Source organism: Danio aesculapii, chromosome 25, assembly GCF_903798145.1.
Source record: "Danio aesculapii chromosome 25, fDanAes4.1, whole genome shotgun sequence".
NCBI classification, from domain to species: domain Eukaryota; kingdom Metazoa; phylum Chordata; class Actinopteri; order Cypriniformes; family Danionidae; genus Danio; species Danio aesculapii.
This window is the reverse complement of record NC_079459.1, coordinates 21111254-21183342: the sequence shown is the minus strand read 5'-3', so window position 1 is coordinate 21183342 and position 72089 is coordinate 21111254. Positions and strand designations below refer to the sequence as shown.

The 72089-nt window shown below is 34.4% G+C and overlaps 2 protein-coding genes across 3 annotated transcripts in view; both read left to right on the top strand.

Annotated features, from left to right (window-relative positions):
- mical2b (microtubule associated monooxygenase, calponin and LIM domain containing 2b) overlaps nt 1-32991 on the top strand; it is a 92357-nt gene extending 59366 nt beyond the window's left edge. For both annotated transcript variants that reach the window (XM_056452279.1, XM_056452283.1), the window contains 11 exons: nt 1921-1993; nt 4209-4285; nt 5022-5090; nt 7594-7703; nt 8867-9662; nt 14978-15051; nt 15969-16058; nt 16637-16730; nt 26460-26562; nt 26640-26713; nt 32290-32991. In XM_056452279.1, coding sequence (XP_056308254.1) covers nt 1921-1993; nt 4209-4285; nt 5022-5090; nt 7594-7703; nt 8867-9662; nt 14978-15051; nt 15969-16058; nt 16637-16730; nt 26460-26562; nt 26640-26713; nt 32290-32474 — 1745 coding nt within the window. In that variant the 3' untranslated portion in view covers nt 32475-32991. The remainder of the gene's footprint in view (nt 1-1920; nt 1994-4208; nt 4286-5021; nt 5091-7593; nt 7704-8866; nt 9663-14977; nt 15052-15968; nt 16059-16636; nt 16731-26459; nt 26563-26639; nt 26714-32289) is intronic.
- Nucleotides 32992-35728: 2737 nt separating this feature from the next.
- parvaa (parvin, alpha a) lies at nt 35729-62155 on the top strand. The gene is made up of 13 exons (XM_056452190.1): nt 35729-35958; nt 43701-43790; nt 43909-43979; nt 44065-44167; nt 46990-47130; nt 50505-50620; nt 52745-52803; nt 55351-55370; nt 55685-55746; nt 55823-55891; nt 58227-58328; nt 58678-58750; nt 60777-62155. Exons 1-13 carry the CDS (start codon nt 35823-35825, stop codon nt 60851-60853), a joined length of 1119 nt encoding a protein of 372 aa, XP_056308165.1. The 5' UTR covers nt 35729-35822; the 3' UTR covers nt 60854-62155.
- The last annotated feature ends 9934 nt before the right edge of the window (nt 62156-72089 follow it).

Here is a 72089-nt window from a genome sequence, read left to right as displayed (position 1 = left end):
ATGCACTGGCTAGCATAACTAAAAAAATTTGTCCTTTGTATGTAAAATTTCAAAGCATTTTCCCAAAATGTGTGTCAAATTAAGATTTGTCACCAAAAAACAATTTTGTTAGCTGAAACACGGAAAAAGTAGTGGACAAATTAACACTCAAAATCACCCCAGAGTGGATGAAAACATCCCCAACAGCTCAGAAAAGAAAATCATTTATTTATTTAAGTATTAAAAAACAGACCTTGTGGGTTAATCCTAATTAATTCACTCAGATCTTCATATTTTTTTCTCTCTTCAACATTATAAAGTAAAAGAAAATCTAAAGCGTAACCTTACATGCAAATACCTGCATGTTTTTAAATATGAATGGTGAATGATGAAATCTTATTTTCGAGACCTCTTTAAAGACCCTTTTCAGTCTTTAACCCGGTGTGTTTAGTATTAAATCTCTCCATGAATAAGAAACAGAGCTCATCAAATCAGCCGTTCATATGGAGAGCAGCTCTCAAGGTTATAATGTCTCTTTAACATCCAAATGACTGCATATTTCTGCATCTGTTCAGACATACTGTCAGCTTATTACCTTACACTGTCATTCAATGAGGAATTCAGCCTCTACAGGCCATTTCACTGAAGCCATCAACTCATGACTGCCTGATACATTTTACATGACAGCAGCTCGAAATTACACATTTGCTCTTCTAGGGAGATTTATTAAATGAAAAATAAATATGCTATAATTATATTATTATGTTATGGTAGCAGTAATGTAATAAAAATTAATGTGAATATTATTATTAGTAATTAAATTAAACCATTTGTATTGTTGTTAATAATAATAATAATAATAATAATAATAATAATAATATATTGGTTAAAGTTATTAATTGTCATCAGCAGTACTTATATAGGGCATAATAAATATAAGTGTAAAAAAAATTAGTAATTGTTAAATTAGTCAATATTGTTGTTATAATAATTATAATAATAATAACAACAGTATTACAGATATTGTTGTTTTTATTAGTTATTATCAGTAGGGAAATATAATAATAATAATAATTATTATTATTATTATAATAACAATATGTTGTTGTTGTTGTTGTTGTTGTTGTTTATAATAATAATAATATAAAATGTTTTTGTTGTTAATTGTCATAAGTACGTTAGGGAATAATAATATAATAAATAATATTAGTAATGATTAAATTAGTGGTGAAAGTAGTAGTAGTAGTAGTAATAATAATAATGTTGTTGTTGTTGTGTTGTTGTTGTTATTATTATTATTTTTATTATTATTTTTATTATTATTATTTATAATTGTTAGAATTATAAATTATCAGTTTTTGGGGATTAATATAATACAAATTAATGTAAATATAATTAATTAAATTAGATATAATTTATATTGTTGTTAATAATCATAATATTAATATAATTGTTTAAATTTAATATTGTAAATTTAAAATTAGTAATTAAAAATAATATTAAAATTAACACATCAGTCCAAATTAATATTGTTAATAATAGAAGTAGTAGTAGTAGTAGTATTAATAATAATGATAATAATAATAATATACAATATTAGTAATAATAATAATAATGTTAATAATAAAATATTATTGTTTTATAATACAATTTTATTTGGGTAATAATAATATTGTAATGTATGCAAATATTGATATCAGTAACTAATAAATTAGTTAAAACAATAAGATGAAATATTAATATATTTCAAAAAATAATAATAATAATAACCTTTTATAATAATAATAATTATTATTATTCATTATTATCGTTATTATCATCGTCATTATTATAATTAGTATTGTCATCAGGATGAATTATTATTGCCAGTGTGCAGGTGATTGGTGAGCACAGGCAGTGAGTTCTGTGTTCATCATTAGTGTGTGTACTGTATATATTCAGGAGGAGAGTCCGACTCCACCACTCAGCAGGATCTGCAGACGCTTCCGGACTCCACAGAGATCATCAGTGTCAGGTTGGTCTGCATGCGATGACACTGGCTACAAATATAAACGTTTACAATAAGGAGTGCCATCAATGTGTGAGATTGAGAAGTACTGTTTTTACTGTCACTATTTCCACTTAATCTAGAACAGACATTACCAAAGATATAGTAAATAGTACGAAATGTGTTATAATAGTTGTTTAAAATGTTAGTTCTTCAATTCAATAAACTTTGTCTATCCCACAGAGGTTAGAAAATTGTCTTTAGACAGGCTCACACATAACAACAAAACATAAATACACTTACACAATTATTTAAAAAAATCTTATTTAAAAACTATGACAGTGGGAATAAATGTTGTCTTGTACTTAGCCTTTGTTGCTTAAGGGACTTTATACCGTCTACCAGACGGAAGTAACTTAAAGGTGCAGTATGTAAGTTTGACACCCAGTGGTTGAACACTTCAGTTGTACTACATTCCTGGATCAAAACAAAGGCAAGCGCAGGTTGCCAGATTGAAAAGCAAATATTAATTTAAGCAGTGTTGCCAGATTGGGTGGTTTTGAAAATTTGGGCATCTTTGCAACCGCGCAACCACAAACCCCCACCCCCCAGGCTACGATGATAAAAGTAAGGACAGATTCAACATGTGATATACAGTTAAAGTCAGAATTATTAAACCCTCTGAATTATTAGCCCTCCTGTTTATTTTTTACCTCAATTTCTGTTTAACGGAGAGATTTCTTTAACACATTTCTGAACATAATAGTTTTAATAACTCATCTCTAATAACTGATTAATTTATCTTTGCCATGATGACAGTAAATAATATTTTACTGGATATTTTTCAAGACACTTCTATACAGCTTAAAGTGACATTTAAAGGCTTAACTAGGTTATTTAGGTTAACTAGGCAGGTTTGGGTAATTAGACAAGTTATTGTATAACGATGGTTTGTTCTATAGACTATCGAGATAAAATAAAATATATAGCTAAAAGGGGCTAATAATTTTGACCTTCAAATAGTGCTGAAATAAAACAAATAAGACTTTCACCAGAAGAAAAAATATTATCAGACATACTGTGAAAATTTCCTGGCTATGTTAAACATCATTTGGGAAATATTTAAAAAAGAGAATTCAAAGGGGGGCTAATAATTCTGACTTCAAATGTATATACCACATTCAAAATGTCCTTCTAAATATCAAAACTTCTGAGTTTTCTCAACAGACTCAACCACTGCTGAGCCTTTTTAAAAACATTCTCTGAGTGCTTATCAAAAGAGATGTGAGTCAATTTCCACACCTAAATATTTGAAAGAACTCTCCTGTTCAGCTTCCTCCCCATTAATTAGCAAAGGGTCACAGGATGTTCGTATTTTATTTGTCCCACAACACATTTCTTTCGTCTTACTAATGTTAAGCTGCAAGCAATTCTCTGTTGTCCAACTTGATAAAATTTACAAAATTTAGATAATTATCCAATATCTAAGTATCCTTTACGCATCTCACCAATGCCATATCATCTGCATACTTGATAAATGTCAGATTTTCATTGTCACAAATCATTATCATTTATACAGAGTAAATAGAAAAGTAATAGTTGTGATATCAGTCTTAATATTTATATTTAGTATTATTACTTCCATAAAATAAATATTTAAAATATATTATAATGAAGTATAATAGTTAATATATTGTTTATTATTATTTATTATTATTATTATTATTAACAATAATAATATTAGTTCCGCATAAAGAACGCTTCAGCACGATAGTGGAAAATTGGCTATTGTTATTAAATTTTAAAAAAGCTAACCTATATTGATGTTGTATAAATGAAGAGAATAATATATACTTTATTGTAAATAAATCAGACAATAAATATTGATTATATATGGAATATATTAATGTTATAATAATAATAATGTTTGAATACTAAATTTAATGTATTATAATAGTTGTTTAAAATATGAGTTGTGATATCAATCTTATTATTTATATTTATTATTATTAACATTATAAAATAAATTTGATTTAAAAATATAATAATTAAGTATTATAATAGGTAATATATGTTGTTCATTGTTATTTAACAATAATAATAATAATAATAATAAGAAGAAGAAGAAGAAGAAAAGTTTTAATATTGTTCGGTTCAAAACTGGTAATCAAAATAAAAGCATGTAACCTTGGCAGCTTAAATCATCTGTCTTTTTTTTGTATATCTGTATATTTTGGTGTAGTGAAGTCAAAGATTCATCTAAAAAGGCAGATCCTGCAGATTCTGCTGCTGCGTGTCCTGATTCTCCACTGCAGAAAGGTCAGTTAAAAACTCACAGGATTTCTCAATGGTTTATTTTAATGGCTTCAAAAAGTATGCGGACACTATAAAAAGCTTCAAGTTCCACACTGAAGTGCCTATCCCTTTAATTCATCCCTTAAGTATGTCTTAAAGGAAATTTTCATGTCAAGTTGCAAGATCTTCAAATCAACAATATTAATTTGGTTGTTGCTAGCATATATCTTTAACTTTTATGTTGTATAACATTGCATAGAAAAAGCGCTATACAAATAAAATTGATTTGAATTGAATAGATTACCATGTTGCTTTGATTTTAGCATGTTACATGTAACATTGTTAATTAAGACGTTTTAGCATTTTTAGCTAGGATTAAACGTGCCGATTCATAAATGTGGATTATCATGTAGTTAGCTAGTTATGAAGCTTTGTTAGCGATGGCTAGATGAGTGAATGTAGGTTAAATAGGCTACTTTGTATGGAATAATGTTTGAAAGTTTTGACACCCTCTCTGAAAGTATTGGATTTTTGGTCATTTTAATCGAGCATTTTTTTCAAATATCATATCTTTTGGAAAAGATAAATCATGAGTGAAAAGGCTTTCAAATTCAGACACCTCACTATAGGCTCAATAACGCATTAATGACATTGACAGGCAGCCAATCAGAATCCGCCCTGCTTTAAATAGCGCTAATATTATAATTTTTTGGCTTAAACGAGCCCTAAAATGCTCATTCTGCTTTCCTCTTTCCGTCAGTGAAACGCTCCACCGCCAAAGGAGAAATTACCAACAAAAACAACCTCTGGAAGAAGAAAATTCGATCCAGTAAGTCCAAAAACAACATCACAGAGGCATTTAAAGCCACGAAAGAAGACGTGTGCTATAAGTCACGTTTCATATCTACACGTTTCTTTAATATGAATGAGCTACGTTATTTCTTCACGGTTGATAAAGAGTCTCGACTCGTGTGGTTCAAGTGTCGTATATTGTAGAGCATCAATTCATATATTGAGGATTAAAATAAAGTGTTCTGTGAATAAAAGTTAACGATGGCGCCTGAGCACGTCTGCTTTGTTAATAGAGCTCGGTTTCTTTGTGTTTAATGGTGAAGTAAATTACTGTCACTTCTCTCTCAAGGCTGTGCTGTAGTCGATGTGACTAGAAGCCAGGTGGACTCGTGTGTGTGTGTGTGTGTGTGTGTGTGTGTGTGTGTGTGTGTGTGTGTGTGTGTGTGTGTGTGTGTGTGTGTGTGTGTGTGTGTGTGTGTGTTTGTGTACACGTCTTTAAATTGATGCTAGTTGTAACGTTACTCACTCACTAGAGGGCACCGCTGGTCCTTTTCACAGCTATTGATTGAACCAATACAAAGATGTATCAGCAGGGGTAAATATTTCAGTCTTTTTAGCAACTTCCAGTGTGAAGCCAACAGTGAATTACACATGCTTGTTTATTTAGTTATTTCATTTACCATGTCAAACCTTCTTGCAAGTATGAATGGACCAGTATGGGTGAATTATAAGTCGTAAAATTTACCAGAACGAATACTGACTATTTAGTTTCTGTTTGATACTAGATTGTTGTTGTCTTTTTTTATTCCACTTTTTAATATTGTTTATTTGTTTCTTAATTACTATTGTGCCATTTAAAAACACTTACATTTGTAAATACATTGTTATTATTATTATATTTAACACCAAAAAAATCTTTTTATTTACTGAATTATACTTGTTAAATACATGTTATGTTATAGTGCATGTTAAGTTTTTTAAATTTATTTATTGTTGTTATTTGTTGTTGTTGTTGTTGTTGTTGTTATTATTGTTATTATTATGTGATTGAAACTATATAAAACTTTAAGTTAAACATTATATTATGAATTTACAGTGTACAGACATTTTTAAACAAGATATCTATTGCTTATTCATGCTTTTATTTTCTCCTTTTTTTTATTTATTTATTTTTTTCTTTTATTTATTTTTTTAATCACATTAACCATCAGGAACAAATATACAACACAATATATAAAAGGTGAAACATAAAAAACCTAATATAATAATGGTAAAAAAAATAAACAAATATAAATAAAAATAAATTAAATTAAATAAAAAAGGAAAATGGGAAAAATGAAGGAAAAATGAAAAACACAAAGCTTTTCAACAATTTCACAGTAGAAATAAAGAAGTCAAATTTGATACAAAAAACTGTTATTGTAGGAGATGATTTGGCACGTTTTTGTTTGTGAATGTAAAATGTTGCCAATAAAATAAAGAGATTAGCAATATGTTCAAGACTTTGTTTTCATGATAAAAAAATTAATCTTTTAATGTAAAATAATAACTAAGTTTCGTCATTTTAAAAATATATTTGGCTAGATCTTTCCAGAAATTGTTTACAACGTTGCATTCAAAAAATAAATGACAAAGGCTCTCTTAAACCACAGATATCCTCTGTTTCAATGTACTTTGATAATAAAGATTTTAACTGTATGTAGTATTTTAAAAGGAATTTCCTTTAATTTTAATATTAGTAGTGTATTTCAAGGGAGTTACCCAGGCTCTTTACTAAATTAATATGAACTATAATAGAGTTCCACAACAATTTGCCTCTAGGAGTAATTTTATTTTGCTTCTGAAAAATATTACGAGTGTGTTTGTTAGTACATTTTTTTTATCAGTCATCTCAACACCTAAATGTAATTTTGGGTTTACAACAGACAGATGTATAGCAGATATGATTTTTGACAAGTTGAATAATTTTTACAGAAATGGATTTAAGAACTAAATTAAATTCTCCAAACAGTATTGGGAAATTGTAAATGGACATGAATTGTTCATATGATAGAATATTCCCGGAACTGCCAAAAAATGTTAAAAGATGATTAATGTCTCTATTAAACCAATTTACTTAGAATAAAGATTTATTTGAAGAGGTTATATTACCATTATTCAAAATGAAAGAGGTGTGAGGAGAAAAATTGTGAGTAACAAATTTTCCAAGCAATAAGGGCTTGTTGATGAAATTTAGAGTTTAAATAGAATTAGAGTTTAAAGGGGATTTTAGAAATATGATTATCACATGTTAAAAAAACATTCAAGCCACCTATTTAGTTAAATAGATTGAGGAATATGGTTCCAAAAATTGTGGGTGGATAGACATCTCAATCCAATTGACCTTAAATTATGTCTTATTGATATCCTCAAAATAAAGCATCTCTAGACCTCCTTCAGCTTTCTTATTAGTGAGAACTTCTTTTTTCATTCTTTGGGATTTATTCATCAGATCTGTGATCACTAATCAAAGCCCTCTGTGACATCATTTCCTCCCTCAGCTCTGCCCCTCGTTCTGATGAAGAAGTTTCATCGTGGAAAACCAGATGATAAAACTGAAGTCCTCGCAGAGGAAGATGGAGACTCTGACTTTGAGGAGATCCACGAATCTGTAAACACATTTACATTCACTTTTTGTCTTTAAGTCTGTATTAAAGTATCATTTATTGATTCTTTTTCAATCTTACTAGCTTTTTAATTACAAAATTAGGTTGAGAAAGCTTGTGTTTTTAGTGTCATTAGTGTCACGGCCATAAATGAAGTTGGTGTCGTGATCCCCATTCCTTTCGAGTACTCATGCGCATTAGCTTGGGCAACCTGTATATATGTCGATTTTGTTTGATTCAAACGTTAAGAAACTAAACTTATGAGATGGTTGTTGTTTAATTCACAACAATCAGACAGAATGCCCGAGCATAGATGGAATCAAAGATGGCTGCCGAGTAAAATGACTTGCCTTAAAGGGACTTTGTCTGCGTCAAAAACTGCCTACTACTCAGTAGGTACTGCATTTGAATTTAAACGTACTAAAAAAGTACGTACAGTATAAGTGTGAACAGTATGAATGGAATTCAAGTGTACTACATCCACCATTTTTTTATTGTCACGTGACCTACACGCGTCAGTTGCGTCGCTTTACTCCCCTTCATGAATTCTCTCGCGGTGCATCTTGGGATAGCGCCACGTGCGTGGGATGTGCACTTCAGAATCTCAGAATAGTAGGTCACCCGGGTACTTTTCGCATACTGATTTTCGAATTCTATTAATTCGCACATACTACTCAGGTCGCATACTGATTTTAGCGTACTGTATAGTATGGAAGTATGGGTTTCGGAAGCAGCATTGAGTCAGTTTTGATCAAATTGTATTTTGGTTTTGATAACTAAACTAAAGGATTTAGTAAAAGCAGAATAAACGTGATACGTGAACATCTCCATTTTGCCGCTTTGCTCTCGTGGCTGTCACCTAGCAACAGCTGTACACAAAACAGCAGCTTGACGACGTAAGCGTATTGGGATTCGGAAGGGAAAAAGACAATATGAACACAAACCAGCCGAAGGGGGACTATTGAACTTGGGTTCGGTCCAGGCATTAGGACCAAGTGTGAAAGCACCCTTAAATGGGATAGCCCCTTGAGATGTTTTCGAGAGGCTCCGTAAAAAATACATGAATTAAAACAGAGTACAACACATCAAAACAAACAGACTACTAAACAAAAACCAACAAGCACTGAACCACATTTAAATTGGAAAATCATTATCTTTTCTCACACAGCTCTCTTCAAAAAAGCCATCAAATCCATCGAAAGACTCTGACTGCCACCCAACAGAGGACAACAACTTGACAACCCTAGACGAGATCCCCAAAATTCCTCTCTATCGCACACACATCCTTCCAGAATATCCCAAACCTAGCTCTTCCTCTCCAGAGCCCATTGTCCCATCAGTTGTTCCCTCAGACCCCATCTCCTTTAGCCCTAAGAAGAAGCTGACACTGTCCTTATCGGAGAAGGAGAAACTGCTCAACTGGGATTTGACCAATCCTGGAAAGTCTGGAGGAGAAGTACAACAACAACAACAACAACAACAACAACAACATGTAAAGCCCTCAACGAGTTTTCAAAACGATCATCCAGAACCAACCCATCCTCAACCTGGACCCACTCCTCCACTTTTTGGCTTCCAACAATGGGCCAACAATCTCCGCAAGTCCTTCTCCAAAGGAAGCAACCCTGTGGTGCTAAGGAGGAACCGACCAATGAAAGCCAGGCCTTTGTCGGAGGGCTCCTTCAACGTTGGTGCTCTGTTTCAGGATGATGAGCGCTGTGGTTCGTCGGTTGATGAAGGTCAGGCCAGACCAAGGACTGAAAGTGAGATCGCCGTTTTACTGGAGCAGGTGGCTCTCGGATCTAAGACAAGCAGAGGAACGAAAGATGATATGGCCTCACTGCCGCCCAGGAAACTCAATTTCTTCTCCTCTCTGAGAATTAAGAGGGTTGAAGGAGTGGAGCAGAGTCGAGGAGAAGGACAGAAGGACATCCTGAGCATCCTCTCCAGGTTTAGAAACAAAGGTGAGGGCAACACTAAGACATCATAACATTTAAGACATGCAGAAATAAAAAAAACAGGTAGAAGTTCTTGATGATTTAGATTTATTTGGTGATTTTTTTTTTTTTTTTTTTTTTTTTTTTTTTTTTTTATTATTATTTTTTTTGAATAAAGAATTTTCTAATGCACATGAAGGTTGAAATATTGAAACAAAAATACATAAGAAATGTATGATTAAATTTAAGTAAAACAATTTCAAATGGCTACAATAACTAAACTTGGCCTCATCGAACATGGACCTTCAGCATGCACTGGGGCGGGTTGCTGCCGAGTGTGACGTGGCTGGGATGAGAATCAGCACCTTCAAACCCGAGGCCATGGTGCTCCACCGGAAAAAGGTTGTTTGCCATCTCCAGGTTGGAGGAAAGTCCTTACCCTATGTGGAGGAGTTCAAGTATCTTGGGGTTTTGTTCATGAGTGAGGGAAGGATGGATTGTGAGATTGACAGACGGATTGGTGCAGTGGCAGCAGTAATGCGGTCAATGTACCGGTCCATTGTGGTAAAGGAGATGAGCTGAGCTGAAATGCAAATCTCTCGATTTACCGGTCAATCTACGATCCTACTTTCACTTATGGTCATGAGTTTGGGTAATGACTGAAAGGACAAGACCTTGGATACAAGCAGCCGAAATGAGTTTCCTTCACTGGGTGGCAGGGCGCACCCTTAGACTGTAGATTGGGTGAGGAGCTCTGTTACCTGGGAGGAGCTCTGAGTAGAGCCGCTGCTCCTCCACATCGAGAGAAGTCAGCTGAGGTGGCTCGGGCATCTGTTTCGGATGCCTCCTGGACGGTAGGTGTTCCAGGCATGTCCCACCGGGAAGAGACCTTAGGGAAGACCCAGGACACACTGGAGGAGGGACTATTTCTCTCTACTGGCCTGGGAACGCCTCGGGATCCCCCCTGACGAGCTGGAGGAAGTGTCTTGGGAGAGAGAAGTCTGGGGTTCACTCATAAGACTGCTGCCTCTGCGACCCGGCCGCCGAAAAGCAGTTGAAAATGAATGAATGAATGAAACTTAAAAAGCACTGACCTTAAACTTATTATAAAAATAAGAATTTTTTTTGTAGAATTTGAAATCTTAATTTAGCATATTTTTGCCCAAATTAAAGGGATAGTTCACCCCAACATAACATTTTACACACTATTTGCTCACCCTCAAGTGGTTCCAAATCTTTGAGCTTCATTTTTTCTGTTGAAAACAAAAGATGATATTTTAAAGAATGTTGGAAACCTTTAACCATTAACATCTATAGTAGGGAAAGCAAATTATTTGTTAGTCAATTGAAGCATTCCTCAAAATATCTTTTGTGCTCAACAGAAGAAACTCATACAGGTCTGGAACAAGTGAAGGGTAACCAATTGATGACAGAATTTTCATTTTTTAGTGATTTACAAATTAATTCAACAAATTATTGTTTATGTAACTTTTTTACTGTTGACTAGGTATATTTTACACAATAATTACCAAATGTTTACAATTTGGGTTAAAGCAACCCACCAAGATTTTGTAAGATTTTACACTATAATCCAGTGTTTCCCACACATAGACTGTACTTGGGCGAGCTGCCCAGGTATGTTACCAGCCATCCAAGTATATTTAGTGACATTTTTTTTTTTTTTTACTATTATTAACATCCTTTCTTACACTTTTTTACACTTTTGTATCAGCCAAATATTACCAAACATCTGCGATCAATTAAGTAGTGGAAAATGTTCTCTTGTTTACCCTTTTCGATCTGTGTGCACGGTCTCATGTGCTCTGCAGACACACAGAGGCTTGCCTTTTTGGGACTTTGTCTAGCCTGGGTTTCTAAATCTCAGAGAAACCCAACTTTTGAATATTCAACTTTTGCTTTTGCTTTCTAAAGCTTGTATCTGTTTTTACATTACTTTTTTTACTCAAGCCTACTTTCGCTTGGCTTCATGGCTGACTGCACATGCACAGTTGCGAGAGTGAGAGAAACATTAAATAATTTATTTTTTTAATCTAAACGACTCAGAAAAACTTCACTATGTACTCTGAGAGGATGAAATGACTGGTCTAAACTGGCTGAAAAATATATGTACACCATTAGTAATGGTTAGTCAACGCATTTGCTTTATTTAAATAATCTTCACATTTTAATTTTGTATTTATGATAATTTTTTAGAAATATGGTCTGTTTTTATTATTTTTCTGTCATTTATTTCTCATTTGCTGATTATTTTATTAACTTGATAATGTTAATATATTACATAGTCTGTTTATGCACATATTTAAAATTCGTTGACATTCAAGTTTGCTTTGAAATTGAAAGAGAGAGAGAAGCAGATTTTACCTGTCAGGGGGTGCGCATGGCTCCTGAATAGCATAAAAGTAAGAGAAATTGTTTTTTAACAAATGTTTTTTTTACGTTAACCCATTGAAGGGAAACGGTGTATAACAGTGTCATAATAAATAAAATAATTGTTAAATTTAGTATGTTTTGTTTGTCGCATATAGTTAAATCTGGCTACCTCCGCTAGTATATTTCAAACCTGTGGGAAGCACTGTAATCCAATGTAAATCATGTAATCTGTGCACTTCAGGTGTAACGGTACACAAAATTCAATGGTGTCACTGTGTATGTTTCAAAAAAGAAATATTCTTGATTTTTACAACACATGTTTTGTGTTATACAGTAGATATACAGTACATATTGCATGATCTTTACATTGAGCAATGATGGTTGTTTAGGATGCCTTGGCGCTTGAGAACATTATCACACACTTCAGGCTCTTTATTTTCCAAATAATCACACCAAATTATTCAGTTTATAATGCATACCAAACCAAAACTCTCATACTGGACGATCCAATAAGAATATGCGTATTGTTACACCCCTAATAAACACTGATTAAAGCAGCTTAGGTGCTTTACAAAAAAAAAAGCTCTGATAAGATGTTCTGTATCCTTATTCATCCACCAGGGCTCAACACTAAGCCTGGTTATCCGTTTGTGCTCCAAAAAAAAATTGATCAATCCAATAAATCACAGCGTGCACTTACACGTGGCCAGATCCTGAAGTGACCCTGGACTGTGAACATCAGCACACACGTGCTGTTGGGTTGTAAGTGATTAAAGCGATTACCGGCAGGTGTACAAACCAACCATGCTGCTCGTGTTGACTGTTATTAAATGCAGCACCGTTATCTCTTATATGATCATCTCCCACTGGCTTTCATTATATTCCCTGCATGCAATATTCAGGTGCGCTGCGCTGTAATATTGTGATGTATCAAAACATCTCTAAAGGCCAGCGTTGGAGAAGAGTCATATTTATGCCACGGGGCTGGCTGCACAATGTTTTGATGACAGTGATACAAATAGATAAATAAATCTCATTTTAAAACAATGAATCAGCTCTGATGCACAGTTCTGGTTTGTGTGCACTAGTCATAATAATAATAATAATAATAATAATAATAATAATTCCTTTTATATAGCACATTTCTAGACACTCAAAGCGCTTTACACATTGTTTGGGGGGGGGGGTCTCCTCATCCACCACCAGTGTGCAGCATCCACCTGGATGACGCGACGGCAGCCATATTGCACCAGAGGAGACCATGATTACACAACAACAATAATAATAACCATAATTGTAATATAATAATAATAATAATAATAATAATAATAATAATTATTATTATTATTATTATTATTATTATTATTATTATTATTATTATTATTAATAATAATAATAATAATAATAATAATATTACAATTATGATTATTATTGTTTGTGTAATCATGATGTTTGGTTATTTAAATAATAATGATAATAATAATAATAATTAGTATTATTTTTATGGTTGTTGTTGTTGTTGTTGTTGTTGTTGTTGTTGTTGTTGTTATTATTATTAATAATAATGTTGTTGTTGTTGTTTTGTATGACCTTATAATAATAATTAGTAGTAGTAGTATTATCATTGTTATTAGTATATTTAAATAATTGATTTAATTTGTTCCTTTTTATTTCAGTATTGTCTGATTAATCACAAAATATTTAAATATGTTTTGACAAGGAATATGTTGTTGTTATTTATCATTATGAGCTGATATTGGGTGTTTTTGATCAATTAATTGAAACATTTATGTTATTGTATCTAGATCATTTAAAATAATTAGGGGTGAACAATATATCGTTTCAGCATCGATATCGCAATGTGTGTATGCGTGATAGTTACATCGCAGGATGAGATTTCTTATGAAAGATTAAAAGATAGATATATTATTAAACGTTATTTAAAGATATATTACTTAATTTATTAATATTTAATTATTTAAATACAGTTGAAGCAGGAATTATTAGCCCCTCTTTGAATTTTTTTTTTTTTTTTCGTTTTTAAATATTTCCCAAATGATGTTTAACAGAGCAAGGAAATTTAACAGTATGTCTGATTAAAAAAATGTACTCTGAAGTTTTATTTGTTTTATTTCGGCTGGAATAAAAGCAGTTTTAATTAGTTTTAATAACCATTTTAAAGTAAAAATTATTTAATTATAACCCCTTTAAGCTATATATTTTTTCAATAGTGTACAGAACAAACCACTATTATACAATAACTTGCCTAATTACCCTATCCTGCCTAGTTAACTTAATTAACCTAGTTAAGCCTTTAAATGTCACTTTAAACTGAATAAAAATGTCTTGGAAAATATCTAGTCAAATATTATTTACTGTCATCATGGCAAAGATAAAAGAAATCAGTTATTAGAGATGAGTTATTAAAACTATTATGTTTAGAAATGCGTTAATCTTCTCTCCGTTAAACAGAAATTGGTGAAAACAATAAACAGGGGGGCTAATAATTCAGGGGGGCTAATAATTCTGACTTTAACTGTATATATTTATACAATGATAACCATGTTATTTTATGTTTAATTCTTCAGTTTTTGTGCTCGTCTATTTCACTTTTATTGTTGATCTGTCATATTTATGTGCTTGTAATTTATTATATTTTATGCAGATGCACTGATTAGAAAAAGACTTGATTATTCAAGATGATCTAAATGAATGAAATCTTTCCAAATAGAGCAATGCAAATCATTTGTTGAAATTATATTCATATTTATCGCCACAAAACATATCACAATGTCAGATTTTTCCAATATCGTGCAGGCCTAAAAATAATATTATTATTACTACTACTATTTTATAATTATATGATTGTATTGAATGTATTGTATTGAAGTTTTACGTTTAAAACACTTGATCTATAATTATAAACATTTTTTGTGAACTTGTATTCACAGCGTCTGCTCAGCAACAAACGCAACAGGAGTCAAACTCCTCCAGTGAGGATGAACAGGAACCAGACTCAAAACGGGTAAACATCCCTTATTAGCACATCTCCCGCTCTCTCTTTCTCTCTCTCTCTCTCTCTCTCTCTCTCTCTCTCTCTCTCTCTCTCTCTCTCTCTCTCTCTCTCTCAATCTCTCTCAGATTCAGATTCAAAGAGCTTCATTGGCATGACTGTAAAACAAATCACAATGTTGCCAAAGCAATAACAGAACATACGTATAGATAAAAGAAAAATAAGTAATAATAAACAAACACATTTATATATATCATTATATTATACATACCTGTTGTCACAATAAACAAGGTAATTAAAAAGATTAATAAAACTATATACTAATAAATCACAAGGACAGAGAGCTTTGATAAGGGGGTTCAGCCTTTTCTCTCATATGGTGGCATGAGGACACGTACTATTCTGCTAGGTGGAGACACTTTTCATTTTCTCCCAAAATATAATGGAGTTTCTCCATATGTGTGGCTTGCTGGAATTGTGGTAGAATTAGAGATATTTGTGTGAAGTAAGCATCGCTTATGCCAGGGGTGGGCAAACTCGGTCTTGGAGGGCCGGTGCCCTGCATAGTTTAGCTCCAACTCTAATCAAAAACACCTGAACATGCCAATCAGTGTCTTCAAGATCACTAGAAATCTATAAGCTGGTGTTTTTGATTAGAGTTGGAGCTAAACTGTGCAGGACACAGGCCCTCCAGGACCGAGTTTGCCCACCCCTGGCTTATGCTATGATATTTGCTACAGTGAGTGAGGAAATGCAGCTCATCCTTTACAACTCCAGCAGAACAGTGTGGACATCTCAGTGTGGATCTCTCTAAATCTCTCTCTCAATCTCTCCCTATCATAAATTAAAAAAACAACAACATTCGAAATGTAAACACAGAGCCCCAGTTTAAACTTGCCATGTGTTTTTGTTCATTATTTGCCATACAGACCCACAGTGGCGCAATGCAGAAGAAAAAAGAAAAAATGGCCATCCGACAAACCAAGAGCGACGAGCTGAAGAGACTTCACAGAGCTCAGGTCTGACACACGTACATTAATGAATGAGTCACTTAATATTACATGTTTAATATTCACACTTAAAGGTGCTGTATGTTTATGACTCTTCTAAAGCATACAAATACCATAATACGTTTGCAGATATTTAAGAAACATGCTAAGTGAACATTCTTGTTTATCTGAAAAACAATGCTGAAGTCAATTATTCTGCTTTAAATATTTTCGAATAATTCTGACTTCAACTGTACTTCTACTGCTCTAGATATTTCACTCATAAGACTTTTTAGCAGTGCAAATAATTTTGGCTACTGCGTATTGGAGAAAAATGTTTAGTTAATGAAACCCTCTTCCCTACATTTTCAGTTGATTTCACTGAATGTTTTTATTATTAATTTAAAAAGATAAAGGGGATAAACAATACAAATCAATTTCTTCTTTGTCCATATTTACAAAAAAGCACCCCCCACCCCACATTTTCAATGAGCGGTTCAATTTTTGTACATTTCCTAAAGAAAGAAAAAAAAAGGTAAACAATACACCAACACTTTTGACCATGATTGTCTCCAATGTATTGAGGAGATATATGTGGTGTTGATCAGGTGATCCAGAGACAGTTGGAGGAGGTGGAGGAGAAGCAGAGAGCGCTGGAGGAGAAAGGTGTGGCTCTGGAGAAGGTCCTCCGAGGAGAGAACGGTACGACGCATTTTAACACATTAATACATCTGGAAATATTTTATTCAAAGTGACTCATTATCAGTCCTGCTGTCCTTACATGCCCCGTCTCCACCCACTCGCTCTGTGATGGTGATATGATTATTTAAAGAGGGTGTTATGACACTTATGACTTTCATTTCAGTTGATGACAGCTCCGAGAATGAAGTGCACAATGCTGGCAGCCTGCCAAATGTGAAAACTCCTCAATTTCATACACTAGATGTTATATATACAGTTGAAGTCAGAATTATTAATAATTAGTAATTTTTTTTTTTTTCCTTTTTCAAATTTTTCCCAAATTATATTCAACAGAGCAAGGAATTTTTCACAGTATTTCCTATTATATTTTTTCTTCTGGAGAAAGTCTTATTTGTTTTATTTAGGCTAGAATAAAAGCGTTTTTATTTAAGGTCAATATTATTAGCCCCCTATCGATTGTCTACAGCAGTGTTTCCCAACCCTGTTCCTGAAGGCACACCAACAGTCCACATTTTTAACCTCTTCCTAATCAAACACACCTGAATCATCTCATCATAACATCAGAAGAGACTCCAAAACCTGAAATGAATGGGTCAGATAATGGAGACATCCAAAATATGTACTGTTGGTGTGCCTCCAGGAACAGGCTTGGGAAACACTGGTCTACAGAACAAACCACTGTAATACAATGACTTGTCTAATTACTCTAACTTGCCCTAATTAAGCCTCTTAATTGCACTTTAAGGTGAATACTAGTATCTTGACACTTATCTTGTATAATATTATTCACTGTCATCATGGCAACGATAAAAAAATCTGTTATTAGAAATGAGTTATTAAAACTTATGTTTAGACATGTGTTGAAAAAAATCTTCTCTCCATTAAACAGAAATTGGGAAAAAAAATATTCAGGGGGGCTAATAATTCTGGCTTCAACTGTAAATGTATGTATGTATGTGTGTATATATATTATTATATATCCCATTGCTTTTGTTTGACTACTTCTGTCGCAGAGGAAGTTAACAGGGAGTGGCTTGATAGGGCGTCTCGGTATGGACTTCCTGTTCATCTTTTCTGATTTAAATACTGCACTGAAATAATGTCCTACAGTGTGACAGCAAAAATGAAGAAAAAACTGAATATTTAGAATATACAAATGGTAATTTATCTTCATTGTTGGACACTTCTAGTCATACAGTGCGATTTATTTTATGTGAAATCATGAAAATATTTTTTATTCCCATGACTTGTCAGACTTTTGCATATTTACAACAAAAGACAACCATACCTGTCAACCCACCATTTTATTTCTACCCGGGATTCTATCCCGCTATTATCCCTTTCAAGTATTTTCTCATATTTCTCCCATATCTTTTTATGAAAAGTGAAAGTACCATCAACACAGAGCCGATCTCAAATGTGATCAAATTGCAAGAGCTGTTCAAAAGAATTGTGCTTTCGCTTTATTAATATAAAAACTTCTGCATTCACATTCTTTCCATTAAAGCTGTGTGTCGATCATGGCCCTTCCTATGCAACCTTTTAGCGCTGACCAACAAACACGCTTCGTAGTGATAAACACACTGTTCCCAGATCAGCTTCTGTACACGCCATTGAAAGAGGAGCGAAAGTGTACACTTTAGAATTTGGGTGTGTGTTTAAACAGACAAATGGACTTAAGAATATGTAAACAAGTCTGGCCTGCGTGTTTTACTTTAAACACAACTAATTTTCTCTTAAATGAGAATAAACAGTTACTAAAGTAATCGAATGCTTTCATTAGCCTATAGATCTGCGCATTCTCGAAGTGGCACCTCTGTTATCAAACAAAACAAAATGAGAGATTCATTTGCTGCTCTTCACTAAATAACTACAGTAACTTTAATCAATATTTAAATACAGTGAACGAGATTTTATGACTTGATTTAATTTCTGAATATGCCATTGATTTTAATAGGCGAAACCTTTTATTTTATTGTCAGTGTTTTCTAATGATGCTATGTATTGAAGCTAATTGTTGTCCTGTAATTTTACTTCCCAATGTTGACGGGTATGAGGAAAACAAATATAAAATGGAAAAAAATAGTAAAATTAGGCCTGAGGTATTTATTAATGATGTTATGATTTTTTTTTTTTTATTTACAAAAACTATGCTTGAGACAGTCACACCATAGGACTGTTTTTATACAGGCCCGTACCCAGCCTGGTTAAAGGGGTGATTCTTTTTTTTTTTCAAAAAATGGGCCTTTTTGCAGTCATTCGCCCCATTTTTTATTTAATTATGAGGTTTAAATACTGCATTTTAATGACATTAAGCACTATTGTTTGCTGGATTAGCTTGTCGGATTGTCATTATAACTATACTTTGTTGATGTACCAAAAGCATTTCCTAAAGCTTTAGAATAAAGAAATATGAAAACAACACTTGTTTTTAAAATACAAAAATAAGAATGTGTTAAAGTTTTACATTTATTAGGCAAATAACAAACTGGCCAGCACATTCAACTTTTCTCAATCAGAATTTGGGATGCCGAGTTTGGCACGGTGTGACATTAGAATGGGAAGTCACGCCGTGCCAAATTCGTGTCACAACTTTTGTACCAAATTTAACACAGAATTCCGCTTGATCTTAAAGGTTATTTTTTTTTTATATTTATTTTTTTAGGGGTTTTCACCTTTATTTTGACAGGACAGTAGAGAGAATTGACAGGAAAGTGTGGGGAGCAGAGAGAAGGGAAGGATCGGCATGGGACCTCGAGACGGGAATCAAACCCGGGTCGCCGCGATCACTTGAGTGCATGTGTCGGTGCGCTCTCCACTATGCCATAGGCACCGACTTGATGGGTTATTTTTTTTACATTTATTATGGAATAGCAGTCAAAATAGGACAAAATAGGCTATTTTTACAATTTATTATGGAATAGCAGTCAAAATAGGACAAATTCTGGACCTTTTTTCAGTGAGGGGTGGGGCTTTCATACCATACCAACCACCCCTGGCTACGGGCCTGTTATAACAAGAGAAATATTTAACCATTTAACTGCATTTTAAATGACAACAACACTAATTATATAAATTTTTGTAATGTTTGACGGTGAATGTACAACATCACATCACTAACCCTAATATACTGTAGAGTTAGTTTTTATATTATTATTTTTGTTATTTATTTAGTTTTTTTTTTTTTGTTTTTGGCCTAGTGTATGTATTGTACGTCTAGTGTTATAGTCCATAAAAGATTTTGAGCCCTGTCGTGACATTAATAATAAATCAAACTAACCTCTGGATCCATATGGCATGTGCACAAAGACGACCTGCGAAAATACGCTGCTTGCCTTATTGTTTGACTTTTTTTTAAGAGGGGGAAAATTAGAGATTCAAATAATAGTGATTTGCATTGGAACTAAATGGCCATTTAGAGTCAAAATGATGTTGAAATGACTGCAGAGGTAATGGCTTCTGTAAATAGGCAGAGAAAGGGAAAAGTGCCTCCGAAATGAGCTGAAAATGTGATGTTTCATTATTTTTCTGAATGTTGATCTACGTGGGGATTGTTACAGGCAACAAGTCGTTCCGATGAGGGAAAAAAAGCCAAATCGCAGCAGCCTTTTAACATACTGCATAATGAGTTTATAATCATATTTTGAAAGCCCTAAGCTCTAATTATAAGGACTGTAAATTGAATTTTAACATCTCCTAGAAATCCACTTCCCCAGTTTCCGAGTAGAAATTCCTCTTTTGACGACCTACAACATAAAAACACATTGTTCTGTATGAAGAAACCAAATGAAACTACTAGCAAATGCAGCAACACTATTTTACTCCTAGCTAAAGCCTTATGTAGTAGTAGTAATGTTGTTAAAGGGATAGTTCACCATTAACATTTAGAATATGTAGATGACATCTTTCTATGTTTAATTTTTCTTTTTTTCTTTAGTTTTTTGCTGAAACTGTGGCATTTGGTGATTCATAAAACACTTTGGGAGTAAAAAAACACAAAAAAAAAAATCAACACTAATTTAATAGCCGTAGCTCCTGATTATACACTGAGGTCTTAAGATGTCAAATGATCAGTCTGTGCAAAAAACTGAACATTATTTACAGCATTATTACCTTTAGTCCACTGCCTCTCCGAACAGCTCTTACAACAGCCCTAAATGTGAGCCATTTGTTGTTGTTTTTTACACATTTAAAGCCTGATTTCTACTTCAGCATCAAGTGATTGCTCCTGTATGTCCAACAGCATTGAGAATATTTATACTTCTGCGTTCTGTCTGTGTTGCTACTTCTGAAAATAACATTTTAAATAACTGAACACTTCTGAAAATTAGTAGGCAGTTAGTAGCTCAATCTCGCATCCATTCAGGGAAGAAAGAGGCGGGGACTTATATGGGGCCGATAACGCGAGGCGCACTGCAATGCCTTATTTGTTGACAAGAAAAAAAGAAGTGCGGTGTGCTTTTTATGTCGCTAGGCAATGACTGAATATTGTGCATATTGTGCGTGATTGTTGCTGGTGACACCCACATTCCCCTCCCCTCCCCAACAGCGGCAGTTATAGTAATAAGATGTTGCTATCATAAATCCAGTAAATACAGATAAATAATATAAACTCAATAAATAAAGAAGCACACATACTGAAAATAATAATTTATTCATTTATTCCAGTGATTAAAGATTAAAGATTCCAGTTATTAAAGATGAATTTTCAGCTTCATTACTTCAGTCACATGATCCTTCAGAAATCACTCTAATATTAATTATTATTATTAATATTATCATTGTCATAATTATTATTATTAATGGTAATAGTTATAAAACCAATAATGACTAGGGTAATTTAATTTGAAACTATACAATAAAAAAGTTGTTTCAAATTAATAAATAACATAAATAACATAATCCCCATAACATAATAACATAATAAAAAAAAAGAACTTCAGGGCAAATGTTTGATTAAAATATGAATAAAACATAATACACTTCTCAAAAACTAATAGTTACTGGTCCAACATAAAAATAAAATACTAAATGTAGACATTATACTTTCAGGATTGCAACTTTTGTCACAATGCTGTTATTTGTGTTTCTGTCAATGTATTTTGTGACACCATGATATAAATGATAAGCCTAATATGAAGTTATAGACTTTTTATTTTGTCCATACGATTATATGGTCATACTTAGGCCCACACGGAATCTGCGTGTGCAGAATTTCCGCAGATTTTTAGCCCATCATTAATTGTGTTTATTTACTTGAGTAAATGTGTGTAAATCTATATAATATGAAAATGTTCATCTGATTTATGTACAATGCAGTTTGTAAAGGAATCTTTTAGTTGATTTATTATATGAGAGACTTGCTTTGTTTACCAAATAAAGTGGATCTAATTGGATTTGCATTTTAAACATTAAATACACGTTAAAAAGATATAATTTTTTTATGTCACATATTAAGTTATGATACTCCCAAAATAATTCCGCAGAAATCCGCAGATTTTTACCAAAATTCTCAGCAGAAATAGCAAAAAATGTCTGCAGATTGCGTCTGGCCCTAGTCATATTGCACAGCCCTAATCATATACATACAGTTAAAGTCAGAATTATTAGCCCCCTTTGAACTTTTTTCGTCTTTTTAAAAAATATTTCCCAAATGATGCTTAACAGAGCAAGGAAATTTTCATAGTATATTTGATAATATTTTTTCTTCTGGAGAAAGTCTTATTTGTTTTATTTCGGATAGAATAAAAGCAGTTTTTCATTTTTTAAAAACCATTTAAAGGTCAATATTATCAGCCCCTTTTAGCTATATTTTTTTCGATAGTCTACAGAACAAACAATGGTTATACAATGGCTTGCCTAATTACCCTAACCTGCCTAGTTAACCTAATTAACCTAGTTAAGCCTTTAAATGTCACTTTAAGCTGTATAGAAGTGTCTTGAAAAATATCTTGTCAAATATTATTTACTGTCATCATGGCAAAGATTCAATTCAATTCAATTCACCTTTATTTGTATAGCGCTTATACAATGTAGATTGTGTCAAAGGAGCTTTACATAAAAGGTCACAGTAAATAGGAACAGTGTAGTTCAGTTTGTAGTGTTTAAGTTCAGTTCAGTTGAGCTCAGTTCAGTGTGGTTTAATAATCACTACTGAGAGTCTAATTATTGAAGGGCAAATCCAACGATGCGCAGCTCTACAGATCCCGAACCATGCAAGCCAGTGGCGACAGCGGAGAGGGAAAAAAACTTCACTCATGGCGGAAGTGAAGAAAAAAAAACGATAAAATAGAGATGAGTTATTAAAACTATTATGTTTTGAAATCTTCTCTTCGTTAAACAGAAATTAGGGAAAAAATATACAGGGGGGGCTAATAATTCTGACTTCAACTGTATAGACTGTATATCTGGGCATGTGACCTGCATTTTAACCCATATTTCCTATTCCCTTGGACATTCCAAACCATCACATAACACAATTGGCATTCGAATAAAAAACATTTGAAATGCTTCAGTCATACAGTCAAATGTTCTGCAACAGACGTGCATGTATGCCCTCACCTGTTTGAGGTGGAAATTATATACTGGTAAGAGGCTGCACACATAAAGAAAGATGCTTTCAACCTCTGCCCTGTGAAATGAATTAAAAAACACCTCTACTATTCACAGCTACATTATATTTCTCCGAAAGAGGTGATAGCTTTGGTGTGATGTGCAGACATAACACGTGCAATCTCTCTGTCTTTTGTTGATATTTTCAAATTCATTTCAAATTCACATCTATACAAACTGTACATATAATAAACTAAAAGTTAAGATTTTAATGAATCCATTCAGTCAAATTTTGCACCAGTCATCCATGGCAGCTTTTAACATCTAGCGTAAATTATACAAATAACTGTAATAGCATGGACATTCAAAATCAAATCTAAACAGTCAGGGCTAAAAAAATGTATATGGTCAAAAGATTATCTGTGGATTCAGAAAATAATATTGTAAATCAGGGCTGCATGATACTGAAAAATATGCGTTGGTGTTGTTGAGTGTTGTGATAACGAGATTTCTTACGATGTAATGTTTCTCTAGAAAAATGCTGGTTTTATTAACTATGATTTTAAGTAAAGTTTTCTAAACAAATTTTAAGAGGATCTCATGCTTATGATTGACCACAGCTGGTCTCGCATCATCGATCACTTACCAACCAATCAGACGCATTCAAATGCATATAAATAGTCTGCCTTCCTTACCTTAGTCATCCTCATTTTTTCGACGAAACCTCCTTTCCACCCCGACTCCTTTCTACTCAAAAAGCAGGGGAGTTTTCGGACCTACCTGAGGTCAGACTCCGCTCTCACCTTCCTGTCTAAAAGGAGGGAGCCCCGGGCTTGTGGATCTTCAGAGCCAGTGGTGGAATTAGGCATGGGCAATATGGGTCGATCGCCCAGGGCGGCATCTTGCCTATTTTAAATAATGTTCATACTGATTGTTTCACTTCATAATACCTGAACATTAAGAGCTTCTCATTGATTTACATCTTATGATCCACCAAAAACCACTGTTACAGCTAAAAATCTTCTCTAATGCTCTTTGAAAGTAATAAAAAAGGCATCTTTTTTTGGGTGAACTCTTCCTTTTAGAAATGAAATGCACTGCTTTGTGTTGTGCGACATCTTTTTCATGACCTTGTTTCGTCAAGGATGCAGGCAGCACAGAAAACGTCTGTTTAGTGAGGTGGACAGCAAGGATACAGTGCGTCTTCTATCAGCAGACTTCATTGAGTTCTATTAATAACTGTACGGAGGACGGTCTTTTGTGACGCTGCACTTTGACCTGCCAGAGTCCATTGTTGGCCTTGTTTACGTGCCTTTGTGTGGATAATTGTATTAAGATGAGGGGCTTCGGGGTGTGCTTTTTTTTCTCTTGAATAGGTTCTTTGTTATCTGACATTTGCGGCCTCCAAATGGATGGAGAGTTGGAGTATGTTGTAGACAATGCTCTGATACTGTCAGTGTGGGAGACTCCTGCATTAAACAGACTATTAGCTAAATTATCAGAGGATTTGGCTTTCTTTCATTCAAAGATATTTAACATGGTGGAATATGCGCTTTTTAATTATAATTTTTTAAAATTCAATCATCCAATTTTGAATATGGTTTAAAAGATCGGCTTAAATGAATCAAAAGTATTAAACTTGGATCTTACATTTAAAATATTTGAACGACTGAGTATGCATGGAGTTTCAATAATCACAAACAAAATAGAGCAAAAAGAAAAAAACAACAACGTTATTTTGCGTTTCAGCTGGGTTGCCGGAAAAAAACCTTAAAATAACGGATGTTAAAATTCAGAAATTTACCGTAAAATAACAGCTGTTAACTTACAGAAATTTACAGTAAAATAACGGTCGCTAACTTACAAAAATTTACCGTAAAATAACGGCCGTGAACTTACAGAAATTTACCGTAAAATAACGGCCGTGAATTTACAGAAATTTACCGTAAAATAACGGCCGTTAACGTACAAAAATGTACCATAAAATAAAGGACGTTAAATTATAGAAATTTACTGTAAAAAAACAGACATTATATTACATACATTTACGGTAAAATAATGGCGTTAAATTACAAAAAAAAACGTAAAATAACAGACAATAAATTACAGAAATTTCCTTAAATTTAAATTTCTGGTACATTTCTTTAATTTACCGACTGTAATTTTCCATTTTACATAATTTCCATTTTGTAAAATAGCAGATTTTTTTTTTACAGTATAGGCAATTTTTTTTTCTTATATGAATATATGTTTAAAATAATATGGCAACTAAAAAATATATACATATTCCTGCAATAAAATTTTTTTATTTTGTTTATTTTTTAGTTATTTTAGTTTTTTTTATAACAATAATTAAATTGTTTAATTAAATGAAAATTATTGTATAATTAAAACATAAGCTATATTGTTCTATTTTATTCTTGTTTATTTTAATATTTCAAATATTGGGTTGTCTATTCTGGCATTTTATTCGATGCTTATTTTATTGTAATTTTTTTTATATATTTAAATAGTATTATGCAATAAAAAACACATACATCATGCATAAATTACTAAATATTACAATAAAAAATGAAAATATTTTATTTAAAAAGATGTGGGAATGCTATGGATATGATTATTATTTAATGCTGGGCAATAATTAATCGCATTCAAAATGTTTTTGACAGTTTAAACATTTATACTATATACTATATATCATGTATATATTAATACACACATGCATATATTTGAGAAGGTGTTTATTTATATTTAAATATAAAGTATATGTGGATGTGATACAAATTATATATAAATTTAAATATGAATGCAACAAAATTGTTTTGTATAGTTTCTATGTATGCGTGTGTATCACATATACATAATAAATATATATAATACACACGCATATATTAATTATGTCAAATAAACCTTAATTTTGGATGCGGTTAATAGAGATTAATCTTTGCCAAGCACTAATATTATTATTATTATTATTATTATTATTATTATTATTATTATTATTATTATTATTATTATTATTATTAAATAGCTGTTTATCGCTAGACACAGAAGCTTGTTTATGAACTCATTATTTTTTTCAAATATGACACAACATCACAGCACTGAGTAGTATCAGCCTAGTTCTAGCAGTTGTCAGTATTACTGTAGTAAATTTAGATTATTTTATGATTACAGGTGACGATGACTCCGCAGATGAGACTGCGCTGCTGCAAACCTGGTTCAAACTGGTTCTGGAGAAGAATAAACTCTCCCGATACGAGTCTGAACTCATGATCTTGTAAGTACTGTACTGCCCTTACAGAGTTTTTTTTTTCAAGGCTTTTCTATACATCTTACACATGATTTTGCCTGTAGTGCTCAGGAACTGGAGTTGGAGGACACTCAGAGTCGACTACAGCAAGACCTGAGACGGAGAATGGCCACTGAAGGTCAGTGTGTTATAATACACACACTACAGGCCAAACATTTCAACTGATAACTGATACATTTTTAAAGAATCCCTTATTCATGATTACAATATGCTTAAAACAGTTATATTGAAATATTATTAAAATGTATTTATTGAAATCTGAAATTTTCAGCATTGTTTTACTTAAAACTAACTTTTGTACATCTGTGTATCTTTCCATTATAATATAAAAAATAGATATTGAAATATTTCAATTATATTATATTATATTATATTATATTATATTATATTATATTATATTATATTATATTATATTATATTATATTATATTATATATCATTTAAAATATATCATTTAATATAGAAAATATATTACAGTATAAAATTATGGAAGCTTGTTTTGGATTTTTAAAAAAATTATATTTGCAAGCTTTTATCTCACAATTTAAACCTCCTTTCTTGCACCTGCTAGTTTTGTCTTACAATTTTGACTTCTGAAGTTTGTCTCAAATTTGATAAGCAACTCTTAATAAAATTTATTCAGAATTGCGAGTTCATAAAAGTCAGATTTGTGAGAGGCCTATAAACTCAAAATTACAAAAGAATTCTGAGGAAAAAGTCTGGATTCCAAGACATAAACTCTGTTTGTAAGCATTGGTCGCACACCAAAAACGCCGCTCGGCGACGCTCAGCATTGCGCCACGCAGCGCCATGCATTTCAGAATTCTAAACAGATTTATATCAGGGTACACACAACAACGCTTCAAGACGGCGGCTGTCCGTGGTGCCCAGCCACGATTCAGGACACTTCATATTTCTGCTGCGCCACAGAGCACCATCTGAATGGTTTCATTTTTAGTAACATCCGAATGTGCGTGTCTGAGTGTGCCATGTCGCGGCTCTGGTGCCTCAGTCAAAGTTAATTCAGTGTGCAAGGTTATTAGTCTCGGTGTACAAGCTCGGAACTTTAAACTAGCACACAGTTGGCTGTAAAACTATACAAAGACACAAATGATTTTGTACTCTCTGCTTGGTCTGTGTCCGAGTCGTACATGTACGACTGAATGCTGGTCCTCTCACTCATGTTGCTTCTGTCTGTCTGCCTGTCTGCTGCCAAACACAGAGCGGGGGAGCTCTTGGCTCCGCCCCTTTGTTACGTTGGGCGGGAAGTCAAAACTAATTTTCATGTGAAGTAGCACACCCCTAAAATGGCTGCCTGTGGACACACCCCCAAAATGACACTTTTTAACACGTTATAATAAAACAATCAGAATTGTTTTGAACTGAACCTAAACTGGCACACTCAGAAGAACCATAATATTAATATTTAATCTTAAAAAAGGGGTAAACTATGTGCCCTTTAAACCCGGAAGATGAAATTAGCTGACAAAAGCTTCTAATTATCCAGTTTTCCCCACAATTAAAGCTGACAGGTGCTAGCTTTGTCTTAAATAATGCTCAACACACACAAATCTGATCAAATTTAAAAAACTCCAGGGTGTCTTGAACCTTTAAATGCTCAAATGCAATAAAAACATTTTACATTTACATTTAGTCATTTAGTAGACGCTTTTATCCAAAGCGACTTACAAATGAGGACAAGGAAGCAATTTACACAACTATAAGAGCAGCAGTGAACAAGTGCTATAGACAAGTTTCAGGTGTATAAAGTCTAAGAAGCTAAGCATTAGTAAATTTTTTTTTTGAGAGAGAGAGTACAGTTAGTGGTATAGCCAGAGAGGCAGTTAAGATTAGGAAGGAAAGTGGAGACTAAATAGTTGAGTTTTTAGTCGTTTCTTGAAGACAGAAAGTGACTCTGCTGTTCTGATGTAGTTAGGGAGTTCATTCCACCAATTGGGCAGATTGAATGTGAGAGTTCGGGAAAGTGATTTCTTCCCTCTTCGGGATGGAACAACGAGGCGACGTTCATTCACAAAACGCAAGTTTCTGGAGGGCACATATATCTGCAGAAGTGAGAGCAGATATGAAGGAGCAAAGCCAGAGGTCGCTTTGTAAGCAAACATCAGAGCTTTGAACTTGATGCGAGCAGCAACTGGCAGCCAGTGCAAACGGGTGAGTAGCGGAGTGACGTGCTCTTTTGGGTTCATCAAAGACCACTCGTGCTGCTGCGTTCTGAAGCAGCTGAAGAGGTTTGATAGAACTAGCTGGTAGCCCGGCTAGTAGAGAGTTGCAATAGTCCAGTTTGGAGAGGACAAGAGCTTGAACAATGAGTTGAGCAGTATGTTCAGATAGGAAGGGTCGGACCTTTCTGATGTTATAGAGTGCGAATCTGCAAGATCGAGCAGTTCTAGAAATGTGGTCAGAGAAGTTTAGTTGGTCATCAATCGTTACTCCAAGGCTTTTTACCATTTTGGATGCAGTGATGGTTGCAATTCTAAAAAACAGTTGCAATTCTAATAAAAAAAGACAGAATTGTGTAATATAAACTCAGGATTGCAAGAAATATAAGTGTGATTTGGGTGAAAGTCTATAAAAGTCCCAGTTGTAAGATCTAAATCTTAAAATGGTGATAAATGATGTAGGGTGAGAATTGCGAGGGAAAAAAGTGAGAATCACAAGTATGCTCAAACTCACATTTGTAAAATATTCCAGTTCCTGATTGAAGAAAAGGCAGAATTTGATAAATAACTTAAATATATATCAGTTTTTACTGTATTTTGATCAAATAGTTTACATCTAATCCAGCATAAGAGGAATTGTAGTGTTTCCAAATATGAAATTTGCCAATTAATCTACATTAATCATGAAAACAGTCTACATATACCAAATTTTCATTCACTGCACTGCATGCAGGATGAGATAATTGCTTGTTGGAGTGCTCCCATACAGCAATACGCTTGTGAACAGGAATTGATATCTGCTGAAGAAGGTGATGGTGTCTTCATTTGCAAGTCAATGGTTGGTCTCTCAGCCTCCGGCAAACACACGTTTTTTTTGGCTCGGCTCTCTGTGTACTGCAGAGACACATGCGGCGTTAAACCTGTGATGACAAAGAGGTGTCGTTGTGTAATGCTTGATTATAGTGGCGTGCTTATCATACGATGCATTTGATGATATTCAAACCTTGTTACATGGTAAAACTGTTTCATTGCTTTTGACTACCAGACCCATGTGGCATTAAACCTGCAGTAACACAGAGGTGTCATTGTGTAATGCTTAATTATAATGTTGCGCTTATCAGGCAATGCAATTGATGAAATCCAATCCTTGTTATTTGGTGAAAATGTTACATTGTTTTAGACTTTGAGACACTTGCAGCTTTTTAAAACACAATACAGTGGTGTCATTGTGTAATACTTGATTATAGTTTTGTACTTATAAGATGTTGCATCTTATGATTCCAATCCTTCTTACATGGCGAGCATGTTATGCTTATCAGACGACGAAATTGTTGGTTTAAAGCCCATGTGATTCCTCAAGACGAAGATAACTGAGGTGAGAAACCCCAGCCTGATCTCACGAGAAAACGTAAGTATTTTACGTTTTGTCAGTTTAGTGGATAATTCGTACAAATTCGTACGAGTTCAGTCGTATGAAATTGTACGATTTTAAAAAGGAGGCGTGGCACCTAACCCCACCCCTAAGCCCAACCGTCATTGGGGGATGAACAAATCGTACTAAATTGTACGAATTAGATCGTACTAATTCATACGAATTAGCCACTAAATCAAAAAGTTACGAATTGTCGTGAGATTGTGTTGGAAACTCTGGTTATTTATAGTGAGTAGGGAATCGTCTGATTGGCGAATCATGTGTTAGCTAATGTGGGACCAGCCGTGGTCACTCATAAGCACGTGATCCTCTAAATAAACTTCACATGATAATGTTACGTTGTTTTTGACTTCCAGACACGTGCAGCGTTAAACATCCGACAACACAAATGTGTCATTAGCCACTTTTCCACTATTACGCCAAAAGCGAGCGTGCCAGGGCTAGTCGCATTTCCACAGTCACTTCCTCTGGGCCAGCATGCCACCATTACACTAGATTTCCGATCACACAGGAATACATGAGCCTAATTAAATAAGGGAAAGAAAAACATATAGCTGGTCAGTTTAAGATAGGCTATTCCATAGCTAGGGGTCTTTTTGCTTATGATCGCCCGTATGTTTCCCTTTTAAATGTAAGGGTGTTGCAAAAAATAATAAAGTATTTTTAATGTATAAATATATAATTTTCAATAACACATAATAATCTTTACATCATATTAAAGGCACAGCAGCCAGTAACAGTCGTCAAGAGTTTTTGTCAAGTTTAAAAGGTGTGTTTGTGCATGAAACATGCCCGTTTAAATGCACGTGTGTGTGTGTGTGCGTGTGTGTGTGTGTGTGTGTGCGCGTGTGCGTGTGCGCGTGTGTGTGAGATACTGGTTAATTCTGACAACATTAACCAAAAATTAGCTCTAAATGGTCGCTCTAGACATGAAGGGTGTCCGTCCTTTTCTTGATGGTTTTACTGGTATTTGAAAATTTAGCATACATGCAGCTGCTTTTGTCTCAGAGACGGAGCAAATAATGGATATTGTGAACAACATCGATGAAAAGAGATGTAGGAACACTTTCGCACACCGAGATGTACACTTGATTTTGTACTGCTGCTTGTGAGATACTATTTAAAACAAAAGACTACCAGTGTTGTAGGCTACTCAAATCTGACTCGCAGGAGTGCCCCTTTACATGTACACGCGTCACGCAGCTAAACTCTTTATCGTATCATAAGAATTTATCGTTCATTTTTATTAAATGTTACCCGGCTAACAAGCAGCAGCTAAATGTGTCTGGAGAAGGATTTAAAGCTGTTTGTTTTCATAAACAGCTCGGATGTGAATTGGTCTGATTGGTCAGAGTAGACATCCACATCAGAGCATTGTAAAAGTGAACGATAATTTCAGAATTTTCATTAAAAGGTAAACATTTCGGGAAATTACCAGTAATGTTATAACTTCCCTTTCCGGAAAATTACTGAAATGAATTTACCTGTATTTTCAAAAAGAACATGATCTCTTTCCGGAAAATTGCTGATAATTTTCTGGAAAAGTCTGTATGTGTGAAAGGGGCTATTGTGTATGGCTGATTATAATGTCGCACTTATCAGATAAGGCATTTCACGAGATTTAAACCTTGAGGTAAAAATGTTATGGTTTAATTCCAGTGGGTACACAGTGATGTTAGTCTTTTCTTTATTACAAAGTTTCGAACTCATTCTTGAGGTGTTGCTGATCACAGAGAGTTGGCACAGATCTTTTAATCCCAGTTTCTTTGCAAATCCTGTTCTATGGACATGTTCATACACATTACTACAGAGACATGTTATAACACACCTGTCAATCAATTTGGCGGATTAATAAAACTTCAAAATCGCTCAAAATCATTAGGAATTTTTAAAAAGAAACTTCTTTTCACTTCAGTATGACAGTGGAGGCACTATGCCTTCACACAGTTCTGTCCAAACTGGTTTCAAAAGTTGATTTTGCATCATTGGTGCCCTTTAAAGTCTCTCACTTATCAGACGATGCAATTGATGAGGTTTAAAACTTGTTACATGGCGAAAATGTTATCTTGTTTTTGATTTCCAGATTGCAAGAAAAGTGCGAGTGAACTGACAGAGGAGCAAAACATTCTGGTGGAGATCATGAAGGTGGTGGAGAAACGAGACAAACTGGTGAGTCTCCTGGAAGAGCAGCGACTGAAAGAAAAAGCTGAAGACAGAGATTTGGAGAGTTTGATCCTTTCCAGAGGGTATCAGTTCCACTGGACTTAAACATCCAGCTCTGAATGGCAATATGAGCCCCTTTAGACTGAAAAGAGCCTTGTTTGAGCTTGAAACGATTCTAATTAGTTTGCATTGAATGCTGCCGTTTGTTGTGCTTGAAAACAAATAAACCAAAAACCAAAACACGTGCCTCTTTATTAATGATGAATGTTCGATTTGAAAAGTCACACGAAGCACGCAGGTGAGAGGATTGGGTAGGACTTTTTGTTCGCACTTGTGCAATGATGTTAAGTTTCGTTTGATTGTTTCGTTAAACCGTGTTAATGGATGTTTGTTTTGAATATTTCAGTTGAGGCCAAAGTTTGCTGGCGGTTATGAAGTGTGTTTGTTGAGCGTTTATTTCTCTTGTTCTTGGCATAAAGAAGATTTATCAAGCAACCTGAAATTAAAAGCAATTATTATTGTTTCAAGAATCAAGATGGAAATGTACAAAGTGCTTTGGTTTTATTTTTGTCTGTCTGTGTGTTGCCTTGTGTAATTTATTTAATAAATGTAAAAACAATGAGTGGGCTCTTAATTATGTAAAGATTTACATATTTACAAATATTCAGTCCTTTTTAAATGTTATTTTATTCATTTACATACGAAAATAATCGTATTTATCTAAAGGTATGTGCAGTATTACTATTGTTTCTTTATACTATAATATTATCTAGATTATATATATTGGAAAATTGTTTAGGGAAACACGGTGACGCAGGAGGTAGCACAATCACCTCACAGCAAAAAGGTCGCTGGATCAGTTGGCATTTCTGTGTGGAGTTTGCATGTTCTCCCTGTGTTCGCGTGGGTTTCCTCCGGGTGCTCCAGTTTCCCCCACAAGTCCAAATACGTGGTATAGGTGAATTGGGTAAGCTAAATTGGCTGTAGTGTGTGTGGATGTTTCCCAGTGATGGGTTGCAGCTGTAAGGGCAGCCGGTGCGTAAAACATATGCTGGATAAGTTGCTGGTTCATTCCGCTGTGGTGACCTCAGATTAATAAAGGGACTAAGCTGAAAAGAAAATGAATGAATGAATGAAAATTGTTTATTTTCTGTTTATCTAAACCAGGGGTCACCAAACTTGTTCCTGGAGGACCGGTGTCCTGCAGATTTTAGCTTCAACTCTAGTCAAACACACCTGAACAAGCTAATCAAGGTCTAAAGGTGCGGTCACACTTGACTTTTCCTTCCATAGACTTCCATTCATACGCACGCGAATGCGTCAGACCGGAAACGCGGGGTCATGCGTCGAGTTTCGCAGGTTGCTGCGGTGCAAAGTTCAAGCTTGGTGAACTCTGTCCTGCAAAATCGCATCATTTGACTGCGTGAGACCAATCGAGGATCAAAACATGACCTCTCTGGACAGAAATTTAAAGCATGGAACGATCGCTTGATTTTTTTTATGTCTAATCATCTTGTTTAATCCCGCCCCTTTTCGCAGCGCAGCACGGCAGAATTTCGCACACACAAAGCCCGGTGTGACCGTAGCTTTAAGCTGCGGTCACACTTGACTTTTCCTCCCATAGACTGACATTCATACGCACGCGAATGCGTCAGACCGGAAACGCGGGGTCATGCGTTAAGTTTCGCAGGTTGCTGCGGTGCAAAGTTCAATCTTGGTGAACTCTAACCTGCTAAATCGCATCACTTGACTGCATGAGACCAATCGAGGATCAAAACATGACCTCTATGGGCAAAAATGTAAAACATGGAGCAATCGCTCGCTTTTTAAATGTCTAATCATCTTGTTTAATCCCGCCCATTTTCGCAGCGCCGCACGACAGAATTTCGCACACACAAAGCCCGGTGTGACCATAGCTTTACTAGGTATACTTGAAACACCCAGGCAGGTGTTTTGAGGCAAGTTGGAGCTAAACGAGATTGGTGACCCCTGATCTAAACGAATGAAATGTTAAATTTTAGGGGTTGTAAATATAAAAACCTGCCATTTAATTTCAAATAAAATTGTTTTTCAGTTTATTTCAAATGATTATTTTATATATACAGGGTCCATAGACAATTTTACTACAAAAATTCTGTGACTTTTCCAGGACTTTCAAGTCAGTTTTCATGACCTAATGTTTCATGTAATGTCTACATAGACAGGGTAAATCATAAGAAACATTTAAATTAATTACAGCATATCATAAAACATGCACTGGTTGCAATTTATTTTTATATCTATGTAAAATAGATGATGATTACACAGCACTAATATTGTGAGAGCAAGTTTTTGGCCAAGAAAAGAAGTAAAAACAACTAACCTCCATTCCAATATACAGAGATTTGTCAAAGTAATTTTAGATCATCTTAATAGTTTGTTAAATAGTAGGTAAAACTACTTCTATTATAAAGCCGCGATCACACTGCACTTTTCATTCTTTAGACTTCCATTCATGCGAATGTGGCAGCCCAGAAACGCAAACGTGTGCGACAAGTTTTGCATTTCACTGCATTTTAAAGTTCAGGCTTGGTGAATCCTTACCTGCGAAATCACATCAGGTGATTGCGTGAGACCAATAGAAGATATTATACAATATGGAGCAATCCCTCACTTATAATAATGTCTAATATTGTTTAACCCCGTCCCTTTTCGCAGCGCTGTATGACAGAATTTTGCAAGCTCAAGTCAGTGTGACAGCAGCTTAAGCCACTTTGGACAAAAATGTCTGCTAAATGTAATTTCCATGAGTTTTCCAAAACCTTGTGGGTTTTTCTGTTTTTCCAAAACTTGTCCAGGCCTGGATTCCCTGCCTTTTTCAGGTTTTCCATGACCGTATGAACCCTTTATATATGAAATTTACAGTTTGGAAATATTACATTTCTGTAAATTTTGATATACCACTGCTTTGTTTTAAAGTAATATGTATGTTCTTGTATATAATTTGAAAAAATATTCTATTATTTTTAAAGTACATTTTCCACAAATCTAGGAATATTCCATTCTAAATATTTCATTGATACAATATTTAATAAACTTTATATTAAATAAAATACAAATATAGAAAAATCTGTTATTTCCAATTTTTCAAATGATTATTTTCATAGCATTTCATCACTTTTAATGCTTTTTGATATACAATATTTATTTACTAGTACTTTTTACTGTATGTTTACCATATTAGTAGTCAAAAAACGATTCACTCTATGATTTGCAGTTCACTTTAAATAACTTTGTGAACAGTACAGAGTCTCTTTGGAAAAGAGGGAGGGATCAAAGGATAGATAGAAGGCTGGGCAAATTGCTGGAATTCCGTTTCCGTTTCTGTTCCTGGGATTTTACTCTCTCTTCCTCCGCGGGGAAAATATCCTACTATTTCAACTTTTCTGACCTTGATTTTGCTTGTGTGAACCGATGGCGTCTTCCCCGCAGAAATCACCGTCCTCTCCCAAATCTCCGACTCCAAAGTCTCCGTCCTCCCGAAAGAAAGATGATTCATTTCTGGGCAAACTTGGTGGAACTCTTGTCAGGAGAAAAAAGGCAAAAGAAGGTAGTGATTGAGATTCAAATCCCTATTTTACTAGGAATTATAAGCTAGAAACACGCTAGATAGATAACGCTAGATAACACGCCATATAAACACGTTAAGTCATAACATTTTTAAAGAAGTGCTTAAGTTATCACACAACAACTTCAGAAGTCTGAATAATTCCCTCCTCCATCGGGACTGGCGCAGGAATGCGTTTGTTTACACTGTCAACACATTTGTTTCTAATATACACTTTAAAAAAAAACAAAATAATCGACAAATATGTGTTTCTAAAGAGTAACAACGTAATGTTTACAGTCAAAAGTTTGTGGCGCTTTGTAGCAATGCTTTACTCACAGATGAGTCGACCATTTGAGTCGGAACTTTTTTTATTAGCAGAAGGATCGATTCTTTTGGTCTGTTTGTTCGTTTCTGTGACTCTATATTGAATCTAACCTTCTGTCCAGGACATAGTTGTAGGCCTACGACAGCTGATGATTTGAGTGCAACGGTCTGATTAGTTTAAATGAAATTTACAGTTTGCAAATATTACATTTATGTAAATTTTGATATACCACTACTTTGTTTTAAAGTAATATTTATGTACGTGTTCGTAAAGAATATTCTTCACAAATCTACCACACAACTTCTTCAAAAGTCAGAAAAAGGCTGCTTCATCGGGACTGCACAGGAATGCGTTTGTTTACACTGTTGGCATATTTGTTTCTAATATGATGTACACTTAAATTCAAAATAATCGACAAAGGTGTGTTTCTAAAGAGTAACAACGTAATGTTTACATTCCAAAGTTTGTGGCACCTTGTAGCGATGCTTTACTCACAGATGAGTCGATCATTTGAGTCAGAACATTTTTATTTGGGGAAGGAGATATATATGAGATTTATTGTTTGCAAATATTACGTTTATGTAAATTTTGATGTACCACTACTTCATTTTAAAGTAATATTTATGTACGTGTTTGTATCCCTACTGAAAAATCCAGCTTAAACCAGCCTAGGCTGGTTGGCTGGTTTTAGCTGGTCGACCAGCCTGGTTTTAGAGGGGTTTTGGCCATTTCCAGCCTGGTCTTAGCTGGTCAGGCTGGAAAATGACCAGCTAAAACCAGCTTGACCAGCCAAAACCAACTATGTCCAGCTTAAACCAGGCTGGTCAAGCTGGTTTTAGCTGGATTTTGCTGGTCATTTTCCAGCTTGACCAGCTAAGGGAAATGGCCAAAACCCCTCTAAAACCAGCCTGGTCAACCAGCTAAAACCAGCCAACCAGCCTAGGCTGGTTTAAGCTGGATTTTTCAGCAGGGTATAGTTTACAATAATATTCTATAAATCTACTAGATAACTTTTTCAGAAGTCTGAATAATTTCCTATCGGGAATCCCTATCCTCTATCGGGACTGGCACAGGAATGCGTTTGTTTACACATTTGTTTCTAATATACACTTTAAAAAACTCAAAATAATCGACAAAGGTAACAACAAAGTGTAATAACTAAAGAGTAACAACGTAATTTTTACACTTCAAAGTTTGTGGCATCTGTAGCAATGCTTTACTCACGGATGAGTTTATAATTTGAGTTGGAACTTTTTTTTATTAGCAGAAGGTACAATTTATTTACGAACGATACCTGCGTTCGTTCCTTCCTTCCTTCGCTCCTTCATTCGTTCCTTAGGTCCTTCCTTTCTTCCTTCCTTTGTTCGTTCATTCGTTCCTTCCTTCCTGGTTTGATTAGGTTTCTCCAAAGTTGAGTAGTTTTTATTAACTATAACTTATAAACTTAACTTATAACTATAACTTCTGAAGACCGTCCTAGAATATTATAATCGATTGTATACACATCTGTTAGAGCTACCACCTAGCATTATTTCAATATAAAAAAGGTAAACAGTGTGAATGCTTGTGGAAAACCACATCACCCAGAGCACTGCAGAGCTTCTCCACCAATCAGAGAACTGCGACCAGATGGCTTTAATAGGAGAACTATTGAGTTCTGATTATTTAAAGTTGTAAGATGTTAATAAGTTTTTTTATAGGAACAGTATTTTTCAACTTTGTATGCATTAATAGCACACATACACACATGTTTTATTGTTCAGAGAGCATTGACTAATTTGATCATGTCATTCGCTGTGCTTCATGCTAGTGGGCGGGGCTAAATAACTTTTCGTCTCGTTTGTAGCAACTCTGATTGGTGTAATTTTTCTGTAGAGCATCATTGGAAATGTAGTTTTTTCAACTGTTTCAGAAATACAACTTGAATGAATGAAAACAGATGGGCTCAACAAAAGATTAATACAATCAAATAACAACCTAGCTCATAACAGGTCTTCATTGGATTATAGCACTTTCCCTGATGAAAAAGCCAGTTAGTACATTGTTGTTGTTTAATACCTTTTGGCTTCAAAGTTTGTAATGTTAAAATTCTTCTCGTCATAGCTGGTTGGTTTGTTTCATGGCTTGCTTTTTTGTTTTTTTTTTTGCGCTCCATTTTGCCAAGTAGCTCAGTAAAGTATGCACCCTGGAGGCATGATTATACGAATCCTTCAAAGTTTTTCAACCACACCTGAAATTGACTGAGTCATCGAATCATTCTGACACAAATCCTCTGAATTACAGTGTTGAGAAGCAATAATCGGCCTTTTTATAGACTAGAAATCACACGTTGGCACATTATAAAGTGTTCCTGAGCTTCAGAAAACAGCCAGCTTTGGCGGAGTTCAGCTAGCCATGTAAGGTATTCTGCCTGGACGAAGCTTGAGATTGTTATTGTACAGGAATGAGAGGATTCATCTCAGCCTTGAAACGAACAGCTGCAAAACCAGACCGAAATACCCAACATTAATCCAAACAGGTTAAAGTAATCCACATCCTTAACAAATAAAAATATATTAGCCGGCATCTTCTTTTCTAGTAAGTAAATTAGACTTTGTGGTGCTTTCCATTACATTAAAGTGTTTTTTTTTTCTCCTGTTTTTTTTTCTATTCCCAGAGTGCACTTCTGTAATGATTGCGCCACATCCATCAGCTCTAGCAAGACCGAATTAGAGGAAAAAGCAGCTGAGCCATCTGACTCTGTCTGGTTCGCTGCGTCTTATTCACCAACAATTGTGATATGGAAGGATATTTGATGTTTGATTTGATTTGATTTGATTGCGGCTTGTACCCGGGATGCGTTGCATGTTAGTGTATATTCCTTTTGTTTTTAAATTAGGAGTGTGTTTTAATAGGGATCCGGGTAATATGGAACACTGTAAAGAAATGCTCCACACAATTCTTTTGTTGTCACAGCACAAATTGATGAAGTTACCTTAGTGGTTTTTGCAAATGTAAGTGGATTGAACATAAACAATTAAGTTGTCCTCTCCCCAAAAAATAAGAATTGTGTTGTTTAAACGCATTTTAAATAAGTAGTTTGAACAAGCAGCAAAATGAATTTTTTTAATGGAGCTTAGTTCTTATCACAGAATAAAACCATTGTGTTTATATCTTACAGTTTGGAGTCTTTGAACGTTTCCTTCTCAGCTCTGAGAATGTAGACTTTGAGTTGTGAGAAAGAAGTTAGAGTTGCAAAAAATCAACAATTACAGTTTTTTTTATCTATTCAGTGATGGAAATTAAAAAAAAAGTGTTTTGAGATGAAACTGGCAGTTTGTAAATGTAAGATATCGACTTGCCTGAGAGCTGCGAGTTGTAAAATTGCTAATGAAAAAAGTCAGAAATGTAAGATTGAAAAGAAATCCAATTCATTTAAATTAATCTTTTATTTTCGTTTTTTATACTTAATTTTAGTTTCAATTTTAAAAATTGAGAAATGCAACATGAAATTGACAAAATGAGCAATTGTAAGATATGAGCTCATGTGTGCGAAATAAAACTCAATTTTGACCTGCAAGGCTACAGTTGAAATAAAAAAATTTAGAGAAACAACCATGTAAGATTAAATTTGCACTCTACTTTTTAAACTAAAATGGAAATTTAAACCAAAAAACTGCAAATGCAATTTCAAGATGTTTCGCAATTAAGAAGAATTTCAGAATTGCAAGATATAAACTCAAATAAATGTTAGTATATTACGTTTAGATGAATTAGTGGTTAATTTGTAAGAATTTGTATGATCTGCTTGCATCTCAATGAAAATTTCTCAAAAAAAAAAAAAATAATAAAATTAGCATTTGCCGTGGAAATTAAATTGTACATATTCATAAAATTAGCAACTTAAATAGTTCTGTTTTCTTATGAGATTGGCTTGGAAAGTAACAATTGTAAGTGTTAACACACAATTGACAGAAAAAAGTGTCAGTTAGCTTATTTATATATTGAAAAAATAATAAATTATGAGGTATAACAAGTATTTTGGTGAAAAAAGTAGGTATTTCAGAGTGTTGATTAAAAAAATTATATTTTTTATAAATCTTTATAAAAAGATATATCTTTTTAATTGCAAGAAATAAGCGTTTAAAGAATAGCTACCAGAATTTAAAGATGTTTCAGACTTTGAAAAGGCAGAACAGTGCCTTAAAAATGACTTTTCAATAGCTGGGTTTTCATCCTAATGTGCAGCCTTTTCAAAATTCCAAAAAAAATGCCACATGCAAAATAGGTGCATCAAGTTGTTAGAGCAGCTTACTGTAGTATTGGTTACCTAGCAACCGACAGTAAACAAGACAAGCATACCGAACATAGGGCTACAGTCATGTGGGTGAAGTTTTCACTACAACAGAGTTTATTTGGCATCCAAAACCTCCTCAATTGAACTTTTCCCTCACTCGTTTCTCACGCGATTCTTCAAAATGCCCATTATTAACACAGTGTGATGGAAATGCAGCTACAGTAAGTCTGAGAAGTATGTTGACTGATATTGCAAAAGAAATTGTAGTAGAGTCATGATTACCAAGGATTCAAGGTAATCCTCTGTCAATATTCTGAAAGGTTAGTATTATTATTTAAAATCATCTTTATCATTAAAATCATGATTGATTATCGCAATTTAGATAATTCTTGGTAATTCCACAGTGCGACAATGCAGCTTACTGAGCAGCTTACTGTAGTATTGGTAACCTAGCAACCAACCTAGCAAATTACATTGCGACAATGTACATTAAATAATTCAAATGCAAGTAAACTGATGCAAAATTCAGGGATCCATGTTTACGTTGCTTGTCACTAAATTGCATAAAGCTGCAAATTTGAGTTGTTTGTTCATTTTTAGATGCAGAATTGCTGGAATAAGCGTGTGACACATTTTTGGTCATTATAACAAAAAAATAATGACATTGATATCCATGATCATGTTGGTTACTATAATAATGATGTGAAATTTGAATGCTCTTACATCTCTAATATGCACCCAGTCAACCAAGTGAACTTTATCACTCTCCGTATTTAAAGATACATGACATTGTTGTCATGACGTTGGATTGAAAGCTCCCCCACATCAGTGAGAAGAGGCAGCAGGAGAGCAGCTGTGCGTGAGGTGGAGAGGGTGTTGATTAATAGGATCTCGTCCTCTATAGGAGGCCGCTGGAATCCAGCACAGGATGTTCGCATCCCCATAATCAGCGCTGCACACAGCAATGCATGCTGGGTTGCTGTAGAGAGTGAAGAGCTAGATTTGTTTCCCGGAGGATGTTGAAAATGTTTACGCTGTCTCTAAAGTCTTTAATAAATGACTTTTTAATTTATTTTTACATTTCTTCTGAAATTGTGAGCCATGAAGCCAGAGCGCTGCTATTCGATTGCGGAACTGTTCTAATGCCGACTTTACACAGCAAAGGAGCTTTTGAAGTGGCATCTAGGTATCTTTATGACTTTTACCTTTTACATTAATGCTGCAGAGGTGGCATAAATGCATTTATACAACAATTTTAACCGTATACAGTTACTATAACCTTTACAAACAACTGACAGCTGTGACCGTCATTTCATAAACAATAATAAATCCTAAAATTCAGAAATAGCAACTTGAGCTCTCAAGGTGATTTTTGAATGCGTTTGAATATTTAGCGAATTGTGGGAGACATTTGAATCAGTCAGTCGTTAACTGGAGACTCTTTCTGTTTGAATCATTTGAATCAGTCCATCGATAACTGGAGACTCCCTCTCAGTGGATCACTTGAATCAGTCAATGGATAACTGGAGACTCCCTCTGTTTGGATCATTTGAATCAGTCATTTGATAACTGGATTATCCTTTTGTTTGGATCATTTGAATCAGTCAATCGATAACTGGAGACTCCCTCTGAGTGGATCATTTGAATCATTGAATTTTAATTTGGAGACTTCTTATGAGTGGATCATTTGAATCAGTCAATTGATAACTGGACACTTCATCTGTTTGGATCATTAAAATCAGTCAAATGATAACTGGAGATTACCTCTGAGTGGATCATTCGATTCATTGAATTTTTTATTTGGAGACTTCTTATGAGTGGATCATTTGAAACATTCATTTGATAACTGGAGTATCCTTTTGTTTGGATCATTTGAATCAGTTGATCGATAACTGGAGACTCCCTCTGAGTGGATCATTTGAATCATTGAATTTTTATTTGGAGACTTTTTATGAGTGGATCATTTGAATCAGTAAATTGATAACTGGACACTTCATCTGTTTGGATCATTTAAATCAGTCATTTGATAACTGGAGACTACCTCTGAGTGGATCATTTGAATCAGTCATTTGATTACTGGAGTATCCTTTTATTTGGATCATTTGAATCAGTCTATCGATAACTGGAGACTCCCTCTGAGTGGATCATTTGAATCATTGAATCTTTATTTGGAGTCTCCTTATGAGTGGGTCATTTTAATCAATCAACCAATCAATCAATAACTGGAGACTCCCTCTGAGTGGATCATTTGAATCAGTCAATCAATAACTGGGGTCTCCCTCTGAGTGGATCATTTGAATCAGTCAATCAATAACTGGAGTCTCCCTCTGAATGCATCATTTGAATCAGTCAATCAATAACTGGAGACTCCCTCTGTAAGGATAATTTGAGTCAGTCGTTTGATCACTGGGGGATCAGTCTGAGTGGATCGTTTGAATCTGGGAATTATTATCTGTAAACTGGTCTGAGTGAATCATTTCAATCAGTCAATTGAGAAATGGAGACTCTTTTTGAGAGGATTGTTTGAATCATTGAATCTTTATTTGGAGACTTCTTATAAGTGGATCAATTAAATCAGTCGTTTGATCATTGGAAGGTTACTCTGAGGGGATCATTTGTACCAATCAATCAATCAATAACTGGAGACTCCGTCTGAGTGGATCATTTGAATCAGTTAATCAATAACTGGATACTACCCCTGTTTGGATCATTTGAATAAGTCGTTTGGTCATTGGAGGGTCACTCTGAGTGGATCATTTGAATTGGGGAATCGTTATCTGTAGTCTGGTTTGAGTGGATCTTTTTTTATTTTGATGAATCTTTAATTGAAGTAGTGAAGTAAAAGTTTCCTAAAATAAAAATATCACTTTTATTTGAAGCAAAAACACATAAGTTAATGTCTACCATTACTATACCAGCTTTATTGTTGTAATTTTAAGCAGACACAGAGCAGTCTTATCTTAGCTATGTTGGCTATGTAAAGATTTTTTTTTAATTCAGAAGTTTAAAAGAACATAATTTAATTAGAAATCTTTTGTGACATAACAGCAATATCAGAAGGAAAAAAAAATATATTTTTTGAGGTCACTGTATTCAGAAATAATTTGTTATCTCTCACCCAACTTGTCCTGTTTCCTTTAGTATCGGAGCTGCAGGAGGAGGGGATGAACGCCATTAATCTCCCCCTGAGTCCCACACCTTTTGAGCTTCATCCTGAGGATATCATGCTAGGTAACAAACCTGTAGCCTATATTCTTCAACTGATGCCCCCTCGGGTTAATAATAAGCCCTTACACTTTCCACTTCTCTTTTTTTATTTCAATGTCCTCTCTGTCTCTCTCTCTCACAGAGGAAAATGAAGTGCGCACCATGGTGGATCCCAACTCAAAAAGTGACCGAAAACTTCAGGAGCTCATGAAGGTTTGTTCAGAAAGCCAAAAATGTTCTCATTTGTTCATTATCGTCTTGTTCTAAAATACTTAGAATATAATTCTGTATAAATTAGGTGCTCATCGACTGGATCAATGATGTTCTGGTTGGCGAAAGGATCATTGTGAAAGACCTGGCTGAAGATCTCTATGATGGTCAGGTTCTCCAGAAGCTCTTCGGTAAAATAGTCTATCTATCTTTACTATATCGCCACTTCTGATTGGTTATTGGGAGTTTTTTTTTTTTGCTAGTTGGCTGTATGAGTTACTAGTCGTCTGTTTTGATTTGCTTTTGATTTTATAGTGTTTGTTTTCTTTTTTTATTGGATTTATAGAGGCTATTTTACAAAAGGGCTGCTTTCCGTTTGTTGTATAATGTCTATTTTATTACATTTGTTCATGGTGTGTATTTTTGGTGGTTATTTTACAACATGGCTGCTTCAGATATAAACCTGCTTCAGGTTATATAGTGTTAATTTTAATTCTTGACTGCTTCAAATTGGTTGTGTAGTGTTTATTTCACCGTATTGGTGCTAATGATTGGTTATATAGTGTTTATTTTATTTTTGGTCTGCTTCTAATTGCTTGTGTAGTGTTTATTTGACCATACTGGTGCTTCGGATTGGTTATATGGTGTTTATTTTAATTTTTGACTGTTTCAAATTGGTTGTGTAGTGTTTATTTCATCATATTGGTGCTTCAGATTGGTTATATAGTGTTAATTTTAATTCTTGACTGCTTCTAATTGGTTGTTTAGTGTTTATTTCACCATATTGGTGCTAATGATTGGTTATATAGTGTTTATTTTATTTTTTGGCTACTTCTAATTGGTTGTGTAGTGTTTATTTCACCGTATTCGTGCTAATGATTGGTTATATGGTGTTTATTTTACTTCTTGACTGCTTCAAATTGGTTGTGTAGTGTTTATTTGACCATATTGGTGCTTCAGATTGGTTATATAGTGTTCATTTTAATTCTTGACTGCTTCTAATTTGTTTGTGTAGTGTTTGTTTCATCATATTGGTGCTTCAGATTGGTTATTTAGTGTTTATTTTACTTCTTGACTGCTTCAAATTGGTTGTGTAGTGTTTATTTCATCATATAGGTGCTTCAGATTGGTTATTTAGTGTTTATTTTACTTCTTGACTGCTTCAAATTGTTTATGTATTGTTTATTTCTCCCTATTGGTTCTAATGATTGGTTATATAGTGTTTATTTTACTATATGGCTCAGACTATATTTCAGATTGTTTATAAATCGATCTGGGTGATTCATCTAGGAGATTTTCATGCACATTTTGTTAGTAAAGATCTTGAACAGGTGCTTTCAGATGGATCCGCATTGTAGTTCAAAGACAAGCTATGCAAAAAACGCATTTATAATCAAACTTCGTTTAATTGGCTGATTGTGAAATCAAGATAATCATTCGGCAATGACAGCTGTTTGATAGCTTCAAAATGAACTACGACTCTGAAAGCAGGTGAAAATAAGACATGTAACAAACTTTTTACTCTGCTTATAATTTATACATGAGTATTATATAATTAATAATCATAATTTGGTTAAGTGTTTAAATTAAATTCTTCTGTTAGTTGAATTGTGTGCTTATTTGTCACATTGAATCCATGAAAGCAGTTAACTCCATGTCCTAACTAGAAATTAGTCTGTCTGCAGTAGACACAACACAAAAGAAAAATTTAAATACCAGATTCCTTCAGTACCACACAATTGTGCACTCCCAACTAATTGCTAAAGTTTATGATTTAATTAATACTTGTTAAACCTCTTTAACATTATTAAAAGTACATTCTGAGTGTTTTGAGCCACAGTTTTAACTTTTATTTTCAAACTATGCTTGCTAGTTATTTTATTTTTAAGATCTAGGAGTAAACTATCTATAACTTCTGCTTTTTCAATATGACAATAAATGTCACGTAAAAATGGTATTCAAACTCGCATAAATAAAGCACATAATCAACACCTGAGGTGATCATTTTTATACTAGTTTATGCTGTTGTTCAGCCACGACATTTCAGAAAAAGAAACAACTACTCATTAGGTACTACATTTGAATTTGAATTTACTACATGACCATTAGAATAGTACGTTTTAAATAGTACGAATGTGAGTAGTATGAATTGAACTCAGACCTACCCGCATAAGTTTCGTTGCTTCACTTCCATTCATAAATTCTGTGGCATCATGGGATAACGTAGCAGATTCTCTGCGGAAGTAGTAGGTCATCCAGGTACTTCTCGCATACTGTTTTTCGAATTCTTTGAATTTAGACATATAACTTGGCTCGCATATTGTTTTTATTATGGTTTTGCGTACATTATGGAAGTATGCGATTTTTCGACTCCGCAACGGTGTTAGACTTTATTTTTACGTTTTTTTTTTCTTTAGAGTTATTACGCAGGAGTACCCTCTGATCTTCTGGCTGAGATTTACTAGTGATTGCAAAACTGTGCTTCCCTGATAAGATGTGCTTGACTATCGCAGCTTTGCTTAATCGCATTTATAATTTCATTTTGATTTTGAACCGCCCTATTAAATAGCGTTTATTTCAATTTATGGCTACTTCTGATTGGTTATACAGTTTTTATTTGTGTACATAGCTGCTTCTGATTGCTCATACTGTGTTTATTTACATGTACATGACCCTTTTATTCATTTAATACATTTAAAAGGATAGTTCACCCAAAAATTTGGTCATCATTTACTCTCCCTTCACTTGGTCCAAACTTGTTTGACTTACTTTCTTCGTTTGAACACATTTTGAAGAAATCTGGAAATCTGTAACCATTGACTTTCTATAGTATTTGCTTTTCCTACTCTGGAAGTTAATGCTTACAGGTTTTTTTAATATTTTACTCTATAACATTTTCTGACTGGTTCTACAGAGATGTGTGTTTGATTGAAAAGCAGAGAAAGTTTTACCCTGACTCCTCTATCTTCTCCTTATGTCGATTCTGATTTAGACTTGTGCTTCCATCCTGTAGAAAAGCTCGAAGGTGAGAAGCTGAATGTAGCAGAGGTGACCCAATCTGAGATCGCCCAGAAGCAGAAACTGCAGACGGTTTTAGAAAGGATCAATGACGCCCTGAAGGTCTCTACCAGGAGCATCAAGTGGAACGTCGACTGTAGGTCTTCAGCACAAGTCTTTTAAATGATCCTAAATGAGACAAATCCAAGGTTATGTGCTGTAAAATTTGGATTTGTTTTGATCAGACATAAAGGAACACACCACCTTTTTTTTTTTGGAAATAGGCTCATTTTACAAGTCCCCCAGAGTTAAACAGTTGAGTTAAACAGATTTTTTAATGATCACGGGGTGTGGCGGGAACACTTTTAGCTTAGCTTAGCATAAATCATTGAATCTGATTCGATCATTAGCATCACACTTAAAAATGATCAAGGAGTTTCGATAATTTTTCTATTGACAGCTTCTGTAGTTGATATCGTTTTTCTTTGTTAGTTCATGTTAACTGAAGGTGCATTAACGTTAACATGAATGAATAAAAATTTTGTCCATTTTTTAGGCCGCTATAGCTAGCCATATCGCTATTCTCAGCCATAATTTTTCACTTTTCAGGTCTTCGTTCCCAATGTAACTACAGAGGCGCCAAACTTTGAATAGGAAAATCATCAAAACTCTTTGGTCATTTTTAAGTGTGATGCTCAAAGGTTGGATGATTTATGCTAAGCTAAGCTAAAAGTGCCTCCGCCAGACCACTCAGAACACCCTAGCAACCACTCAGAACAACATAGTAATCGCCTACCAACACTTTAAAAATCACCTAGCAACCACTCAGAACACCCTAGCAACCACCCAGCAACACCTTAACAACCCCCTAGTCACACTCTAACAACCCCTAGCAACGCCTCAGCAACCACTCATAACAATCTTGCAACTGCCTAGCAACCATTCAGAACACTCTAGCAACCACCTAGCAACCATTAAGAACACCCTAGAAACCACCTAGCAACACTCTAGCAATCCCTTAGAGACCACCCAGCAATGCCTTAGCAACCGCCTAGCAACCACTCAGAACACCCTAGCAACCACCTAGCAACACCTAAGCAACCACCTAGCAACACCTTAACAACCCTCCAGCAACACTAACAACCCCTAGCAACGCCTTAGCAACCACTCAGAACAACCTAGCAACTGCCTAGCTACCATTTAAAACACCCAAGCAACCACCTAGCAACACCTTAACAACCCCTCAGCAACACTCTAACAATCCCTAGCAACGCCTTAGAAACCACCTGACAATGCTATAACAACCACTCAGAACAATCTAGCAACTGCCTAGCAATCATCCAGAACACCCTAGCAACGCCTTAGCAACCTCCTAGCAGCACCTTAGCAATCACCTAGCAATGCCTTAGCAACTGCCTAGCAACCACTCAGAACACCCTAGCAACACCTTAGAAATGACATAGAACACCTTTACAACCACATAGCAACACCTTAACAACCCCCTAGCCACACTCTAACAACCCCTAGCAACGCCTTAGCAACCACTCAGAACAATCTAGCAACTGCCTAAGCAACCACTCAGAACACCCTAGCAACCGCCTAGCAACACCTTAGCAACTGCTAAGCAACACTCTAGCATCCTCAAGCAACACCCTAGCAACCACCTAGCAACGCCTTAGCAACCACTCAGAACAACATAGCAATCACCTACCAACACTTTAGCAACCACTCAGAACCCCCTAGCAACCACCTAGCAACACCTTAGCAATGACATAGAACACCTTAGCATACATACTAGTATGGCATCCATACTAGAAACATGTTAACCTATATGTACTAGAGATGCGCTGATCAGCTAAAATGACACCCGAATTCACGGCTTCGTACTACTCATCCACCGCACATAGTTTTATCTGATATATGTATCCGCACCCAATCTGCACCCAATCGTCACTTTAATAATTTAATTCTTTGTTTTAGGCATGATGATAGATCAGCGTGGATATTAACAGCAGATTCACTGAACTAATCTGCGCATCTCTGATAGTAAAATAATAGGTTAATCTTAAACGTTTTAAATGAACATTTATTTATAAAAAGAAAAGTTTTTCAACATTTTCTTCATTTTCAAATAGATACAGAACGTAAAAATAAGACATTTGAGCTTTAACAGATACAGGAACAAGAAAACAGAAAGGGTGCCACTTCAGCCTAAACGGCAGCTATGTTGCGTTTACTTGGCCTTTTTCTTCGCACTGTGCAAAAACAGAACAGCATCTACCGTGCCTGAATTAGGGCGATTCCACCTCACCTCCAAAACGCAGCCAGCCGCACTGAATGAGCGTTCGCTCGCACCGCGTGTTGTAGGAATGACAACATTCTCCTCGCAGGGCGCTACAGTCATGGAAATAAGCGATCTTGTTTCTCCCAGAACGATGGCAGATTTTCCTCTGATGACTCCTCTAGCTGAAACTTTGAACAGTAGGCTACTCTTGCACTTCATCCATTAGCCTATTATTGGGCGTCTCATATCTTCCCATTCTGCAAAGCCCACTCTCTGCTTTTTCGCCATGTCTCGCTATATCCACCTGCAACCGACCCGCAATTAATAATAATGTTCAAAACTACTTCAATTATTTAAACTTTGAAACTACGTCAAGCTTTCAAATGAGACTTTCTCAAGCCACCATAAGGTTTGTCCACCAACTTTACTTTTCTAGTTTTCCTATGATTTTGATTGAGTTTCCTTGGCCAGGTGGTTTTGCTTTGTGTGTTCTTCTTGTTTTTCCATTTGTGAGATGGTCTATTGATGTTGATTGCTGAGTGTGATCAGTAAGTCCAGATTTCTACTTTTTAGGGTCTTTTGAAACCTAAACAGAATGTATGGCTGCTTCTGATTGGTTATACGTTGTTTTAATTGACTAGATGGCTGCTTCTGATTGGTCATGTTGTGTTTGAGTAACTGCCATATCCAGAATGAGATTATAGAGATAATTCTACTTCGGTCTTAGTACAAGCTTTAAATAGGAAAACGCAATAGTTAAGCTTAAATCTTTAACTCTGAGGGATTTGTAAAATGAGCCTACTACCCCCCCATGCCTCCAAATAGTGGAGTGTTACTTTAAAGTGTCTACTTAGACATGCTGTGCTGCACAAAACAGCTTTGCAACAAAGTAACATCTGTTTAAAGCGCTATTGATGTGTGTTCCTTGTAGCTTTGAGCTTCAAAGGCTTGGAAAACACTTAAGGTGATGTAACACTGTCTTTTAGAGGATTTCAGCCCCTCTTCTTATGTGGAAGAGACGCTAAAGAGATTGCAGGTTGTTTTATGAGGCAGAAAGATTTATGCGCTATTGATTTTCGTATTAAATGGAAACGGAAATCAATCCTCGTCCTTAAGTAACAATTCGCCGAGCTGAAGCGACGTCTCCGCTTGTTTAGTGCCAATACTGGTTTTAATTCATTCAAATGAAACCAGGGAATGTTCACTCTTTAAAGTAATGCGTTTTGTTCTCTTGACATGTTCTCTAGCGGTTCACGCTAAGAGCATCGTGGCCATCCTTCACCTGCTGGTGGCGCTCTCACAGCACTTCAGAGCTCCCATTCGACTGCCTGACCATGTGTCCATTCAGGTGGTTGTGGTTCAGGTATGTAGTTTTAGACTGGGATTTTTACTGTTCATAACGGTTCATAAGTCTTTTGTCATTTATGATGCTAGAAGAAGAGATATGACTTTAAAAATGTTGTTTCTTTCTATGCTGAATTAAATACAAATGTTTTATAGTCCTTAGTTACTATTGTCAGGGAAAAATCAGAAAAGTTCTTTCAGATTTGAAACTGTCATAGAATGTTTAATAGAAATGAAAATATTAATTGAAAATGTTCTTAGAATTCAATTGTAAACATTATAGAATGTTCTTTTAGAATGTAAACATCCTTTTATCATTATTTTAGAAAGTTAAAATATTCAAGAATGTTCTTACAGAACTTAACTTCTGCAATGTTTAGAGAATGTTAAAGAATGTAAACTTAGAGTCATATTTTCTATATTTATATTTCTTATTTATAGACTTTTCCTATATAATGTGAACCATATAAAATCTAATAATATATATAAAGTCTTATAAAATCTCAAATTTATACATTCTTTAAGAATGACTTTAAAACATGCAAATATTGTATATTTTACTGAATTTTCTTCAAGAATGTACTGTAGGATATAATTATATTAGATTTTAATAGTAAAAATTGTAGAAAAATCAGACATTTTCTTTTAGAATTGATCGTCTAATAGAATGTTCTTTTAGAATGTTATTGTTACAATGTTCTCACAGAATATTCTAGAATGTTCTATTTAAGAATATTGTATAAGAATTCGAGATGTATTTTAAAGAATGTAAACATTATTTCTCATCTCATTTTCTTGTAAAACCTAAACATTCTTAAAAAATCTCTAATAAAATGTATCCAAACATTGCATCAGTTTTACACAACTTTAAAGAATTGAAATTTTATTTAAAAAATGTTCTGCAAGACATAATTATAATAGATTTTTAATAATAAAAATGGTAGAAAAATCAGACATTATTTTAGAATTGATACTCTAATAAAATGTTCCTATAGAATGTGTTCTAGAATTAAACATTCTTCAAAACCATTTTTATAGAATGTAAAGATTATGTAGTTTTTATAGAATGTTCTTTTGGAATGTGAACATCCTTTTATCATTATTTTAGAATGTTATTGTTACAGTGTTCTCACGGAACAGTCTAGAATGTTCTATTTAAGAATTTAAAAACGTCTCGAATTCTAGAATATTCTTAAAACATTATTTCTCAGCTAATTTTCTTGTAAAACCTAAACATTCTTAAAAAATCTCTAATTAAATGACATGTTTTTTTTTTTTAGAATTGATACTCTAATAGAATGTTGCTAGAATGTGTTATAGAACTGAAATATTCTTCAACATATTTTTATAGAATTTAAACATCCTTTTATAGTTATTTTAGAATGTTATTGTCACAATGTTCTTACAGAATATTCTAGAATGTTCTATTTAATTCTTATAGGATGTTCTTAAAGAATGTAAACACTATCTCATTAAATTTTCTTGTAAAACCTAAACATTCTTATAAAATCTCTAATTTATACATTCTTTAAAAATGTCCATATAACATGCAAACATTGTATAATTTATGCAGAACTTTTTTTATAATTTACTGAAAGAATGTTCTGTAGTACATCATTTTAGAAAAATGACACATGTTTTTTTAGAATAGATATCCAGCATGTTTTATGCAGCGGATGCCCTTCCAGCTGCAACCCATCACTGGGAAACACCTACACACTCTCATTCATACACATACACTACGGACAATTTAGCTTACCCAATTCTCCTATAGCGCATGTCTTTGGACTTGTGGGGGAAACCAAAGCACCTGGAGGAAACCTACGCAAACACAGGGAGAACATGCAAACTCCACACAGAAATGCCATCTGACCTAGCTGAGGCTCGAACCAGCGACCTTCTTGCTGTGAGGCGACAGCCTTGGTCACTTAAAAGTGTTATACATAAATCACAAATAACTTGGAAAAATAATAGAAATTCATTGAAAAAAAAACAGAGAATTCTATGTTATCACTGTCTTCATCTTATGTTTCATGCTGTGCTGTTTTCTCATAACTGATATTTTTATTGACGAACAGATTTCTACTAATTTCTAGAGATTTCTGACTCCTGCTCGCTTTTTTTTTTGTTTGTTTTACCTTAGAAACGTGAGGGAATTCTTCAGTCCCGTCAAGTTATGGAGGAGATCACAGGCAACACAGAGTACGTCCATTGCAATCTCTGTAAAAAAAAAAAATGCTGCGTTCCACACCATCGAGTTGTCCTGGGACTACATGAAGGAATTAATTGAACTTATTAGTTTTTACAAATTTAAGTGAATGATTGAACATAAAACAATTAAGTCATCCCCAATAAAAAAAATCTCAACAATTGCTTAAATAAGTAGTTTGAACAAACAGCAAACGTCATTTTTCTGAGTGTCAGTATCAGCCTTTAATAATATTTCACCCCTTTTATGAAGACTCCTTTCATATGTTTCCATCATTCTGCAGTGGATTACTGATTACAAGATGGTGTTTGGATTAGCTTTGACGCTGTTTTGTTTCTCACACACACACACACACACACACACATATGTGCACAGCTGACTACAGAGTCGTCCAGCAGGCACCTGGCAGCTGGGGAGATAAGTGTGTGTTTTTGCATGTGTGTATTTGTGGACTTCCCGAGGCTGTTATCACACACACAGTATAGCTGCTGCCCAGGCTGAAGGCTGGCAGGAGTGATTAGAGAGTGAGGAGGAGGGGGGCCTCATGGGGAGAAAGCACTGTCCAGGGCTGTCCCAGACTTGCCCGATCAATTTGATCACCCTTCCACATGCTCAAATGACAGCCGCCTTTTGCACCTGGATTTCAGCAAGCGTAGCATTAGCAGAAATTCAATACCCCCCATTGTTTTATAGGAGATTAATGAGTAGGAACGCAGAGTATTTCGATAATGCAAAAAATTGTAGCTTGTTTTTGGCCCATACCTGATGTAGATACCAATATTTTGTTGTTTAGTTGTTTGTGAACTGTTATGTGTGTATTTTACAGATTTCACCAAGCGTAGCATTAGCAGAAATGTAATTCCTATCATATTTTAAAAGAGATGAGTGAGAAGTAGGGATGCAGAGCATTCTGATAATGCTAAAAATTGTAGCTTGTTTTTGGCCGATATCTGATGTAGATGCCGATATTTTGTTGTTTAGTTGTTTGTGAACTTTTATGTGTGTATTTTACATGATAAATGTGAGTCTTTGCAGAAGTAGAGTCAATATGTTGTGTTATCGGTAAGGCATATCGGCACCATATTTCCATATCGAGCTAATACTAATTGTTAAATTTTGTATTTTTACATTCTAATCCTCTTTCAGCAGATTTATTGTATATTGTTACAGAATTGTGCATCCATAATTAAATGCGTAACCTGAAACAACAAACCGATATTTAAATTTTCGCCAGTATCAATAAGCTGATAATTTTCTGTTGATCAGTTTTTAATAACATTTAATGTAGATACCAATATTTTGTTTATTTGTTTGCGAACTGTTCTGTGGGCATTTTACAGATATCAGCGAGCGTAGCTTTAGCATAAATTTTATTCCTGTCATGTTTTATAGGAGGTGAGTGAGAAGTAGGAATGTGGAATATTACGATAATGCTAACAATTGTAGCTTATTTTTGGCCAATATCTGATGTAGATACCGATATTTTGTTGTTGATTTGTTTGTGAACTTTTATGTTTGCATTTTACATGACAAATGTGAGTCATAACAGAAGTAGAGACAACATGTCATGTTACTGGTTAGGCATATCGGCATCATTTTCCATATCGGGATACTGATTTAAAAAAAAAAAAATATATATATATATAAATATATATATATATATATATATATATATATATATATATATATATATATATATATATATAAAATAAATAAATAAATATATATATAGAATTTATTTAGTTTTTTTTTTTTTTAATGATTTTTTTTTTTCATTTTAATCTTTTATCAGCAGATTTATTGGATATTGTGACAGGATCATGCATCCATAATTAAATGCATAACTTGAAATGATTAACCGATATTCAAATTTTCACAAATACAGATAAGCTGGTACATTTCTGTTGATCTGTTCTTAATAATATTCTGAAATGAAGAGTTTTGACAGACAAAAAAAAAAAAAAAAAAAAATATATATATATATATATATATATATATATATATATATATATATATATATATATATATATATATATATATATATATATATATATATATATATATATATATATATATATATATATATATATAGATAGTATTTATTTATTTTATTTTATTTTTGACTCCAGGCACAGTAGATGCTGTTCTGTTTTTGCACAGTGCAAAGAAAAAGGCCAAGTAAACACAACATAGCTGCCGTTTAAATATTGAATTTTGCTTAAATATTATTATTATTATTATTATTATTATTATTATTATTATTATTGATTATGTTATTATGTAATATTATTTATTTACATTTAATTGTCATGGGTTATTATGGTTACCTGATAGTAAATAGTAGACGACTGCCATTTTAAATGTAAAATATTTAAATTGAATATTCATTTTAAATCGCTACCAGTCAATTGAAATATCTCTGATACGGGCAGAATAATCTTTTATATACGTTTTTTGTTTTCCAACCGTGTAATTATTATTTATTTATTTTTTTCCCAAAGTTTAATCCTATTTTAATAAATGTCTTTTTATGTTCATAGGGCATTATCTGGAAGGCATGGTAAGTATAAAGAAAATGTCCATCATTTACATACTACACACAAAGAAATTCATAATTTCCATCAAGGACGAATTAAAATTGATAATTTTTGTGTGTCATTTTAAATGTCTATTTTAAATGTAAACAAAAAATTACATACATTTTCCAAATATTAATCTTCAACATTGCTGTTATAGAGAATTATTGCTTTATTTTATAAATATACTATAATAAAAATGTGTTTACTGTGATTTTGATGAAATACACACAACCTAGTACATGGTCTCTTTAAAACATTTAGTTGTTGTCTTATACATGCACATTCCCTCTTTCAGAGCGTGATGCTTTTGATACATTGTTTGATCATGCTCCTGACAAGCTGAATGTGGTGAAGAAGGTATGAAAGGGCATAAATATTAGCTGAATTGACATCCTAAGGCATTCCTGACCACACATCCATCTGCTTTCCACAGACTCTAATCACCTTTGTCAACAAACACCTGAATAAACTCAACTTGGAGGTCGCTGAACTGGATACACAGGTAAATGGATCAACGCATTTTGTATGTCGTTCCAAACATGTTTGACTGTGCCAGTCACTCATTTACATGGAATTACAGTGGTGAACTAACGCTTTAATTATCAAAATGGACAGAGTCAACAAACAAATAGAGAAATCTTTAGTAACCTAACCAATGCTTGTGAAGGCCTTTGGGAAAATAGTTTGGTGCAAATTTGGTGGAATTTTTTTTTAACTCTGCAGTCACTACTTAATTTTTTCTTGTCTATGAAGTCACATAGAAGGTAAATCGCATCATAATGAACTTCTTCAACACATAGGTGATTTAAAATTGCAGCAAGCTGTTTGGAAGCATTAAAAGTGTCCAAAAAGATGTCCAAAATCTTTACATGCATTGACCCAGGGCCTGTTTAGATGCATGTCACTGATGAGATGACGACTGTTTACTGGATGTTGTCCAAAATGGCTTAAACACCCAGCAGGCACTTGATGTCAACATGATGTCATATTGACGTTGTACCCCAATGTTGTGGGGATGTTGCATTTTGTTTGGAAATGAAAATCGGATTGACATCAGAACCCAACGTCAGGCTGACAACATCAATATCCAACCTAAAATCAACTAATTATCAACGTCTAATGATGTTACAGCTTGACGTTGTGTAGACATTACCACTATGACGTCTATCAGACGTTGGATTTTGGTTGCCATACCTGACGAATAACTGTCAGTATTTGATGTCAGTATGACGTTGGTTTATGATGTTCGCTCAACGTTGAAGTTTGGTCACTTTCCAACACAACCTAAAATTAACCAAATATCAACGCCAATTGATGTCTTTATTGGACATCAAAATAATGTTGTCTGGTTAGACATTGAATTTTGGTCACCTGATGTCACAACCCGAAATCTAACCTAATATTAACATCCTATGACATTGTGTGCCTGCTGGGCAATCATTAAATGCACTACAGAATGTTACGTTTACACACATCCACAAATTACAGCGTAATACTCACTACTCTTGAGTATTTTGGATAGGTCTACTTTTGACTCATACATTGAGAAACATTTACAACAGATACTTCTACTCTACTTGCACTACATTTTTAGTCAAGTAATGGTACTTTAACTTAAGTATTCTTTCCACCACTTTTTTAGACATTAAAACGCACGTTAAGATTAGCAAAACAACCTTTTTATGGTTCATAAAATAAACAGTTGTTGTCTGCAAAAAATGCGGGGAAAAAATACAACCTTTTTTTTTTAAGATTTATTTTTGGTGGGTTTTTTGTAATAGAGAAGTAGCTTTTGCAGAAAGCAAAGTTGTAAAGCGATATCTGCAAAAGTCTGCAAGCTGGGTCTCAAATTGCAATGGCATTATGGGACATTCACACCGGATGCTGCTTGTGTGAATAAATTGACCCCTAAATAGAACATTTTGAGTTTACTCGCTTCATTCGCACATCAAGTTTGCTTCATTCATGCGTGAAATTCACTTCACAATAGAATCATGGTCAGGGCTTCTGTCTGCCCGGTGACTCTAGTTTCGCTACTAAATGGCTAACATGGATTTTATTGAGAGAGAATCAGTGCTTCAGGAAGGCTGAAAAAAACCGTATGTTCGTTCACTAGATCCTTTCAGAAGTGCACCCAGCTCTGAGTTCATCAACTCCTCCTGAAACTATACCTGGATGATAGAATCTTTCATCAGTACTTCCAACTGAGCCGAGCCCAGTTTGATGAGCTGTTGTCTGGTGTTGGCAGGAGGATTTTCCTTCAGCACACTAACAACAGGTGCTACATCATAATCACGCCCATACCAGAGCAAGCTCCTAATTGGTTAATGTGGCGTGAATGTCCGCTAAAGTTCAGACTTTTCAACTCGAGGTGATTTGCGTGTTAAGCATCTATAGCTCAAAATGCACCAAACTCGTCATTCGCACAAATAACGCCTCAGGATGTCGATTGATGTTTTTGCATTGACTTAACATGTAAACCACTCACGCTTGATGCTTCATCCGCGTCTGACATGAATGCACCATTAGGCTACATGTCAACGCATTTTTTTTTTTTTTTTTTACCTTTTTTACCTAACACAATTTGTTGTTTTCAATCATTATTCTCCACCAGAAAATTCTTTTGTGTCGCACGATTTTTTTCAAAAGTCGATCTAATTTAGATTCCGGTATGATTCTTTAATGAATAGATCATTCCAAAGAACAGCTTATAATAGAGTTTGAAATGTCTATTTCAACCAATTGCATGCATCCTTTCTCTGTTTTATGTAAATTTACGTCTCTCGAATTGGCACCTATGACAGGACTTTGTTGTTCTGATCAATGCATGTTTGTAGTTTGCAGATGGTGTGTATCTAGTACTGCTGATGGGACTTCTAGAAGGATACTTCGTCCCCCTCTACAACTTCTTCCTGACGCCTGAGAATTTTGACCAAAAGGTATAAATTAGCAGTTCCTCTGTGGTTAGCGTGCTTCATTGTGGAAGCCATCGTGATGTGCTGTGTTGAGTGTCACTGAGGGGGTGGTGTTGACAGTCAGCCCAAAGTACAGGCTGCTCACCTGGGTCACATCCAGCAGGCCTGTCCCATGCCAAATGGGCATGTCGTACCAGGATGCATCTGTAATCTGCCTCTGCACAGGAAACGGATAAGTGGAGTGATGTGTAGCTGCGCTCTAATATCCAGTGCTTGTGTGTGGATTTCAGAGATAACTGCTTTTGGGAAAATCACTTTTTTTAATGCCCACCCTACTTTCTCACAATATGGTTGTGTCTTTTTTTAACTGCAGGTTCATAATGTGTCTTTCTCCTTTGAGCTGATGCAGGACGGTGGCCTGGAGAGGCCTAAACCCAGGCCTGAGGGTAATTATGGCTTTGTTTTCTGCAAATCTATTGCATCATGGTAATTGTGGGGTTTTAAAAGGATTTGTGTTGTCAGAACTGTACTGGGCTGCTTATATTTCCCATTTCTCAAATGTTGCCTTTTTTAACATGAAAGTACAGTTCTTAAATGCTTCAAGTGTGTGTGTATGTTGCCTAATTACCCTGTCCTGCCTAGTTAACCTAGTTAAGCCTTCAAATGTCACTTTAAGCTGTATAGAAGTGTCTTAAAATATCTAGTAAAATATTATATACTGTCATTATGTGAAAGATGAAATCAGTTATTAGAAATGAGTTATTAAAACTATTATGTTTAGAAATGTGTTGAAAAAACTTCTCTCTGTTAAACAGAAATTAAAAAAAAGAAAATAAACAGGGGGGCTAATAAATCTGACTTCAGATGTATGTATATGTATGTATACTGTATATGTATGTATATGTATGCAAGCATAGGCGGAGGGTGAACAAACTCCAGGGTAAGGCTAATATATGCGCTGCCCTTTAATGCATTTAAAAAAATTTGCGACCGACCAAGAAAAGGTTTTAACAAAAGCACCGCCTATTAACAAACGTCTATTATATTCAACACGTGCAAATTATTTTATTAAACTCATTGACCCACTGATCTAAAAAATTTGCGGTCAGTTTATTTATTTATTATTATTATTATTATTACTTTTATTTAAAAGTCTAATTAAAATTATTCGGTTCATAAAGGCGGCATTTATAAAATGTTAAAAAAACTTATATTTTTTATAAATAATTATAACATTTATTTATTACTTACTGTATGCAGTTTCAAATGAAATTATTACTACTTGTTGCTTTTATTACTATTACCAATAATAACTTCATTACTCTTAATAAGAGTGATTTCTGAAGGATCGTATGACTCTGAAGACAGAAGTAATAAAGCTGAAAATTCATCATCGCGGACGCAGCCCTCACTATTCTGCCACCCTAGGCGGCCGCCTAGGTCACCTCTGGATGCGCCGGCCCCGAGAATATGAAATCATTCTCTTTTTCACGAGGCCAGTCGAAAACCGAACTTGAAATTCAGCAATAAATATTTGACCTTTAAAATATAAAACCCCAAACGATTGCCTAAACAAGATTAGTACACTATAGGCTAGACCACGTTACAATCAAGCTACCAATTTAATGCTGAAAACATATTAAACCAGAATAATATTTTATTATACCCCTCTCGTAATACTCATTTGTCGTTTAATTACTTATGTCCTTGACCAGCAAAACAAAATAGTCCGCTGGCCAACAGTTTTGGTTTGGTTTTCAGAGCTGCTGCTAACTCCAGTAATAAACAGCGCTCATCAGTGCGAAGTGCGGGCTTGGATAGTTTCATTTCTGTGCGGAGGGGGACTTTAAATTTGATTGACAAACTTACAATGGCTAAAGTGTTGTGTTAATCATCAACATTAAATTACATTCATATTACGCCTTACACCTGTTACATGTTTTCGATGCAGTTTTTTTCTTTGCTGCTATCTCCGTGGTCTCTGGCCAGGGGGAGGCTAAGCCTTCCCCAGCCTTACACATGCTCCACCTATGTATGCAATGTTATTAGCAACTTGCGTATGTGTGTCACAATTGTAATATTCCAGTATATTGTTCTATACAGTATATGTCATTTATTAAGATTATTTATTACATCCATGTAATTAATGTGAATTAATTATAAACGAATATACAGCTTAGTATATATTATTAATATTATTATTATTATTATTATTATTATTATTATTTATAGTGTTTAAAAAGTATACAGTATGTACATTTCAGTCTCTTTGAAGAGTTATTACATTATTGCTCATTGCGTAAAACCACTTTAAGCTTCAAATGCACTGAATCACCGGAACTGGAGAATCTATGCACTATCTGTGTATGTTATCTGCTCAAGTGCTCTAAAACGAGGAAACTCTAACTACTAAAAAGGCTTTTGTTCTTGAATTTCAGAATGAGTAATTTCACTTTCTCTGTCTCATTTCAGATATTGTGAATTGTGACCTAAAATCGACGCTGCGAGTTCTTTACAACCTTTTCACCAGGTACAGACACGTGGAATGAACCAAAACAGAAAACCTCAGTTGGGAACGCTATTATCAGGCTGATGGACAAAATATGCTGTTAATTATGGCGTGGTATCATATATTACCCCTATACGTATGATTAATAATTGTCTGAGTATTTTCTTTCCCCTTGTCATCTAGATAATATAAAACCACTTATAAAAAAAATGTCTTTTGATGATAGCATTCCATTCCTAAGATGATGCATGGAAAGCCCTGCATAACTCCGGCTTTTATTTGTGGAAATGCAATTAGCTGTTTAATGGTTTGACATGGATTAATCCTAAAGTGCCTTCGCAGACGTATGAAAGAAATAACCCAGCTTTACAGATAATATCTTATATATTAAATCACAGTATTAGCTTTTTCTATGAACTCAACCCTCACTTTACATGCGCTTCATGTACTGTAAGGTAGCTTTATTTTAAGCAGGTGTATGTATGACCAAATTATCTTAATGGAATAGTTCACCCAAACATTATTTGCTCTATATAAGAGATACTCAAAGTAGGGGCCCATGGGCCAAAGTTGTCCCATTGTAACCTTTGATTTGACCTACCATCCCAACTGAGAGGAGAGTGGGAATGATGGAGAGGGTTGAGGCGAATACCTTTAACACAGAGATCGTCATTTCTAATTTAACGTAACATTTTTTGGTAGTACGAGGTCCGTTTCATTGCTGCTTGAAGCTTTAATTTGTTTGTTTTATTGCTGAGCTACAAAAAATCTAACTGAAATTAAATGTTTCAATTAAATGTTGTAAATGAATCTGATTTATTAAAATATAAATGGATTAAACAAAAGACATCAGGGAGAAGATCAAGGCAAAACTAGTGTAATTCTGTTATGAATGAGATTGTTTTGCTGTTACTATAATAAGTTCACTATAAAATGTAAAAAAAATACTATATATTAATTGATTTAAAGCAATTTTTTCAAGTTATTTTTAAATATTATTAAATAAGTTAGGAAATTACCAATGGCAACTATATTTACCCCTCGGCCCACTAGCCTCAATCAATCAATTTTTGACCCTTCATAAGAAAAGGTTTGAGCACCCCTGCTTTATATTTTACTCACACATATGACTTTCTTCTGTAAGACAAACACATTCAGAGTAGTTTTACATTTGATCCTGACTCTTCCATGCTGTATAATGGTGTTGAATAGTGGCTATTTTTCTGAAGCTTCCATAAATCCATCATCAAAATTACCCATATGATGATAGATGTACTTGTTATAAAGCAGATTGATGTGTTTTTGTGTGTGTGTGTGTGTGTGTGTGTGTATATGTATGTGTATGTGTATATATATATATACATATACATATATATACATATATATATATATATATATATATATATATACATATATATATATATATATATATATACATACATACATACATACATACATAAATACATACACATATATATATATATATATATATATATATATATATATATATATATATATATATATATATATATATATATATACATATACATACATACATACATATATAATTTTTTTACATTTTTTTTTTTTATATATAACTATAACTATATAACTCAAATCATGCGCATTCTTTGACTCGACCTATGATGTAAGATGCGTTCATAGCGGAAATTCTGATGAGAGTAGACGAATGAGGATAATATTAATTGTACTGTAAAGCCAAGCCAATTAGTTTCTGTGGTCAGTGAATTGGTAACCTGTTCTTGTCAGATGTTTTTATTGTCTGAGCTTCAGCTGCAAATCCGTCTGATACAACACAATCTCACAGAAATTCGTAACTTTTTGATTTAGTGGTGATTTTAATTCGTATGAATTCATACAATCTCATTCGTACAGTTTTGTCAAATTTGCATATCCCTAATGACGGTCGGGTTTAGGGGCGGAGTTGTGTGCCACCCTCAGTTTTAAATTCATGAATTAGCCACTAAACTGATAAACCATAAAATAGTTTTCTTCTTTTCGTGAGAACAGGCTGTATTGATGCGTAAGTTCGTCAGCCACCAGAAGTCATTGATTTGAGTTAATTAAAAAATTTGCATTATTTTTGTTACAAAAACACATTAATTCACCTTAATAGGCATGTGTAAACCTGCTGGGAGAGGATAGGTTGGTTTTATGACAGATTTAAGTGGAGATTTTTGAATTAAAAAAAAAGGCAACTACACAACATCATAATACAACACTGAAGAGCTAAAAATGGTCAAATTTAAATATTAAAATTTAAATCTACTCTGACTGTGTTTGTCTGAGAGAAGAAAGTCTCATACACTGAGGATGACTTGAGGGTGAGTAAATTATGGGGTACTGTTAATTTTTGGGTGAACTATTCCCCCATTTTTTTTGTCTCGTTTCTTCTTTTTTAAATTGTTTTTATATATAAATGTCCACTTGCATTCTCTATCTGCATGTGCCAAATATATTTGGCTCAATTTGTTGTTTTTAAAAAAATCTCAAGATTTCATATCAATTAACTTATTTTCTTATGTCTTACAACATGATGTCTTGGATCAGTTTTGGGAAACGTTTGTATGTATAGTAAAAAACACACACACACACAATATAATTGGCAGTCGCACAGCTTTTATATTTTATGTTTTTACCACGTTTCATGGACTTTATTCCAGTGGTGTGATTTTTGTAAAACTCAATGTTCGTGTTTAGTCTACATCTGAAAAAAATGTTACAAAATCTACATTAAACGTGGATGAATCGTGTACTGCATTGTGATTGTCCGATTTTTATCTTTCCATTCCATTTCCTCCCTCCCTGCCGAGTGCTGTACTTAGCGCAGTCTTGTCACTGATAGACTCGGTTCACTTCACTCACTGGAACAGATGCTTACGCCATTCAGAAATACCGCAGGGATGACCAGCAGACATGGGTCCTCTTTGTCCTTATTTAAGTGGAAGGCTGTTTGGGGGTAATTTACTTCTATTCAAAAAACCGTCCGCATCCACATGAGGAGCCGATGCTTGAAAAATCACTTTAACATTCTTATTGGATTCTTTTGAAATGGCAGCAGATCAAATTGATGCTCTAATTTGAACTCTCTAACAGTTGGGCAGACTTGATTTTTTTTTATATATATATATATAACCGCTGATAAATATGACAAATACAAACATCCTAATGTGGAACATCTGTCTCCTGGCAAATGCTTTTGCTTTAAACAGTACTTGGGTGGATTTTTCAAAGCTCTTGAATAGAAATGGTTTCATTCCTCCAGTCAGAATGGCTGATTTTCTCAGAAAATTACTTTCCTACCTGAAGTGTTGCGATTCTTGTGTCTAGCTTGCTATAGAAAAAAAAAAGATTTTGTATTACCTTTAAGAAAATGTAAATCATGATTGACTTAATCCTACAGTTATAATTATATAGAGTTTCTATGCATTTGCCAAGATGTTCTGGCCAGTTTCTGTTAAGACACTATTATAAATAGCGACACTAGTGACCATTAAGTAAACTGCAGCCAGCTGATTTTTTTTATTATATTTTTCTTGTGTGCACAAAATGTTGTTTTTTTGACCTATTGGAAATGGAAAGGAGATAGCAATAATGGTAATAAATGAGTCCTTTTTGCGTTTTTATGAAAGAAATTTCAGTCTGTGGTTTGATTTGTTGAGATTGGAGAAAATACATTACTTAGTTTGAGGCCCTCCGATTTATAAAATACTGTAATTATACAAGGGGGTTTTTGAGTCTAAAGAACAAAAACAAGCGCATAAAGATAACTTTGCATTTGTGATTAAAAACAACAACAACAACAAAAAAACGTTTAAAATCAATAAATCGCTCATTTGAGAATTTCTAAGCAATCAGTTGTCACCAGTGTTGGGGAAAGTTACTTTTGAAAAGTAATATTATTGGTAACACTTTTTTTTATTTTGATGGTCCATTTGAGTATTAGTAGACTGTCTGCTTAATATCTGCTGATACTGCTCCTTTAACAAACATTTAACTGACAATAAGAAACTTTGCTAGTACATGTCAACTTACATTAACCCCAACCTGACTGTCTACTTATAATCTAATGAGAATTAGTTGGCATGTAGATGCAATGTAACTTAAATTCAACAAATGGACCATCAAAATAAAGTGTGACCACATTATTAGGTAACTCACTTTAATTGTAATGCATTACCCCCAACACTGGTCGTTACATTGTGGTTTAAGATGATAAGTGTTATAACACAAACAATTATATATCCCTGATGTACACCATTCATAAAAAATGTATTACATGTTAAGGCGACACGTAGAGAAAGCTCTGTGATTGGCTGGCTTGGATTAGCTTTGATGAGTGTGGGTGGAGCCAAGAGGCATGTGACTAAGGCTTTACAGTTTAACAAGTCTTAAGTGAGCAGATGGATACTTTTGTTTTGTGTTTGTTTTATTTTATGATTAAAGTTGTTGAATGTTTTCCAGGTCCTGCCTCTTTCTTCCCTGCATGAGTGTTATTTTGGAACTACTGTTACAGTAGGCACACGTTTCCAGCATAAACTTAAAATACCGGCAAAGACACTCAACGCTGTGGAATGTAGAAACCCCAGTGCTATAGCGTTCAGTAAGTAGCTATGTTTCCATCCAAAGATGTGAATTAAATTTATGCGCAGAACTGGAATATCGCATAAAAGATGTGCGAATAAAGCAGCGTTTCCATCCAACGAGTCAAAGCGAACAAAATCGGCACTTACTGATTAACTGACGCCAAATATCAATAGTAAAAATGTAATTTGCCACGGTAGGAGAAGCTGCGTGAATCTTTTCTTCATTTAATAAGTGACTTGCGCCTCAAAAGGCAATCCTGACACAGTGAATGCGTGGTGGCATTTGAAGGTGTCAGACGCGAAGCACAGACGCTCTTGATTCTGGAGGTCATTAATAATATAATAACACTCGTACTGAAATGGTTAAGGTGTTGTAGAATTACCAAAACAAGATTTCAGATGTTTTACAATGGATAAACCAGCAGGCTGAGCACATTCACATTTTTATCATTACATGATCTCTTATAACAAAATCACATGACTTTTTAAATGCACATACTGGAATTTGTTCGGTAAAAGTGTTTCCATCGCAGTTTATGTGCATCTTTTCTTATCCAATAAAAAGTTTGACCTACTCAGTTTTGTGCATACGTTTTTTTTAATGCACATTTTCAAAATGTATGCACATCTTGGTGTTTCCATCAACGATTTTTATGCGCATATCCAAAATGCGCATAAAAATTGGTGGATGAAAACATAGCTACTGTTTTTGTTCAAGCAGCACAAAGAACACCTTGGTGTTGAATATACTGTAGCTATGCTTCCATCCACCTATTTTAGTACACATTTTGGATATGTGCATAAAAACAGTTGATGGAATTGCCAAGATGCACAGATTTTGAAAATGCGAATAAAAAACATATGCGCAAAACTGAGTAGGATAAACTATTTATTTGCTAAAAACAGACGCGCATAAACTACGATGGAAACACTTTTATCAAACAAATTCCAGTCTGTGCATTAAAAAAGGTCATGTGATTTTGTTATGAGAGATCATGTGATGATAAAAATGGCAAAAGTCATCTATTAAATAAAAAAAGATTCACGCAGCTTCTTGTACCGCACCAAATTCCATTTTATCTGTTAATATTTGGCGCTAGTTAATCAGAAAGTAATGATTTGTTCTCTTTGACTCATTGGATGGAATTGCTGCTTTATTTGCACGTCTTTTGTGCGATTTATTCCAGTTTTGCGCAAAAATTTAATTTGCAACTTTGGATGAAAGCATAGCTTGTGTGACTTGGTATATGATTTAGTGCAGATTTCAGTGAAAACCTTAACCAAAATGTTTGCCCTCACTGCATACATATCCTTATTTATTTTAAATCCAATCATACTCTATTCAATGGGAATTTTCCAGTGCTCCCCTCCTTGCCCAGCACCACCTGTCTCTATGGTCTCAAACTCAGTTCCTGGAGGGCTGCAGCTCTGCACAGTTTAGCTTTAACCACCTCCAACTCCCACTGCTTAATAGTCTCTAAAGGAATTGAACACCTTGATTGGTTGTATCAGCTGTGTTTGATTAGGGTTGGAACAAAACTCTGCAGAGCTGCGGCCCTCTAGGAATCTCCCTCTAGGAGCTGCAGCCTTCCAGTTTGAGACTAGTGATGGGTCGTTCTTGAACGATTCGTTCATTTTGAATGAATCTTCAATATGACTCTGGAACTACGAGTCCTCTCAGGGAGTGCTTTGTTCATCCGCGCGTGCGCAGACTGCGCACATTTGTGCAGGTGGTATCGTTCATTTCAAGTCTTCTGAGTCATTCATCGCGGAAAGGCAGAAGCCAATCATTTGTGTTTAGAGCTGGAAAGTGAATTGATCCGTTCACCTCTTGAGTCCTCTATCGGGTTTGAGTTATTCGTTCCTCACGGGCCAATCATATGCGTTTAGAGCCGGAAAGAGAATTGATCCATTCACCTCTTGAGTCCTCGGTCTGAGTTGTTCATCACGTGAAAGACAGGAGCCAATCGTATGCATTTAAAGCCAGAAAGAGATTTGAGTCATTCTATCACGTGATGAACAAACAACTCAAGAACCAGAAGACTTGAAAGGTGAACTAATCATCATGGCTCCTATCGACTCAGACTGTGTACATTGGTTAAGATTATACGTGACTGTCAGTGTAACGTGAACGAACCACTGACATTTTGAAGACATGAAGAGGTGAGCTGAGCAAAGAGACAAAAATACCTTCATTGACAAAAGAGCACGTAAATATTGAATTATTATTTTCTCCTTATAGTATTATAGTTATGACTTATTTGTCATGTGATCAACCTTTTGGGCTCGTTGTAGATGTGTTTTGAAGCAACTCGTAACATTTTAATAATATTTTGGCAAATTGAACGAAATGACTCTCAAAAAGATTTGTTCATCTCGATGAACGAGACTCAAAGATCCGAGTCAGTAAATGATCCGAACTTACCATCACTATTTGAGACCTATGCTCTATACCAGTGTTTCCCGACCCTGTTCCTGAAGGCACACCAACAGTACATCTTTTGGATGTCTCCCTTATCTGAATCATTCATTTCAGGTTTTCAAGTCTCTTCTAATGTTCTGATGATTTGATTCAGGTGTATTTGAATAGGGAGAGATTGAAAATGTGTACTGTTGGTGTGCCTTTAGGAACAGGGTTGGGAAACACTGCTCTATACAATTCTCCCAAATTTCCTTGCAATGTATGATATTTTGGAAGGAGTTTTCACTTGCTGTATGCAGCAGTATATAAAACCATATATACCTTTGAATTTGTAATAATCATGCTGTTCGAATCTTTTCCGAAATTTGTCACGATTCAGATGGGAATATAAGATTCATTATATCTGTATGTGCATCTGTTTGTTTACAATATTAGACAAGAACACCGCAAAATGGAGCATTATATAACATATTATGTCATTTGATCACATTTACTGATAGAAGCAGGGGAAATGTCTGAAAGGACACCTGGGTAATTGACTGACCTGTGCGTCATGTGGTGAATGGCAGTGTTTCCACCATTAGGTTGCAATTATTTTGTCTTTTTGGCTCTCCTTAACATTTGTTATTTTTTTTCCACCTCCTTTAATTCTCTAGTCTTTCATTTTTCTCATCCTTTTTGTCTAGTGTGCACTAATGATCGCTGTTGATGGCATGATTCAAGAGTGCTTGTCTATTTAAAGGTTAAGAATGACAAAGGGGATCGAGGATGGACCTCAAAAAAGTGAGATTTGGATCCGGCAGCCCTGTCCATCCTTTCCTTTCCAGAGTGCGGACTTTCAAAGTTATGGTGGCTAGAAATTCAACTGAACATCAAAGGTAGAAGGGCATTCATCCCGAACATCAAACATTGCCTCTAAGGGCTCCATTTATAAAACATTTACAAGAATGAAATGACCTCCAATCTGCAAAAGACTGTTTATACTCATTTCGGCTGCATTTGATTCATACAGACGTTTTTAATTGCATCTGAGCGACGTATCTAAGAACAATTAATGTTATATTTGACCCATGTCCTCTTTCCTCAGTGAATATGATTCTCAGGAATAGAGACACACAAGGTCTTCCTCACTGTTTCCTTTTCATGTATTTTTTTTTCTTGCGTCCCTATAGAATGTGAGAACAACATTCTGCTAATGGCAGGCTCAGGCACGTTGGCACGCTCTCGCGGGGTAACAGTAACAAGTTAACAAGCTGCTTCATTGCTTGTTCTCCAGATCCAATTATATGACCATTTAATTACACCCCTTCATCTCTCGCTGCTGCTCTCTCCTTCTGTAAAAGCACATTGATTTTCAAGGATTTTACACGTTTACCCTTTTTGTTCGCTGTTTCTGTGAAAAGTGTCCACTAGATGTATATTTGTCATGTTTATATCTTTACTCGCTCAACAGCTGTTTTGGTGAGGGTAAGAGATTTCTTTCTAGTCATTAAAATTGTCAAATGAACACTTTTGTTTATTGATTAAAATCCCTGAATACAAGATTTTTTAGAATAAATTTGACAAGCATTTTTATTTTTTATCTGAGAAAATATTTGTACTATATTTATATTTTACACACCTTCCAAAAAGGTCAAGTTTTGTCTCGTCCGTCCACAGAGTATTTTTTTCCAAAAGTCATGGGGATCATCAAGATGTTTTCTGGCAAAACTGCGACAAGCCTTTGTTCTTTTTGCACAGCAGTGGTTTTCATCTTGAAACTCTGCCATGCAAACCATTTTTGCCCAGTCTCTTTTTTATGATGGAGTCATGAAGACTCACCTTACTGAGGCAGGTGAGGCCTGCAGTTCTTTGGATGTTGCTGTGCAGTTTGTTGTGACCTCTTGGATGAGTTGTCACTGTGCTCTCGGGGTAATTTAGGATGAGCCGGCCACTCCTGGGAAAGTTCTCCACTCTTCCATGTGTAGATAATGGCTCTCGCTGTGGTCCTCTGGAGTCCCAAAGCTTTAAAATGGCTTTATTATTACATTTTACAGACTGCTAGATCTCATGTTTTTGAATTTCTTAGGATCTCCGCATGCTTTTGAGGATCTTTTGGTCTACTTCGCTTTGTCAGGTAGGTCTTATTTAAGTGCTTTCTTGATTGTGAATAGGTATGGTGGTATTCAAGCCTGGGTGTGGCTATAGAAATTGAACTCTGGTGTGATAAACCAGAGTTAATATATTTTTTAACAAGGGGCAAAAACTTTCACACAGTTTTCCCTTGATAGCAGAAATCTTAATTTCAAAACTGCATGATGTGCTTACTTGTGTTATCTTTCACTAATATTTTTGATCATCTGAAACATTATATTGTGACAAACGACAAACATGCAAAGAAATCAATAAAAGGGCAAACATTTTCATAGTGCAAATGTAAATAATTCTGACAAAATAAGGGACATCACACAAAATGCATACAATTTTATATTAAAGATAAGAAAAAAATTGTACAGACTTTGTACTCTGGAAAACATGCAAGTATCTTTATTTAATGGTCACCCACAACACTGCTCTATAATTAACTGTAATTTGAATTATATTTACATTTTGCCATTATCCTTTAAATCTGGGATGTCTCATCTTTGACCCCCATGCATTTCTATGAATGTAATTCCAAGTTGGTTTTTTTATGTTTATTATATTGAATAACTAAGGCTGATGTAGTGTTTCTCCATTTTCCATGATGTCTAGAAAATGTCAAAGCATCTTCTTGACAAGCAGCTTTTGTCTGTTTTAACCACAAGATGGCAATGGTACATATAATGAGTGACTTCTGTTATTGTTAACAGCTTTTCTGTTGCTCCCGCTGGAAAGTAATGCCCGGAGGTTGAAAAAACAATGAGCAAATGCTTGTATCATATTGGATTTGGATTATGAATTGATGATAATGAAAAATTATGAATTGATGAAAAAAAATTGGGCAACAATTGAACCAGTGCTGTGGATTGAGGATTTTGTACGTTGAATAATGTTCAGTTTAGAGTCATTCTTTCTTTTGCTGGTAATTATATAATGATATATTAAAGTTTACAAACAGAAACGGGAAGTAACGAAGTACAAATACTGTACTTGAGTACATTTTTCTGGTATCAATATGTTACTCCACTATTTATTTTTCTGACAACTTTTTACTTTTACTCCTTACTTTTTTTTACACACAAATCTGTACTTTCTTGTCCTTATATTTTTAAATCGGGCTTGCTACTTTCGTTTGAAGTGTTTGTGGTGTGATTATTTTTTTCCAAAAAAAAAATTTGAAATGTAAGTTTTGTATAGATGTATACATGATGTGCAATAAATATTTTAAATATTAATGAATATATTTTACTTTTACATATTTCAGGCCATACTTTTACAAAAGAAAGAAAAAAGTAACTCACATAATGGATTTATCAGGGATGTGTACATGAAGACCACTTTCCATCTTTAGGTGAACTCTCCAAATTTAAAGACTAAATTCGGGTTTTAAATTATTCTCGAGACGACACGGTGGCTCAGTAATTAGCACTGTTGCCTCATAGCAGGAAGGTCGCTGATTCGAGTCCCGACTGGGTCAGTTGGCATTTCTGAGTGGAGTTCGCATGTTATTACCGTGTTCGCGTGGGTTTCCTCCGCGTGCTCCGGCTGTTCATACAGTCCAGGCCCGTAGCCAGGGGTGTCCGAGTGGTTCGAAAGACCCACCCCTCACTGACAAAGGTCCAAAATTTATTCATGAGCTCATTTGTCCTATTTGTCTGCTGGGCCATCATAAATTTAGGAAAAACCCCATCAAAAAGGCTTTAAGACAAATCTAAGTCATCTTTCGCTATACTGTTTTGTTTTTAAATGGAGACAAATTTTACAAGTGACTTTTATTCTAAATCTTGGACCTTATTCTTGACCCAAAAATAAATCAATAAAAGTTGTGAAGCACCAAAACCGGCCCTATATTATAATTAGTTTGAATACTAATTTGGCTATTGTTGTTATATCCATGGATTTTTAAATGTACTTTTTTTACAAGAAAAATCATGAAGCCTTACATTATTATTATTGTTGTTATTATTATTATTATTATTATTATTATTATTATTATTATCATCATCATCATCATTTTGTTTTGATAATTTTTTTCATTCAAATGGCCAAATTCCGACTGAGGAAAGTTTGATAATTGTTATTTGCCTAATAAATGACAATAGGGTTCAGTTTTTAATTAAAAACTT

Coding starts and splice junctions, on each gene's coding strand:
- parvaa (XM_056452190.1), top strand. CDS start 35,823: ATGGCGTCTTCCCCGCAGAAATCACCGTCCTCTCCCAAATCTCCGACT. Junction 43,980..44,064: donor AACTTCAGGAGCTCATGAAG/GTTTGTTCAGAA, acceptor TGTATAAATTAG/GTGCTCATCGACTGGATCAA. Junction 52,804..55,350: donor GAGATCACAGGCAACACAGA/GTACGTCCATTG, acceptor TTATGTTCATAG/GGCATTATCTGGAAGGCATG.